Source organism: Nicotiana attenuata, unplaced genomic scaffold (assembly GCF_001879085.1).
Source record: "Nicotiana attenuata strain UT unplaced genomic scaffold, NIATTr2, whole genome shotgun sequence".
Lineage (NCBI taxonomy): Eukaryota > Viridiplantae > Streptophyta > Magnoliopsida > Solanales > Solanaceae > Nicotiana > Nicotiana attenuata.
Window position 1 is genome coordinate 144,809 of NW_017671598.1, and position 72,089 is coordinate 216,897.

The 72,089-nt window shown below is 38.5% G+C and overlaps 1 protein-coding gene and 1 long non-coding RNA gene across 6 annotated transcripts; both read right to left on the reverse strand.

Moving 5' to 3' along the window:
• Window positions 1-6,209: 6,209 nt before the first annotated feature.
• On the reverse strand, window positions 6,210-11,024 carry LOC109209207. The gene is made up of 2 exons (XR_002065321.1): window positions 10,595-11,024; window positions 6,210-6,609 (listed from the first exon to the last, which is right to left on the reverse strand). It is a non-coding gene; the product is annotated as an uncharacterized LOC109209207 (long non-coding RNA).
• A 13,426-nt stretch (window positions 11,025-24,450) lies between these two features.
• Window positions 24,451-38,979, reverse strand: LOC109209206 (alpha-N-acetylglucosaminidase-like). 5 transcript variants are annotated; one of them, XM_019372429.1, is made up of 19 exons: window positions 38,540-38,976; window positions 38,337-38,413; window positions 36,550-36,761; window positions 36,333-36,454; window positions 35,581-35,666; window positions 34,219-34,313; window positions 31,607-31,688; window positions 30,468-30,574; window positions 30,297-30,327; window positions 29,090-29,207; window positions 28,819-28,866; window positions 28,478-28,586; window positions 27,689-27,792; window positions 27,141-27,239; window positions 26,601-26,711; window positions 25,507-25,751; window positions 25,181-25,418; window positions 25,028-25,106; window positions 24,451-24,838 (listed from the first exon to the last, which is right to left on the reverse strand). In XM_019372429.1, exons 1-19 carry the CDS (start codon window positions 38,762-38,764, stop codon window positions 24,582-24,584), a joined length of 2,445 nt encoding a protein of 814 aa, XP_019227974.1. In that variant the 5' UTR covers window positions 38,765-38,976; the 3' UTR covers window positions 24,451-24,581. The 5 variants fall into 5 exon arrangements, with proteins under 5 accessions (XP_019227974.1, XP_019227972.1, XP_019227971.1 ...); XM_019372427.1 differs by having other exon boundaries at window positions 27,677-27,791; window positions 28,477-28,586; XM_019372426.1 differs by having other exon boundaries at window positions 27,689-27,791; window positions 28,477-28,586; window positions 29,090-29,231.
• Window positions 38,980-72,089: the final 33,110 nt, after the last annotated feature.

A 72,089-nucleotide genomic window follows, 5' to 3' on the forward strand; every position in this document is an offset into this window, starting at 1 on the left:
TTGGATTTTGGTCACATGAAATGCACACCCGAGTTTAAGAAGGTAATATTATTAAATAACGCGCCTAAAGCAACTAACGCGTTGTTAACTTTGCGATGGCCATGAGAATTCGCTAAATGGCACGCCTCGAATTCTAAGTATTTTAAAAGAAATAATTATACGAGGGCCACGCATTTGTGATTTTATTTGGCGCGGCGCACCTCAACTTCATTTTAAAAGGGTTCATACTTAACTATATTTGGAGGGCCATAGCTATTTGTATTGCCTAATATAACGCACCTCCAATCTAATTTTGAAAGATAAAACAGATTAATTAACTAAAGAGAGTCGTACAACTTTATTTTAAAGAAAATTCCAAGCCCATTAATTACTTAGCAAGCCTTGAATTTAAGAATTACTTGGCTCAACATTTAATCCTAACAGCTTCAAGCCTGGGCCCTGATGAGCCCAATGACTTATGCAGTCCTATTATTCGTGTGGCTAAAAATAAGCCCAAAAAGAAAACCCCAATTTGAGGTCACAGTATAACTGAAAAGCAGGGACTCAGGATCGAGCCCCTGCACTGACATAATCCAGCTCACAAATGAATTCAATATAAGCATGGCTCTTATAGTCAGTCACAAGGAACTGCGACAAAGGACAAATTTCGAAAAAAGAAGCCAAGTTCTGAGAAATTCAATTTTAGCAAACAAATAACAAGTACCCTTACTTTCAAACCTTCAATTTAAACTGAATAAAGCATTAGCAAAGCATATTCTGCTGGAACAACTTACACACGATTTTTACCAGATGACACCCCATCGATTTCAAACCGAGGTGAAACACGGATTTAACATATAGGCTACATTAACACAAAAAGAAAAACTCTGCACAAGCAATAAACAACCCTGATTTAACTATAACATGATAATGAGGCATACGTATTCAACTTACACCACTCTAAACATATAGATGAATAGCATGAAAATTACATATCTATTACAAGAATACTAAAGTAACAGGAAAATCAGAAGATAATTTAAACTCCCAAAAGCCTGTATTCCACCAGTGTTTCAGCTTACATGCTCAACCAAAACATTCACTCATTCAGAGGTTGAGAAATACCTGAAAATGGAAAAGAATAAGGGAAGAAGGTCAGCAGCAAAACATCAGGGCCCAGCGGCAGAACTAAACCCAGGAAACAACTTTAAACCAACAAAAACTGATGCTCAACAATAAACTTCAACACTAGATTCCATTCATCTCAGCCCAGATAGTTTAGAAAGCTATTTCAGNAGCCAGGTTACCACGAAAAACCAACCACCGTTTCTATAAAACCTGGACTGAAAGTGACAGCAGCAAACGGTTAGTTTGAGACAAATAACAGATAGGTAATGGCACGTTGGGGTGTGATGCACCTATACAGTTAAATGGGTTTCTACATGTTTTGCAACAGTTGCATGCTTCTTCCCGACTTTACTTATTTTCTCCATTATTCTTCCTTCCACTTTCACTCTTCCCTTTTCATCTCTCTTTTTGTTTTTCTTTTCTTTCTTCTCTTGCCCTTTTTCTCTCATTTCTAATTGCCTCTTTTTTTATCACTCTTTTTTTTTCTTTCTTTTGGTTATGGTCGAATCCTATGGAGATTGCCTACGTATCATTGACCCCGCATGAATCAGACCGAGCGTAGTTCTGGAAAAATAAGTGCGAAAAGTAAGGAAACAATTTTTTTTGGGAACTTTCAATTTTTTCATTAATAAAACCTCTATTACAAAAGATGTTGAAATACTCATTTTCTTGGAAAGAAAAACTACAAACAGACTCAAAATAAAGCAAAATATACACTCGACGCTTGTCAGATCAGGAATACATTAAAGCTTCAACTACTGGGGCCCGCGGGGCATCATTCGGCCTCGCCGCGGGCCTATGTACGAGACCCCCTTGTAGTCGCTCCAAATAACTCATAACTTGGCGGACGAAAGTCATCACTGCAGCAAAAAAGGTGGTATGAGTCATGTCCTCGCACGCTTGGCACTTCATGGTGATATAGTCAGCGATGGCCCTAATCCTTTCTCTAATTTGGCCCTTTTCCTGAAGTAACTGCCCTATCTGCTGGTTCCGGGCTTCCAACACTTGGGAGTCATAAAAGTGCTGATTTTGCAATTGCTGTATTTCTTTCTCCATTTGAGCCATCAGCTTATAACAATGCTCCCTATCAGCCTTGAAATCTTTAGCCCGTTGGGCTGCCTCATCCTCAAGAGTAGTCACCTTTCTTCTCAGGCTAGTGATGGTCCCTTCATAGTTTCTCTTCATTTGCTGCACAAATCGCGCCCGTTCTTCTGCTTTCTTTGTCCATTGTGCCCGGATTTTCGCTAGACTATCTTCAGACTTTTCCAGGTCTTCTTGGCACTCGAGGACTTTCTTTTTTAGACCACTTATAAGTCTTTCATCAGCCCGACTTCTTTCCAGGTTATTGGCAGCTGTTTTTATCTTTCTGATCTGAGCTTTAAGGGCCTCATTTTCCTGGGTCAGTTTCTTCTTTTCTCCCTTGTCTGCGGCGGCTTGAACACCATTTTCAAATTAAAGCTCCATGACTTGCCTCTCCAATTGGCTTATTTTGGCTCTGTACTCATTCTCCTTACTTAACCAATCCCATTGTACCTGGACCCCATCGGTAAACTGCTGGACATGTGGTCTCTTTGCGGGTCTTTCAGGAATCTGGAATCTTTTGCCGAACCAAACTATGTACTTAGGGTCCACTTCCCCTCTAGCTCGGTCTCGTACTATGGTCTTAGGTTCAAGAAACCTACACTCATTCCATACTTGGCGAATTTTCCCTTCCGGAAATGCGGCTTTTGGGCCCAGTTCAATGGTATGTTTGCTCAAGTCTTCATTATTGTGGACGGTTTGAAATCTTCCTAATTGTCGCAAAACCCTGTAGGGAGCATAGGGCTGGATGCTCCAGATGCCCATCAAGAGGATATAAGACACTTCAGCTGACATGTGAACTGCTTCGGTGGCAGGAAGCCATCCAAATGCCCACTCAATCTTATCGGCAGTCAAGAATCTCAGATGTGCAAGCCAAGCTTCAGTAGCCATAGGGAATTCAATACCTACTACCCTGCTTTCAAATTCTTCAATGCAGCTCAACCCGGTCAAACCATAATTCATGTACCCAACCCGGTGACAGAGGTGTTCTTGCATCCATAACTGTAGTAACAAATTGCAACCCTGGAAGAACTTTCCCCCTTCCCGACAGATAGTCAAGGCTCTATAGATTTCAGATACGATCAGAGGAACCACAGTGTTGTTGGCTTTCTTGATCGCAACATCGATCATTCCCACAAGACCTATCTCTATATTCCCATCTTTTCGTGGACAGACCACAACTCCCAAGAAAGCTACCATGAAAGCTAAACCCCGCCTTGCTTCCCATTCGTCTTTGTTTCCGGCATGGGTTAGCCCAGTGTTTGGCTCTTCAAAACCTCGGGGGTTACCATATCGATGGTACAAGAAATGAAGTGTGCAATACCCTTCCGATAGATTTCCGTTCTGAACATCCCGACTAATACTCAGTAGATCCAGGAACCTATGGGGAGATACCGGTCTTGGTGCCAACGGATATCGACTTCTAAGATTTCCATTAAGGCCCGCATAACCCGCAACTTCCTCCAATGTAGGTGTGAGCTCAAAGTCAGAGAAATTGAACACATTGCGAGTCGGGTCCCAGAAAGGTATTAAAGCTTCAATTATGTCCAACCTTGGCTTGACGTTCAATAATCCGACGAGGCCTCCCAGAACTTTTACCACTGTTTCTCTACTGCCCGTTTCTAGATCATTCCACCACATATGGAGCTTCAAGGGGATCTCCTTAAGGACTGTGAAGGGTTCAATTTCATTCATGCTCATCCTACACATTTATTAAGGTGATTTAAAGACTTATTTTAACCTAAAAGAAGAAAAAGCAACATCATTCTTTTTTCAAAATTTTCATTTCAAAAACAAAACCTCGGCTCTGCGGATACGGCCTTTTAGCACTTCGGGAAAGAAGATTTTAAGACTGTGCCCGCTAACCGTTACAAATGACCCAAGGTGGCTGTTCTTGCAAAAACAGCCTTCCGGCGCCCTTTTGGGGACATTCGGCTTATTTTAGACAAGAATGACATCACCTGACAAAAACTAAAAAAATTTTGTTGTTTTTTTGGGGCTATTTTTGTAAATAGGGGAGTTGGACCCGATGAGGGTTGCCTACGTATCCCACATCCGATGGGAATCAAACTGGCGTAGTTCGGGCAGATTTGACAAAACCAATATTTTTTTAAAACAAAAACCTTTCTTTTCTTTTATTTTCTCAAAAATCCGGCAGAGTTTCAGTACTATTTGGGTATTGGTTTTTTCAAAACAGGTGATTACCCTCACTTAACCCTAACATTGCTATTCTCTTTTTCAACTCTCTCCCATTATTTACAAGTCAGTCAACATGCAAAGCCGAGCAAATAAATGCACAAGTAGCAAGTAAGATGCATCACGGTGGTCTTTTCATTTCAGGTCACCTGTCCTAGACGGACCCAACCCCTGTGTTGAGTCCCCTAAGTGAAATGCACGTGATGCAAACAAACGTTCCTACTAGGGATCCGGCATGAGGCTTTGTTATACTAGGTTGAAAACCTGGGTTTATTGTTCTAGACCCGGCTTACCCGAGCGGATAACTCGAGCCGGGGGGGGGGGGCAGCGTACCGGGGATATAGAAGCTCCGCCGGCTTAGCAACTTGTCCGAACCTCGTTCTAAATGAGATAAGACTCTAAACAGAAGAGAAGTCACATGAAGTGCACCCTTCTCCATGATGTAGAAGACTCAGAGAGAGGAAGGGTTTCGTAGCAGCTTATATATACAATTCAACAAATATTAAAGCAGTAAAGCATTTAGCATGAAACATGTAGGAAAATCAGATAATAGATAAAGCCAATCATAACAGCTACTCTAAGCTCGAATTCTTGAACCCTGAACCGAAATTCTGGGTTCGCATCCCCAGCAGAGTCGCCAAAGCTGTCACACCTCCTTTTTTACACACCCACCCCAAAGGATAGTGTATAAGGGAGTTTTTCCACTTTAAGTGACATTATTCGAAATGGGATTATTTAAGGATCAGAGTCGCCACTTGGGATAGGCTTGTTTCTGGTGTCCCAAGTCACCGGTTTATCTTGAATCCCAAATCGAGGAAAATTTCGACTTTCCATGTGAAGTCTGCGAACCAGAAATTCTGACTAAGAAATTCTGTTAACCCGGGGGAAGGTGTTAGGCACCCCCGGATTCCGTGGTTCTAGCACGATCGCTTAAACTATCATAATTGGCCTATTATCTGATTTTAATACATGTTCCAACCTATAGTGCAATTTTAAATTAATTACCGCTTTTAATTAATTTTAAGGAAGATTGAACGTTGTCTAAAATATGTCTTTGGATCGCGTCACATGAAATGCACCCGTAATCCGGAACACATCTTATTCAACGTTTTAGGATTTGGATTTGGGTCACATGAAGTGCACACCTGAGTATAAGAAGGTAATATTATTAAATAATGTGCCTAAAGCAACTAACGCATTGTTAACTTTGCGAGGGCCATGAGAATTCGCTAAATGGCACGCCTCGAATTCTAAGTATTTTAAAAGAAATAATTATACGTGGGCCACGCACTTGTGATTTTATTTGGCGCAGCGCACCTCAACTTCATTTTAAAAGGGTTCATACTTAACTATATTTGGAGGGCTATAGCTATTTGTATTGCCTAATATAACGCACCTTCAATCTAATTTTGAAAGAGAAAACCAATTAATTAACTAAAGAGAGTTGTACAACTTTATTTTAAAGAAAATTCCAAGCCCATTAATTACTTAGCAAGCCTTGAATTTAAGAATTACTCGGCTCAACATTTAATCCTAACAGCTTCAAGCCTGGGCCCTGATGAGCCCAATGGCTTATGCAGTCCTATTATTCGTGTGGCTAAAAATAAGCCCAAAAAGGAAACCCCAATTTGAGGTCACAGTATAACTGAAAAGCAGGGACTCAGGATCGAGCCCCTGCACTGACATAATCCAGCTCACAAATGAATTCAATATAAGCATGGCTCTTATAGTCAGTCACAAGGAACTGCGACAAAGGACAAATTTCGAAAAAAAAAAAGCCAAGTTCTGAGAAATTCAATTTTAGCAAACAAATAACAAGTACCCTTACTTTCAAACCTTCAATTTAAACTGAATAAAGCATTAGCAAAGTATATTCTGCTGGAACAACTTACACACGATTTTTACCAGATGACACCCCATCGATTTCAAACCGAGGTGAAACACAGATTTAACATATAGGCTACATTAACACAAAAAGAAAAACTCTGCACAAGCAATAAACAACCCTGATTTAACTATAACATGATAATGAAGCATACATATTCAACTACCTACACCACTCTAAACATATAGATGAATAGCATGAAAATTACATATTTATTACAAGAATACTAAAGTAACAGGAAAATCAGAAGATAATTTAAACTCCCAAAAGCCTGTATTCCACTAGTGTTTCAGCTTACATGCTCAACCAAAACATTCACCCATTCAGAGGTTGAGAAATACCTGGAAATGAAAAAGAATAAGGGAAGAAGGTCAGCAGCAAAACAACAGGGCCCAGCGGTAGAACTAAACCCAGGAAACAGCTTTAAACCAACAAAAACTAATGCTCAACAATAAACTTCAACACCAGATTCCATTCATCTCAGCCCGGATAGTTTAGAAAGCTATTTCAGGAATTAGAGTTGAAGAGATCACAAGAAGAAACCAATGAAACAGTAATTTCCACAGACTTCAAACCTAAACTCCTTCTAAAACACACAAACTAGCACTAGACTTAATCCATTTCAATTCTCAGAAGGTATTTCAGAGGTTAGAGGCTGTAGGAATCAAAAGAGAGAAGGAACAACAACTCAATGAAGCAGTATTTTCATAGAGTTTTCAGTCGTTTGGATTTTCAGGACTTTTAGCTCTTAGAAATCTCTTAGGTCTATTGGGTCTGTATTTCAGCTCTTAAAATCTCTACGTTCTCAAATCTGTAGGCTCTAAAATCTAGGCTCTCAAAAATTGACTTCTAAAGCAAGGAAGGCATGCCTTTATAGGCAAGCCATTAGGGCAGCCCTGCACATTTTATTTTGCACTCTTGCCCCTCATTTGTTGACTTGTTTATCAAGTTAGCAACTGAAAATTAATTAAAGGCCCTTGCTAGAAGCTTCTAGGGATTTCCCAGGCAGTTACTGCAAGATTCCTTGACTTAAACTACCTATATTGCCCTTCAATACCCTGCTTTATTACCCCTGAACCCAATCCGGGTCAACTGAACAGGCCAACCCAAATGGGTCACAGACCCAAATGGAGTGCCTATTTGGGCCTACTATTTCTTGGGCCTAAACTAAAACTAAAACAGATTTTCCCAAACAGAGGAACTACAACTAATTCTAATAGAAACGAACGGGCCAAAAATAAAATAAGGAACTGACTAATTCAGATCTAAACTAATTACGAATTTGAAATAATTAACTATGCAATCATACTGATAATGGAATATTCATGTACACAGAAACCTAAAGTGACTTCAAATTAAAATCAAATCGAAAATGAATACTAACAAAACACAGAAGAAGAAAAACAAAACAAAAATATGAACCAGATGAAATGAATGAAAGAAAATACCTAGAACCTCGGATCTTGGCAGGTTGCTTCGAACACTTGACTAAAACAGTCCTTAATCGTGTGTTTTGGTGAGAAAACACACGACTAAGGCCTATTATAGTCAAAATCATCAGTAAAACCCCTTATCTTGGACTTTATGAATTTAGGGTTGAATTGAAATTAAGATTCGAGAACTTTGGCTAATATTTCAGGGAAAAGGGGTGCGGATTAGTGATGTGGAGGTGGAGGAGAACCTATGGTGTAAATTTGGCGGAGATTGGGTGGCGGCGCCGCCGGACACGGCGGAGGAATCCATGGCGGCGCTAGGGTTTTGAGGTTTTGAGGGATTTGGGTGGGATTTGAGGGAATATGATAGTGGATTCATGATGGGGAAGGGGAGAGGGTGCTTTGGTGTGAATTTGGGTGATTTTGGAGACTCGCCGCCGCCGTGGGCGATTTCCGACGGCGGCAGACGACGGCTCAGGGCGGGGACAGGCGGTCTCTAGGGTTTAATCAGAGAAGAGAGATGAGGGGGTGGGGGTGGGGGGGTCGTTAGGACAGTAATATATGAATGGATCTAGGCTTCGTTCGTCCGTTAGATTAAACAACCGTAGACGGCTAGGGATTAATTGGGGAAAGAAACGACGTACGTTTGGGGAATAACTGGGGGTGCTGGACCGGAATTTAGGCCGGGTATGGGGGAGAATTGAACGGGTTTTTGGGCCGGGTATGCGGCGAATTAACTTTTTGGGTTTTTTTGGCTTGGGCTGGGCATCACAAATCAAAGACTGGCCCAATTTTCCTTTAAAGGCTTACATTCTTTTTAATTTCTTGTTTTTCTCTTTTTCAAAAAATTAAAACAAAACTAAAATTAAAATTAAACTAACCTACCTAGCTATAATCAAAACTATTAATAAAATACCAATTTAGAGAAAACTAATAAAATTCCAAGCTAAAATTTAAATCAAGCAAAACAAATCAATTTTTTTTTGTGATTTTAGTATTTTTGTTAAAATCCTAACTACTAATTGATCTAAAATGTAAAGTTAAATCCTAAATGCAAATGGAATGCGTATTTTTTTGTATTTTTTATGAATTATGTTAAATTAAAAATGCACACAGAAAAATGCAAATAAACACGAAAATTATGCAATTAATTCCTAAAAATCAAATAATAAAAAGGAAAAATCCTAATTTTAAGAATTCTGTAGGAGTAAATCATGCGGGGAAAAAATCACGTGCTCATAGGCAGTGTAAGTGATCAAGGGGTAGTAACTCATATCACGGGAGGAAACTTTACGCAAAGTTCTATTACTATTAATGGGTGGCTCCGCGATTTCTTATGGGCACATGCATAAACTGGATAAAGCTATTATTCTAATCTAGACTCTAAAAGAATATGTATGTTGATTCATATCAATTAATTAGAAATTAATTCGAGGGAAGAGAGACCCATACAAATTGATCATGTGCCAGGAACCAGATTTGAACTGGTGACACGAGGATTTTCAGTCCTCTGCTCCATGAGCGATTGAGTCCATACTTATTTATCATTAGAAAGACCTATTAGTAATAATTTGAGTTTATTCATTCTGTCTTTCTTTATAAATTTTTATAATCTATGGATAAAATAAATACGATAAAAACCAATATGAATATTATAAAGACAATAAAAAAAATTATTATGGAATTGATTAAAACTTTAGCATGGGCTCATGAACGCACACCTTTGGCCAATTTGATTCGCTGGAGAGATAAACCAGTGGCCCTTTCCATTGTACAAGCAAGATTGGTTGGACTAGCTCACTTTTCTGTAGGTTATATATTCACTTATGCGGCTTTCTTGATTGCCTCTTGTGCATGAATTTGGATCCGACTAAGTAAGAAAAACAGTCTCGTGTAGGGGTGACAAATGGGCGGGCCGGGTTTGATATGGACATGTCGAAAACGGTAATATAAAAAACGGATAAATTATCCAACCCAAACCATATTTAATATGGATAGAAAACAGATCAACCGGCGGATAATATGGACATCAAACGAAAACTAAGGGCATGTTACAGAAAACTAAAGAAAAATAACTTTAGAAGATAATTTGAGATAGTTGAGAGACCATTTCAGTAATTGACTCACTAAGGGCATGCTACAGAAAACTAAGGGCGTACGTTCACTATAGCCAAAAGTCTAGCCTCATCAGTTTCAAGCGAGGACCACTTATTTATTTTTATTCTTGTTCTCTTTAAAAAATAACTGGACGGAAATGGAAAGTTCAATTCAAAGGGATCGCAGTTATGACGTGCCAAGCCATGTTTACTTGTTTAAGCTTCTAAAGGCATGCGCCAGGTACCAAAACTGTACACGGTTGCATAATCCTAATGTAATCCATAGGTGTATTATATTTAGGACGGATACTGTAACTTCAACTTAACATATTAGTTATATATAGTTCGAGCTATATATATGAAATGAAAAAAAAGATATTAAATATATATACATATAAAAGATTACGACTCATTCTGATTTCATTAATTTAGAAGTAGATGATGTGGAGAAGATCGAGCCCCTCTTTTTTCCTATTGTTTTTTTTTTCTTTTCGAAAAGAAGAATGAGTCTTCCTTCATATTTAGTCCAATCAGAACATTGGAAAAGAGAAAGATGAAGAGACTTGTTTGACAATAAATCATCTCAAATTTATTAAACCAACACATATGCGGTAATGAAAGGAATAAATATCCGTGTGAAATCTACGTAATTTTAATCATGTACAGATGATCGTGCATGTAACTGAACTGGACGATGAATTGAAATGATATAATATAAGTGTAATAATATCAAAATCAGTGCTTTTGGGTGGTTTTTTGAAACTTGTCTTTGATCCACTGAAAACCTGAGGAAGTACCTTCTTTCACCTTCTTCATGCTAGTTGAAGCCACTGCCTTTGTTTTTTCTCCCACCTTCTTTGCCACTCTGCCACCGCCGCCACCGGAATTGCTTTTTTTGGTGTCTTTGGAATATGGTTCTGTATTATTGTAGTCCCACTGATCAGCCCATGAATTCTCATATGCACTGTTCCTCTCCATATCTTTTTTGTTTCTTCTGTGATCAAAGATGAGAATTTTGAAAAAAAAAAAATGAGAAAGAGGAAGAGGTCCACGAAACTTTGGGAGAAAAGAGAGTTGATATAATCTTGGAGTTAACAACCTATGCGAAAGTGGGGATGTTCTATAAGCAGCTAAGGTCAAGCAAATCAATAAATTATCTATTGTAAGTGCCAAAATTCTCCCTGCCAACTTGAGAAAGTACACGCGAATAATTCAATTTTTGACCAAGTAGATAGGGAAAAGAAAGCTCCAAAACATAACACTATATTTATAAAATTTATAAAATGACAAACTAACTGAGAAAAAGATAGCTGATATATTGAGTAGTTCAGTTTTTGAATTAATTCCCTACATCAAACCAGTGTGTGAGTGCGTTCATAATTTGTTTTTTTCTGTATTTGTTCCGAGGGAAACTATTGCCGTTTTATACTTTTGGGTTTTTGAGTTTTAAATGAATATATGCTAGGACAGTGTGATAAATAGACACAGAATGGAGTTCTAATCTGTTTAGCCAAGCTTCTAAAATCAGCTTATTTGATAAGTGATTTTCTCAACAGCACTTTTCAAAGCACTTTAACTTTTTAAAATTGTTTCTACGTCTATTTTTCTCAAAAGTGCTTTTGGAGAAAAGTATTTTTTTTCTGCTTCTCAAAAACTACTTCTGCTTTCCCTCAAAAGCACTTGTTGTTTTTCCTTCTAAAAGTTTGGCCAAACACCTCAATTGTTTAAAAATATCACCTATGGCCCAAAACAAAACTTGCCAAACAAGCTATTAGTCAGCAACTGAGCTAGAATGTAGAATGGTGACGGTATGTTTTCTTTGACTGTAACAAACTAATTCACAAAGCCCACGCTTTTTTGGCCGAACGAATAAACGATCTGCAGGCACGCACCGCACGAATCTTTCGTGTTAAATTTCCTTTACTGTTTCTTTCTTATTTTTCCCGTCAATTTGACATTTCTGCCGAAGGACGTTATTCTTATTCTGTGTCGAGGAATTGTATTGCTCCTCTTTTCATTTTTTTCAATTTCCCTGATCACGCCCAACTATGCCTTATAAAAAGGACTCTGCGAACGTTGCAAATATAATCCGAGTATTACGCCCAGGGTCGAATCCACAGAGAGTTAACCTATCAATCACTATCTTTAGACCCACTAAACTCTTCAGAACCAGTTTTCCAGATGTTTGAATCATAGTTGAAGGTTGCTTTACTAACTACGATTGCAAGTAAATCAAACAGCTGTAAGTTAAAATGCTAAGGTTGTAAACAATGATGAGAAGAAGCTAAGGCAATGATTTCCCCTATTGAAAGAATCCCTTCTGTTTATGCTCATACAAATTTACCAATACATCTCTATTAATCATGAACGCTCATCTTACCGTAAATCTCTCCCGAGTAATTACAGTAATATACTAGTTGCACTCTCCCGAGATACACTAGCTTACTTTATTTAGCACAATTCACTTTAGATTACACCCAAGGCTTCGTTATCCCTAATCCCGCCTTTAAACCCGTAATTATAGATTCCTCTTATACTTTGGGAGTGGTGTTGTTCAACAATAACCTAAATATGCACTCTTTTCCAAGTTATGCACACTAAATAGGCACAGCTAATTGAGGATCCTGTCAATTAACTACAACAAGCACAAAGTGAACAAATAGAGATTGAAACTAGCAATTTGTATTCACATAAACAAGATGTTCATCCCCCAATAGGTTCCATCAAAGCCTTAGACAAAGGATTTAGCTACTCATGGCTATGAAAAAAACAAACTAAGATACAATTCATCATAACTAGCAATAAAAATCAAAGAAAATAAGAAAGATGTTTTGGGTGATCTCTCACAATTGTTTTCCTTGCCAAGATACTCTAAAATTCAATACATGCCTCTCTTGGGCGAAGTCTTGTATTTAAAATAGGGTTTAGGTCTAAAAATCCCGTGTTTTACACTTTAGTCCCTGAAGTTTTCTGCTTCCGCCGCGGTTCTGCCGCGGTCGCGGTCAAACCGCGGCCAAATGCCTTCTCTGAATCTCAATTTATCCGCAGCTATCTTCCACCGCGGTTCTACCGCGGTCGCGGTGGAACCGCGGTCCACCCAGTCCTCTGAATCTTCAGGCCTGTTTTGCGTGGTTTCCTTGGGAAATTTCACAGTTGGCCTCTTTTTCTTCATTTTTGACTCCAAAAATACTCCCTAGCCTTCCCTGATCATATATCACCTGCAAATCATGAAAAGCACTAATAAGAGCATTTTGTTATCACTTTTATCATCAAAACTATATAAGAAGGTGATTATTTAAGGCGTGATTATAGTTAAATTCACCTATTATCAACACCCCACACTTAAACCTTTGCTCGTCCTCGAGCAAGTTAAACCACACTTCTAGGCCTAACCGTTTAATACATTACCCCAATTTATGCCACACTCGCCATTACGAAAGACCAACCTAAGCAATGCAACAATCATACCTCAGATGCAGACTCTCATGCCATAACACGCTCGTGCTCACTCTAGTTACTCTAACAGAAGTGAAGAGTTACTTTTTCTTCCTGAGTCACATGCCCTCACATCACAAGTCTAAGAGAAGTTCCCCACACATAAAATTTCGATAATAAGGAACCAAGGATAGAAAGAATTCACTCACTCTCAGCAAAGAGCATTCATATGCTACACAGACACTCCATAAGCTTGCCCCTAGTGTGCTACTCTACTAATCGAGCTGTTCAGTCAAAGATCAAGAGGTCTTCATTTGGTTGTAATGTAGGCTAAGGGACGGGTAAGATATATTTGGATATAGTGACTAACCTCCCTAAGCACTTTTAATACATACCTCCTTTTATTTCAATTTCGATGCTCAGCCCAATCGTTCTTCCACATCTTTGTTTCACGTGTGACCCCCACTTTTCTTTAGGTGCACTGCTTCTCTTTTTTTTTCTTTTTCTTATTTTGTTTTCTTTGTCTCATTTTTTTTCCAATGCCTGCGCACCAATCAAAACAATTCATTCTTGATTCCCCCCCCCCTTTTTTTTTTTGCTAACTCCCTACTACCCCACACTTTGACTTTTGTATGTTCTTTAGTGATTCAAGCGCTTCTAGGAGGTATAGGTTCAAAAAATCAAGCTATTCAACACAGAGATTTAGGTCATTATAGGGTTATCAAAGAACAGGCTTCAGGCTCAAAGGGGTTAACTATGGCAATATATACTGGTGGATTCACAATTATATAGGGTTGCACAAAGAAATGCCTCAATCATCTCTAAAACCAAACAACTTCTATTTCGCTTTGCAAACACACAGGACAAGTTCTAGGTATCGCATGCAAGCATAGAATGCAAGTAATATCTCCCACTCACTTAGCATGCAACTCATTCCGAATTAGTTCATCAACACATTCATACGAGCATTCAAGCAAGACAAGATGTGCAACATTAAGTCATGGATTTACGAGTCCACAAGCGAGCCTAGACGTCACACTCTCAAGTTCCTTTTAGTTATTTGCAAGTGTGCATATCAGAGGTTGTATTCTAACCTTCACCCATTTTAGTCCTAAAACTACAAAAGGAAAATCTACCTAACCCGGTTCAAGAAAAGCCCTTGGAAAAGAACCGTGGTCAAAAGAAAAACCAAGGGGAAAGTATTACACTACCTAGAAGAAAAAAAATAAAAAAATAAAAAAAAAATTCTACATGGACTACTTCCCTCAAGATTACTGTCCAAGTGGTCCGTCGTCAGGAAGAGTCCTCTAACTTGTTTTCAGTTTACATTAGTTCCGACTTTGACCCTCAAGAGACCCGTCAACAAGTGTCCGTCGTTGGGCCAAGTCAGCTTCTCCTAATATAAGCACGCTCAAATATATACAACACATCAATCTATTGCTACAGCACAACAACATCTATATACATTACAACACACAGTCAGAGAAGGTCTCCCACCCCACACTTAAAATCATGGCATGTCCTCATGTCATATCAAGAAATTAAAGAGCAGAAGGGTGAGAAGACTTCCCTGAGACTCAATCAGAGTCGGAGACGGTGCTGGGGTCTACATGGCAAGCTCTCCCCAATGCACGTAACCAGGCCATAAACTGGCTCTCAGATCTAGACTGCCTCTGCGACATGGCATCCATCCGCGTGTGTAGGCCATCCACCGAGGTGCGGAGATCCGCGACCTCTTCCTCCAAGGAACGCAGCATAGGCTGGGAGGACTGTGAGCGGGATAGGCCTGCTCCAGAATGGGGGCGCCGAGAGGGCCCGGCACTATCAACAGACCTCCTGGACGGTGCAAGAGGAACCGGATCATCATCCTCATCATCTATCTCAATTGTGGTACTTGTACCCCGGCCCACTCTGATGCCCGAGGCTCTGAATGCTGCTCTAGGGGGCAAGTCTCCATCGGCAGGATTGGTGGGGGTATTTTTCAGCAGGCACAGTGTAGTCACCAAAGAAGGGAAGTAGAATCCCTTTGACAACAGCAGCCCCCGTAGGACCATTTCATCACTAATTACCCTTGCCGCATCAAAATCCTTCTTCGTCACGAAGCACCATGTCAACAATGCACGCTGGAAGTTCACGTCAGTTGTGTTGCTTGAGGGCAGGAACCGGCTGCAAATGACAGTTAACTAACACTTAGCCAAGTGTGTGAATGAGTTGGAGTTCAGGGTGATTTGGTCACGTATCCATGTTGGTCTTCCCTCTGCACAGAGTATATCAGTCATGACCTCCCATGTGACCCCTGGCCTGTCGTGGTAGTAGTCAATGTCACTAGTGAACTGAGGCAGCCGCAACACCTGGCGAATCATGGGAATTGTGGCGCTGACCACCTTGCCTCGCACAATCGCCCCCCTACTTAAGTTCAATGGGCAGTTGGCATAAAAGTCCCTAACAAGCATCTTGTTGACCGGGGCAAGGTCATCAAATAAGAATTCCATTTCCCTCCTCCGAATCTCTTCATATATTTCTGCCTTTTCTATGCGGAGGGTTGCCCGGTCAAGCGAGATCTCATGGATGAAGTTCTTCGTAGCCTTGGCATGAAAATCGTCCTCCGCTAGTTCTGATTGGAACCTGGATTCATCATAGGTGGGCCGTTGGGATGCGCCTGCCGATCTCCTTTGCCTTTTTGGAGCCATAGTACCTACAAAAATTCAGAAGAACCATAAAATATATCCTTCCTGTGCCAGTGGGGTGGGTACTCAGACTTCACCACCCAATGGCACCATACACTTGCCCCCATTTATTTCATTTATACAAAGTGCCCATTCCCCACCACTAAGGTGTTCAAGGACAACAACCTCCACAAAGGCTTCCACAATTTGCTTGCAATTTCCGGCATACATCACCCCACACTTATTTCCTCAAATGATTCACGTTAAATACAACACCACCATACACAAATTACAACACCGCCCTCCACCCAATACAACACCGGCACAACCTAGGTTAGGCATAAAAATGGCCCAAAAGTGTACAAAAAATCACAAATTTTCGGCCAAAAATGGCCCATCACCAAACTACACCGCAAAAATATTTTCTAGGCCTCCAAGTCATAAACACAAACCCCACAATTAAAGTATCATGGAGACCCAACCAAATTAGCACTAAACAACCCCACAAATATCAAATACAACAATAGAAAACATAAAAGAAAGCAAAAATTAAAACTTGAACACTAATCCTAACTAGGGTTTACTAAAACTAACACAAAACTAAATTACACTAATTAAGAAGAAGAAATAGAGGGGGGAGGAGAAACTTACTTGATGGAAAAGGGGGAAGGTGGAGGTTGGGAGAAGATGAGAATGGAGGTTGGGTGAGAGAGAATGAAGGTTTTTTTTTTGTTATTTGGTAGAGAGAGGAAGAGAGAAGAAATAAGGGGTCGGTTGGTTTAGAAGGAAGGGGGGTTGTCGGAGGTTTTTAGAATAGGGGGGGGGGAGGGGAATAACCAAAAAGAAATAAAAATTTTTTTTTATTTTTTTTCAAGTATCTGAACCTGGGCCCGTCTGGGTCTGCCGCGATCGCGGTAGAATCGCGGGGGATGAGGTTCAGAGATGTCAATGCACCGCGGTGCAAATGCGGTGGACTGACTACAGAGAGGTGCTCTGACCGCGGTCGCGGTGGAACTGCGGTCTGGGCACTTCTCTGCACCTGACGTTTTTTTTTTTTAACAAAAGGCTTACACTTACAACAATTTCATGGGTTGCCTCCCACGCAGCGCCTGATTTAACGTCGCGGCACGACTCAGATGTGCGAAATTAAGGCTCGCTCAACCTCTGTGGTTCATTCAAGTGCAGCTCAGACATTTCCTTAGGCTCGCTCATCCCCACATATAATTTCAATCGCTGACCATTGACTCTAAATGTACGAGAGTCATTCTCGGTGGCAATTTCCACAGCTCCTGACGGGAAAACTTCAACTACTCGAAATGGTCCAGACCATCGTGACTTAAGCTTACCCGGGAACAACCTCAATCTTGAGTTGTAGAGCAATACCATGTCCCCAGGTTTGAAATTTCGCTCAACAATGTTCTGATCGTGTAGCCTCTTCATTCTCTCCTTGTACAGTCTTGTGCTCTCAAAAGCAAGATACCGGAACTCCTCGAGCTCATGCAGTTCAGTGACTCTTGACGTGCCCGCAACTTCCATGTCTAAGTTTAGCTGTTTTAGTGCCCACCACGCTTTATGCTCAAGTTCTACAGGTAGGTGACAGGCCTTCCCAAACACCAACTTGTATGGTGACATACCAATTGGTGTCTTGAAATCTCTTCTGTAAGCCCAGAGTGCATCATCCAGCTTCCTCGCCCAATCAGTTCTTGTGGCGTTCACGGTTTTTGTCAGTACACTCTTGATCTCTCTACTGGATACCTCAACCTGTCCACTAGTCTGCGGGTGGTACGGAGTAGCCACCTTGTGGCGCACATCATACTTAGCCAACAACTTTTCAAAAGCCCTATTGCAGAAGTGAGTGCCTCCGTCGCTGATAATTGCACGTGGTGTCCCAAAGCGGGTGAATATGTTCTTCTTTAGAAATCCAACCACTACTTTTGCATCATTGGTGGGCATCGCTGCAGCTTCTACCCACTTGGACACATAGTCTACAGCAACAAGAATGTATTTATTGCCATAGGAACTGACGAAGGGCAGACGTCAAACACTTCCACCTCTTGAATTGGGTTCATGGGCATCTCGTGGCGCCAGGAAATGTTCCCTGTGCGTTGACATTCATTACAGCCCTTTACCCATAAGTGAGCATCTTTAAACACCGTTGGCCAGAAAAATCCAGCTTCTAGCACCTTTGCTGCTGTCCTGATTCCCCCAAAGTGTCCGCCATACGCCGATGCGTGACAAGCCTGCAAAACAGAAAATTGCTCTATCTCGGGGACGCATCTCCGGATCATATTATCAAGGCATATTTTGAACAGATAAGGTTCATCCCAGTAATACTGGCGGCTTTCCCGAAAAAATCTTTTCCTTTGGACCGATGAAAAGTCGTGAGGAACAATACTACTGGCCAGGTAATTAGCAAAGTTTGCATACCATGGCGCTTCCTGATGAGTGGTGGCGAGCAACTGCTCGTCTGGAAATGTTTCCAAAATTTCCTCAACCTCTACTATATTTTCAGCTCCCTCAAGTCGTGATAGATGATCAGCGACTTGATTCTCAGTGCCCTTCCTGTCACGTATTTCAAGATCGAATTCTTGCAGTAGCAACACCCAACGAATCAGGCGTGGCTTAGATTCTTTCTTTTCTATTAAGTACCTAAGAGCTGCATGGTCAGTGTATACGATTACCTTGGATCCTATCAGATAGGACCGGAACTTGTCAAAAGCGAACACCACAGCTAGCATCTCCTTTTCCGTCACTGTGTAGTTCAACTGGGCCCCACTTAGCGTTCTACTAGCATAGTAGATCGGGTGCATCAATTTGTCTTTCCGCTGGCCCAGCATTGCCCCCACTGCGTAGTCACTAGCATCACACATTAATTCGAATGGTTGCTCCCAGTTGGGGGCAACAATGATGGGTGTTGTGACCAACCTCTGTTTCAATTCCTCAAACGCGACCCTACAATCATCAGAAAATACAAACGGGTGATCTTTCTCTAACAACTTACAGAGAGGGTTGGCGATTTTGGAGAAGTCTTTTATGAACCTCCGGTAGAAACCGGCATGTCCAAGAAAACTTCTTATGGCTTTGACCGAAGTTGGTGGAGGCAGCTTTGCTATTACATCAACCTTTGCTCGATCTACCTCTATTCCCTTGCTTGACACCCGGTGCCCCAAGACTATTCTTTCTTGTACCATGAAATGGCACTTCTCCCAATTCAGAACCAAGTTGGTCTCGATGCACCGTTTCAGCACACGCGTCAGATTTATTAGGCACTCCTCAAATGAATTTCCCACCACTGAGAAGTCATCCATGAACACCTCCATTATGTCCTCTACCATGTCAGTGAATATGGCCATCATGCACCGTTGGAATGTGGCGGGTGCATTGCATAGGCCAAATGGCATCCTCCTGAAGGCATAAATGCCATATGGGCAAGTGAAGGAGGTCTTCTCTCTGTCCTCAGGTTCAATAGAGATCTGGTTGTACCCTGAGTACCCATCCAGAAAGCAAAAGTGTGACCTCCCTGCCAATCTATCCAGCATCTGATCAATGAACGGAAGTGGGAAGTGGTCTTTCCGGGTGGCTAGATTCAACTTTCGATAATCCATGCAAATTCTCCAGCCTGTGACAGTTCTTGTTGAGATTAGTTCATTGTTGTCATTCTTCACAACCGTCATGCCACCCTTTTTAGGAACGCATTGAACTGGGCTAACCCAGCTAGTGTCAGAGATTGGGAAAATGATTCCCGCATCCAACCACTTTATCACTTCCTTCTTCACCACTTCCTTCATATTCGGGTTCAGCCTCCTCTGATGTTCCCTGGAAGGTTTGTGCCCCTCTTCCAGCAGAATCTTATGCATGCAATAGGCGGGGCTGATCCCCTTGATGTCTGCCATGGTCCACCCAATGGCAGTTTTGCACTCCCTTAGTACCTGCAAGGGCTGTTGAACCTGCACATCTAACAAACCAGATGAGATAATAACAGGTAATGTGGAGTCGGGACCCAGAAATTCATACCTGAGGTGAGATGGCAATGGCTTTAGTTCCAGCTTAGGTGGTTCTTCGATGGATGGCTTTGCTGGAGGGGTCTCTCTCTTTTCTAAGTGTAAAGGCTCAAACTCTAGATTTCTATCCCAGAACCCTCTACCTTCCAATGCCAACACCCATTCCGCCAAATCCTCACCATTCACCTCATCTAAATTCGTCAAGCATGCAGCAAGGGGATCCTGAACCGTCAACGCCTCATCATCAGACTCTACAATTACATCCACTGCATCAATAAGAGAACAATTTGCGAACTCACTTGGTCGTCTCATAGATTTCTGCACATTGAATATAATTTCTTCATCATTGAGCCTCATCTTGAGCTCCCCAGTCTTGCAATCAATCAAAGCTCTCCCTGTGGCCAAGAATGGTCGTCCTAAGATTATAGGAATTTCTTCATCCACTTTGCAATCCAAGATTACAAAATCTGCAGGGAACACGAATTTCCCCACCTGAATAAGCACATCATCAAGGATCCCAAATGGACGCTTCACAGTCCAGTCGGCCAGCTGCAACAACATAGAGGTGGGTCTAGCTCTCCCAATGCCCAACCTCTTATAAATAACCAGGGGCATAAGATTAATGCTGGCCCCTAAATCACAGAGTGCCTTAGCAAAAGCGAATTTCCCAATAGTGCATGGAATTGTAAAGCTACCTGGATCAGATAGCTTTTCAGCAACAGGTCTAGACACCACTGTACTACAGGTCTGAGTGAGTGTCACTGTGGACAAATCTTGGAAGTCAAACTTCCGAGACATCAACTCCTTCATCATTTTAGCGTATCCAGGCATCTCCTTTAAAGCTTCAATCAATGGAATGTTTACCTGGATTTGTTTGAGCATCTCCAAGAACTTTTTATACTGCTCCTCCTTTTATGCTTGGCCAACCTTTGTGGAAATGGTGCAGGAGGTCTTTTCTTCCCAATCACTTGGGATTTCTCTTTCTCAGCTACTGTTTCAACTACTGGCTCAGCTACTGTCTCAGTCTCTTGCTGCATATTCTTTTCTTCAGGTGCGGGCTGGACTGTCACCTCTGTCAATCCCGTAGACTCATCCAGCTCAATGGGCACTGGAATGAGTGTCTCATCCTGTATGTTTTCTCGAGCTCTTTCTTGCTCAACATCTAGATCCCTGCCATTTCGGAGACTCACCGCCATCAGCTGCTTTCGGCCCTGATCTTTTGGATTGATTTGGGTATCTGCAGGTACTGTCCCTTGAGGACGATTGTTCAGTGACATTGAAATCTGGCCCACTTGTACCTCAATATTTTTGATAGCTGCATCATGTGCATCCACCCTTTCATTTATCTTAGCATTGGACCCAATAACCTGCTGCATCATTTCTTCAAGTCTTGCAAACCCGTCTTCCTGTCTTCCACCCTGCTGCTGCTGAGGTGGGTGGTACCCTTGCTGCTGATTGTTGTACCCCTGTGGTCTAGGATACGGTGCCATGTTGTTGGGGGGTCTCATGCCTCCCATGTTTCCGGCGTTATACTGTGGCCGAGGTGGCCTGTACTGCTGCTGAGTCTGCTGACCCCAGTTCTGATTACCTTGCCTCTGACCCCCATAGTTAGCCACATAGTTCATATTTTCAGGGTGCTGATGATGATGATCATGCTCTGCATTCCAAGGATTACCAATTGGCTGGCTAATGCAAGATGTGCACAAGCCCCCATTGGTAGTATCTACTATATGTACCTGCTGCTTCTGCCATGATTCCTCCACCTTTTTGGTGAGGATGCTCATTTGTGTCAAGAGAGTCGCCATATTTTCAGCCATTGTATTAGAAGAATCAAGAGGCACTGAGTGCACCACTGGAGTGATAGGTGCATTCCTAGTTGTCCATCCCGAATTCTGCGCCATCTTGTCAAGCAAATTCTGACCTTCTCTCCAAGTCTTGCTCAAGAATGCCCCACCAGCAGAGGCATCTACAATATTCTTCATGCTGTCAGACAGTCCCATGTAAAACCGTTGTCCCAACATCTGTTCTGGAACACCATGGTGGGGACACATAACCAACATTCCTTTAAACCTGCCCCATGTCTCGTGTAGTGTCTCCATTGGTTTCTGTTTGAAACTTACGATCTCATCAATTTGTTGAGCAGTTTTGTTGGGCGGATGGAACTTGTTGTGAAATTGCTTGACTAACTCATCCCAAGTTTCTATAGAGTTTATGGGGAGCGAGTTTAGCCAAACCTGAGCAGCTCCTGTCACCGAGAATGGAAACAATAATAGCCTGATTGCTTCCGGAGTCACGTTGGGTTGCCTTTGAGTTTTGCATATAGACAGGAAGTTCTTCAAGTGCTGCTGAGGATCTTCTGTTTGTGTCCCAGAAAAGAGTCCCTTGTTCTGCAACAAGTGTAGCATGTTATTTGTGATCTGGAACGATTCAGCTTGTATTGCGGNACAACTTGGGGATCAAACTACATGTGGCCTAGATTGTTCCTCTTAGTGCTCTTTAGGTAGAGACGCATAATTTATTTCCAATGCTTCCCTAGCTGGGGCATAAGAACTCAACTCTGAGAGGCTTCTACCTCTCCCCAGCCTGCAGTTGTCTTCTTTGTAATGACTTTTTGTCCACTTGGATGTATGGCACCTCTGCCTCTACCTTTCCATTGTTCACCCCATCTTTGCGACGACTCTCCTCGTCCTCTTGATCGCACCATTGTCTGTGCATGGACAAAGAGAGTTGTCAGTTGATATACAAGTTGCAAAGTATTTAAGTGTCATGTAAGCATTGGAGGACACCATATAAGCAGTAGGGATTCAAGCTAGTAACATGCAGTAGACAGATAGTCAAGTGTGTCCGCACAATTTTCGAATGCGGTCCGCAAACGAGGAAAGTGCGGTTCGCACAAATCCAAGTGTGGTCGCAGTCCTGCACAAACTGTGCCAAGCCCCTTAGAGAGAAGTCTCTAATAGCAAGTGTGGACCTATATCTGTAGTCATAGAAATCCGATAGCGATCCATACAGTACTTTTGCAGCCCGCACTTAAGTAAAAGTACTCACGTCCTCAGAAGTCTTAGATAGGAAGTGCAGAACCTCCCTTTCCAACTACAAAATTAACTACGATTCACACAAATAAAGTGCGGCTGCACAATCAGGAAGCACTCAAGTTACCTAAATCAGAAGATAACAGATCGCATAATTTCAAGTGCGATTCGCACATTCAAGAACAGTGACGGAAGGCAGGTCATTTTACCTAGGTTATATAATTAAGTGTTCAATCCTACTAGGTAGCGTGGTAAGGGTATAATAATATTTGGGAGTGGTGTTGTTCAACAATAACCTAAATATGCACTCTTTTCCAAGTTATGCACATTAAATAGGCACAGCTAATTGAGGATCCTGTCAATTAACTACAACAAGCACAAAGTGAACAAATAGAGATTGAAACTAGCAATTTGTATTCACATAAACAAGATGTTCATCCCCCAATAGGTTCCATCAAAGCATTAGACAAAGGATTTAGCTACTCATGGCTATGAAAAAAACAAACTAAGATACAATTCATCATAACTAGCAATAAAAATCAAAGAAAAGAAGAAAGATGTTTTGGGTGATCTCTCACAATTGTTTTCCTTGCCAAGATACTCTAAAATTCAATACATGCCTCTCTTGGGCGAAGTCTTGTATTTAAAATAGGGTTTAGGTCTAAAAATCCCGTGTTTTACACTTTAGTCCCTGAAGTTTTCTGCTTCCGCCGCGGTTCTGCCGCGGTCGCGGTCAAACCGCGGCCAAATGTCTTCTCTGAATCTGAAGTTATCCGCAGCTATTTTCCACCGCGGTCGCAGTGGAACCGCGATCAACCCAGTCCTCTGAATCTTCAGGCCTGTTTTGCGTGGTTCCCTTGGGGAATTTCACAGTTGGCCTCTTTTTCTTCATTTTTGACTCCAAAAATACTCCCTAGCCTTCCCTGATCATATATCACCTGCAAATCATGAAAAATACTAATAAGAGCATTTTGTTATCACTTTTATCATCAAAACTATACAAGAAGGTGATTATTTAAGGCGTGATTATAGTTAAATTCACCTATTATCATTCCCCTACTTATTTTAGTCTCTAGTCAATTCTACCTACAAAGCCAGTTATCTTATTTGAATTGTCGATAAAAATAATACTACTACTAATTAGGTTGATCACCAAATAAAAGGTTGAAAAACAGCGGTGGTATAGACTGTTAGCAAACCACAGCTTTCAATACTTTCAAACAAGAGAAATAGAAGTGATAACTTTTGTATTTTAAGAACTGTTAGTATATGGGGTTGAGGTTGTGAGGCGATTTTAAGTGATAAAGTTTCCACCTTGCACACTTGACCCACAGGCCATTCTCTCCTTTCACCTTCCGCAAAATGAATTTCATTTTAAGAAATAACATATTCAGTTGAGTTGATTGTACATGTGAATCAAAGTTGCATTTGGTTGCCGATATAATACCATGGTGTTTTTCCTGCTGCGAATCTCTAACTTCTTTGATTTTCCTTCTCTTTTTTGTATTTGGAATGCATATATGAAATTAAAGAGAGGCTTTCATTTCATTCGTCAAAACTACAATTATGATGAAATGTTTTTCTTGCAGAAACCAAAATGGGATATATTGGGTTACTGGCACATCTATGTGACAATTTCCATTTAGAAACCTAGTGATCGTGTGAACCCAGATCTTGCAAGTATTTCTCAAAAAGCCATTGTGATACGTTAAGTGCATCTCCTGTACTTTTGACAGGGAAAACATCTCTGCTATTTTGCCAGTTATTTGTAAGGTTGATCCACTCCCTCCTCCAACCTCTCAAGTTGAAGCCGTTGCCTTCTTCTAAACTTTCTATTAGAAACTTAAAATAAATTGCTGCACGAGGACCATAATAATCTCGTAATAGCCCACTCCAATACTTGTTACCTACAGAAAAGGAAGAGGAACCAGGAGTCAACAAAAACCTTGTGTCACGAGGTTCTTTCCCCCAAAAACTAAATGTCAGTAGGTCAAAGCTTAGGAAATGTAGAGCGTGTGTGGCTCCAGAAAACAAACTTCCCCAAAGACAAATAACAAGGTTATATAATATACCGCAGGCTTAAATATTTTGCATACCATAGTCGCGAAGCAAACTAGCTACTTCCTCAGAGTTATCGAACCACATAGTAATCTGAGTTCTTGCGTTCCACTCAAACTGCAAATTGACCATTCAAGTTAGTAAGTGTCCAGGTTTAAGCATGAAAAGTGTTAAGTTAAAGGCACCTATACCTGTCTTTCCTGATCTTCATCTTGAGCAAGTTTTTTTGCACTCTCAATCCAAGGTCCTAGAAGGAATCCATCATGGCATCTTAGAAGCATATCCATATCTTTTACAAGGCCTAGAATTTTTTGGCTAAGGTGTGAAACAGCATGCAGATCATCCAATTTATAAGCTTCTATAACATCTAAGAATAGTTCATTTGCATACTTTGCCAAAGCTTGTCTTGTCAGGTCTATGAGGTCATATCTGAAAAGATTGAGGGACAACCAATACAATCATTTAAAGTGAAAAAATGAAATAGAGAAGGAAACTTAGAGGAACTAGCTTATCCGACCTGTAAGTACTGCTGTCAGATAGTTGATTTCCACTCTCCAGGAAAAGTTTTAGTGCATGTATAACATCTGAGTTTGAATACCAAAGATGAGGTTTATCATAAGAATCATTTACTTCTTCCAGAATAGCTCTACCTAAATATCGTTTTCCATATTGTTCATGGATATCGTTTAGTGCTATTTGCATTGTTGAAATGGACTTTGGCTCAACATCTGGAAATGAGACAATAACATCTCTATTTTTGTCCTGCACCAGAATAACAAGGGAAATGGTGAACACAAACAGCTATTATTCGTGAATATAATATCATATGAGGCTCGGAATGTATGATGCTGAATAGATGACTTTATGGTATTCTGGATATCGATGCATGTTTTTGTCTTGGGAGCAGAAGCTTGTCAGTGCATGCACATTTGGTATGTAGGAAGTAGGAACCATATCAAAGTTCGGAAATTAATAAAATATAGAACCAAAAGTTCCAATAAATGCCCAAATGTACAAAGGACAAGAGAATGAAAATAACAATAAACATTTGATTTTACTTTTCTAGACTGGTAATTTCGACTTTCTGATACCACTACTTTTGTTAGAATTCCGATGCTGATATGAGGCACTATACTAGGAGTTACGGGAAAAAGGACAAGTAATAACCATGTTGTCTTGGAAATAGTGGTCAAACATATACGGTGGAATATCACACGATTTATCTCCATCCAAAACAACCAGTTTGCAGCACCATAGAATTTGAGTACAGTTCCTAAGAGATTATGTTGTTTTGTTTTGAGATGATGCTACTTTTTGCATTTTGTTTTCCTTTTCTCCATTTATCAACTTACACCATCAATCCCTTAATATTTTAGTCCCAAGGTTATGTGAGAGTACTTCAAGAGGAACATATGTGAAATACTCACCAAACTAAATCAGTTAAAAAGGTGATACTATCATATGTCAAGTGCAAACAGTGCTTCCATTAGTTTGTTCATATGACACTTGAAGATCCTTAAAACACCTCTTAGTGGAAGGACAAGGCAAATATATGAATTTCTTACATAAGCACCTCACGAAGAACAAGGCAGCAATAAACAGGTAACTTACATAAGCACCATCAGTGCAATTATAGATGGTATGATACAAAATATTCCAGGCATCTTGCATGGGTTGAACAAATCTCCCATAGCGTCTTCTGGAGTATAGATTTATCCAAGCCTACAAGAAAGTGTTTTACTGACTTATTAGGTGTTGCACATGCAACCAGAATTCACTAGTTCAACTGATAACATGTAGAAGTACTTTGACAAAAAACAAGCTAGTTTGAACTGCTTTATCCTTCAGCTGCAGAATTTGTAAACATAGCAAAATTTTGTAAACTTGAAGAATGTTGACCACGCAATAGTTAAAATTGAATAAGAGGAGAAAGGCTGTCACAGTTTATGAAGCAAAGAATTTTAGTCTTTTGACTGAAAACACTTTCTTTTAGCTAAGACAGTTCTTTACCATATATAATTGCTTAAACTGATAAGTGAAAAATGCTACATTAGAATGTATGGAAAGAAGGGTTTAATTTACTAAAAAGGAAAAGATACAGAAGAAATCAAATGATAGACTACAGGGTTATCCATAAAACTGTCACATTACCTTGATATCAACTGGGTTATGCTGAAAAGCCATTTCAGCCATTAAATCGTACACAACAGGGTTCTGTTCAATGCCTTCCATTGACATCCCAACACCAACCTTTTGGCAAGTAAAAAAAATTAAGAGTTAGATACATGAAGAAATTTAGTAAAAAAGTTTAAAAATAAAGAAGAAAGGACTGAGTTACATGACAAATCAAACTATAGGAACAAGATCCTAAAAGATTAGTATTTCATGGATCGAAATCTAAGACCGCCAATGGGACAAATAATCTCCTATAATTATACCTAGACCACCTAAGACTATCGTGTAATCTCTAACTTTATGAACAAGGAAGCAACACACAAAGTTTTATTTCGAAATCCCGTCAAACATTCTCAGAAGAAACTGATGGAATTGGACAGAAGCATTGGAAGTAACTCAGCCACGTTGCTCAAAGATCCTAACAAGATTAGGGTATCGAGGATCAAAAAATGGGGCAACCAATTATGTAAGCGTACACAATGATAAACAGAATGAAAACCTAAGACGATTACAATCAAACTTGCCATGGTTGAGTTGTCACTTATACAAGCTTCAACAGGTCCTGATCCCACTGCATCAAGAACTCCATACATTTCAACGTTACCAGCAAAATTGTGTAGCATACACCTGAGAATATTGTAAAGAAATGTCATGAATACAAACAGATTAATTTTGGAAAGACAAATTTCAGGTAGCTAGAGCTAATATATTAGCTCACATTAAATTAGAGAAACCTGAGCTAATGCTGGTGAGAAGGCTCCAACCACAGAAACTCAGAAAGTTACAGTATTTCATCTCCATAATGAATAAGAAGGCTATGAACTGCCTTCAAGACTTGTTAGAATCACAGCTAACTATACCAGACACCTATCTTATGAGATTCTTGCACACCATTTGAAATTTTAGGGACCTCATGGTCTAACTTGGATGTGTGTCTAATGCTCTTAGAACAAAAGGTTAGCCATGCTTATTATTGTTTATTGACAGCAGCCCGGTATGATCTACGACATTCATGAGGCATATAAAAATATGTCTAAGTAACTACTTTCTGAGCATCAGTCCAGAACGTCTATGTTAAGCAAACGGATTAAGAAAAATTCTATCATATCCAAACCAACACCCTTCCAAGTCATTCCATGAAGATATTTATGATGTGTCCAGCCAAAAAAACCAATTTAAGACTAATTTCAACCGAGATGGGCCAGATGAACCGAGCAAATAGCATGCTAACTATTGTGGAATGACTATCTAGAACCTGATGACATTGAAGACTGCATCAGATACATAAAAGAAAAATAGTAATGTTACTTTCCATATGTATGGGGTGCCGTAGAACTGCTTTGAAGTAGCCCATATAGGTTTAACTTCAGCATAAAGATCAAGAACGATCAACTTGCCAAGAGGAACAGAATGCAGAAGTGCCTGAATAGAGTGCACTTGAATAATTAGTATCTCAGGAGACATAAAGGCAAACTTTTGGAGGCATTGAACATTTTATAATGTATGCAAAAACTTCATGTTACCATGCCTCAAAGAGCTAAGTTCAATATGTAATATACTTTAGTTAAAGAGCATGAAGATTTTTTTCTTGAAGAAGTAATCAGCATGAACCTTAGATATTGAAAAAGAGGGAAATAAAGATTAAGGAGGCAACCTTCATCTGTGGAGGTCTCCAGAAAGGATCATATGTGAAAAGCCATCCCTAGAAAAATAAAAGAAAATGATATAAGAGAGATGATGTGTGCGCCATGCCAGAGGAGTAGACTGACAATTCAACGATTCAGGCAAATTGAAGACAGAATGCTAATGAATACCCGTACGAAGAACTAAACAGGATTAACTGAACAGGAGTTTCAGATACCAGTAGACAAAAATTAGAGATTCCCAAAATTGGACAATCTGCTGCAAGAGTTAAGCCATTTCACCTGCATTAGCCAAACTGCATCAGAATCAGCACTTTGCATTCCTTCAAAAATTGTGGCCCCCAATGAAGAGATATACTCTGGATCATCAACAGGTGGTGTGTTCTCATCAAAGGTATCACTACAATAGATTGACATTTTCCAACTGGGATGAGACAAAGTTGGACAAGGTTACAAAGATAGGCTATTACCACATGGTGATCATCACACAATAGCTTTACTGCAAGCATGTCAGTTCTTTATCATGGACAAAAGATGCTTTTTCTTTTTTGATAAGGTAAGGGTTTGAAATCATGTCTGACTGAAATAAGACTGTTGGAAATTGGAGATGGAGAAATAGAGCCACTTATGCTGACATGTCAAGAGTTTAACAGGTTCTAAATATTTGAAGGAATGAATGATCATGGAAAATGACCAATCTATGTCAACTAGTTTTCAATATAAGATTAAACAATAGAAGTAAAACTTTGGCTTAAGAGAGTAGCAAAGGCAAGTCACAGTTTCCTAACATATATTATGATAACCTAATTGAGTCGAGTACAAAATACAAAACATCAAGAAATGAAGTTAGTGCTATAACACCAACCTGAACTCCCAAAACAAACATGGAAGACTTTCTCGCTGCTCATTTTCAGCTACCTCGCTCTCTCTGTCTCAGTTCAATCTACTTTTGTATTCTACTTCTAATTTCCTTCCATTTATTCCTCTCATTTGGGATCAGACAAAATGGGAGGTCAAAAACTGGATCGTTTTATTCAGTTTATCAGTAAATATATTTTTTGAGCAATGCAGTAGAAAACTGCTGCTGAAGAGCATGGAACATAGAAAATCTAATATCGTACAAAATCAAAAGTTAATTTCATCTATCGGTGCCCAAAATTAGTTGATACACTTACAGCTTTCTGAATACTGTATAAGCAAGCCATTGATCTGTGTACTATAGTAAGACATTAGCAAGCTAGAGTGCAAAACTACCCCCAGTACAGTTTCTGAGTAACATAAACTTTCTGGATGTATCATTGACTTCTAACATGTGAAAGAATCTGAGCATCCAACGAAGAACCTTAAGGCAATGTGTGGAGTGGCCCAAGATTTATATAAACCCCTTGGAATCCCTAACACAGCCCCATGTGGGACGATAAGATAACTCAGCATCACTGATAGTATATCAATCTTTCTACTTGACAAGAATGGAATTGAAACAGCTTACCAGTTATATATATGGCTGCTCCTTCCATATTCTGAATAGCAAGGTTTGGCCCCAACAACAAAAGAGTAAAACAGAAAGAAAGGTTTTTTTGAGCTACAAAATCTTACTATTACAGAATCAAAATGAGACGGCGATTGGTCCGATTGTGACAAAAAATTTCTATTACCATACCTTTTAGCTGTTGTTCAATAAATGCTTTTCCGATTTCAACAAACAAAGGATCAGTTGCATCAAGAAGATATGTGCAGCACCATCTGGGATCACTATTCACAGTAAACCTGAAACCAATAATTATTTGTAAACAAATAGCAGAAAACCATAGCATTATGCTTATGATAATTATGCACTTCATTCTCACCAACAGTCCAAGGACAATGTTAGGTTATCAGTTCCAGTGCAAGAATTTGAGAAGACTCCTTCATAGCTCATCTCATGGTTATTGTGTTGTTTAATTGATTACAAAGCATAACTGGGTGAGATTTTGTATGATTGCATCACTTATTAAAAAGAGATAAAATAATCAGAAGAAACCATTTTACAATAGATATGTTTGTGCTTGGCGAATTAATTATTAGAGAGAAACTTTAGAAGTAATTGGACATTATACTTAGAATAGTGTCTAATATTTTCAGCAATTATTTCTAAATCATTAGTCATGTCATCACCAAGAAGGATCAGTCCAAAGACTTTTTATTTCTTAAAACTTTTTTCTTACAAAATTAAGAAAAGATACAAATGTATAACTAGCTTACTACATATTAAAAAAAAAGGATACAATTGTACAACTAAATATTTATATTGTCATTAAATATTAAGTGAATTTTGTAATCGACAACTTTAACTATTAATAATGTTATCCCCCATGGATACTAGTAATTACTATGAAGGAAACCGTGGTCAAAGATTGTGAACAGACATTTACCAAAAATACAGTGACAAGCAGATTAAAGAGAAAACCAACGTGTCTATCTATTTTAAAAACTCCTCAGCTCTCTTTCTAAAATGCGCCAAGTCCATTTTTAAATATATCTTTAGCATAGACTTTTTGTCTTGCAATTCTTAATTACATTTGTGATTTGACCCTGAAAAAGTAAGATGTAAGATTAAGGAGAAATAACATATCAAAATATGATTATGAGGGAAATCCTTCCTGCTAGCTGATTTTCTCAAGTTATCTCCACAAGAAATCTAATGGAAAGATTGGAAGATTCCAAAGAAAATAAGGGAAAGAAAATAGTAGATAGAGGCATTAGCTTTTTTAAAATCACCAATCTACTACTTTGTGTTAAAGCAGATGTGCAAGTATATACCAGTTCCCCAGATGACTTATCTTTGCTGATGGAAATACATGCTTCAGTGCTGCCGGAACATTTCCAGAAAAGGCTGGAAGAACTGAAAGATGCACGGAATCAGCTTAATTTGGTTTACCAAGGCAACAAAACACAGAAGTCAAGCCCACATTATATATTTAATAAAAATCCTCAACATTTTCGAGATTTTTAAACTTGTTCTAAACATTAACAAGAGTTTTGGAAAGTAAACAAGAAACATGTTACAACAACAACATACCCAGTACTGTGGGGTCTGGGGAGGATAGTGTGTACGCAGACCTTACTCCTACCTTGTGAGGATATAGAAGTTATTTCCAATAAACCCTCAGCTCAAGAAAGCATAAGCACCACATTAATGAAAATATAGATAAGAAGGGACAGTGCCAAAAAGTCATATAAAAGCAAAATAAAAACAACAAGACAGTAATGTGATCAACAAGGAAAGAAAATAACGGTTAGTCATAAAAATCTACTACCAACAGAAAGCAAGACTGTGTGCTAATACTACTGTTATGAACCCTCTAGACTACCCTAATCCTCGACCTCCATACCTTCCTATCAAGGGTCATGTCCTCAGTCAGCTGAAGCTGCGCCATGTCTTGCCTAATCACCTTTCCCCACCTCTTCTTTGGTCTACCTCTACCTCTCCGTAGGCCTTCCAATGTCAACCTCTCACACCTCCTCACCGGGGCGTCTGTGCTCCTCCTCCTCACATGACCAAACCACCTAAGGCGCGCTTCCCGCATCTCGTCCTCAATAGGGGCCACACTCACCTTGTCGCGAATAACCACATTTCTGATCCTATCTAACCTGGTGTGACCGCACATCCATCTTAACATCCTCATATCTGCTACCTTCATCTTCTGGACATGAGCGATCTTGACCGGCCAACACTCAACCCCATACAACATCGTTGGTCTGACCACCACTCTGTAGAACTTACCCTTAAGTTTCGGTGGCACCTTCTAGTCACACAAAACCCCGAAAGCGAGTCTCTATTTCATCCATCCCGCCCCAATACAATGTGTGACAACTTCATCAATCTCCCTATCCCCCTGAATAATAGACCCAAAGTACTTAAAACTCCCTCTCCTAGGGATGACCTGCGAGTCCAGCCTCACCTCCCCTTCCCCTCCTTGAGTCTCGCCACTGAACTTACACTCCAAGTATTCTGTCTTGGTCCCGCTTAACTTGAAACCTTTAGATTCCAGGGTCTGCCTCCATACCTCTAATTGGCGTTCACACCGTCTCGCATCTCGTCAATCAACACAAGATCATCTGCAAATAGCATGCCCCACGGCACCTCCCCTTGGAAGTGGCGCGTCAGTACGTCCATCACCAAAGCAAACAAAAAAAGGGCTGAGTGCCGACCCCTGATGCAACCCCATCATCACCGGAAAATGGTCCGAGTCCCCACCCACTGTCCTCACTCGGGTCTTTTCTCCATCATACATGTCCTTAATCAACCAAACGTAGGCAACAGGTACACCTCTAGCCTCCAAATATCTCCACAAAACCTCCGTTGGGACTTTATCATATGTCTTTTCTAAGTCGATGAACACCATATGCAAGTCCTTCTTTCTCTCCCTATACTGCTCCATCAATCTCCTAATAAGGTTGGATGGCTTCTGTAGTCGAACACCCTGACATAAACCCAAACTGGCTCTCGGAAATAGACACACTACTCCTCACCCTTAGCTCTACCACTCTCTCCCAGACTTTCATAGTATGGCTAAGCAGCTTGATACCCCGATAGTTATTGCAATTTTGGATAGCACCTTTGTTCTTGTATACAGGAACCATCGTGCTCCACCTCCACTCTTCGGGCATCTTCTTCATTCTAAAAATGACATAAAATAACCTAGTGAGCCACTCCAAGCTTGCCTCGCCCGCACTCCTCCAAAACTCCGCCGGAATTTCATCCGGCCCGGTCGCTTTCCCCCTGCATATCTTACGCATAGCCCCCTCAACTTCATCAACTCTAATCCGCTTACGACTCCCAGAGAGTTCCAAATCACCCAGTACAATGCTCTTGTCCCCTCCTCGTTTAAGAGACTATGGAAGTAGGTCTGCCATCTCTGACGGATAAGCCCCTCATCCAACAAAACTCTACCTTCTTCGTCCTTGATGCACTTCACTTGGTCCAAGTCCAGCGCCTTCCTTTCTCGCGCCTTGGCTAACCTAAACAACCTGTTATCCCCACCTCTGTCCTCGAGTCCCTCATATAAACGACTAAAAGCTACAGTCTTGGCCGCCGTAACTGCTAGCTTTGCCTCTTTCTTAGCCAACTTATAATGCTCCCTATTCGCCCTTTTCTCCTCCTCGTCTACACTTTCCACATGAAGCAAAACATTATTTCGTGATAGCATAACTTTTATTCGAGGAAAGCAGCCTTTTAGTTTACTTTCATCCTCATTTTTTTATATTTCGGGAAAAACTATGTCGGCACTTCATCAAAATTATATGGAATTTAGATGCATGATTCAACTTCTGACTCCTTTCTACCTAATTTTTGTTTTGAAACAAACCTTTCTCAGTTAGGAAAAGCAGGAAACTTAAGAAAGCTTTAAAACACACTTATATAGCTATACCTGGCGTCATCCCAAGTTCAAACATTCTGGCAAGAATTTTCTTCTGCAGAATGAGTTGCTGATCTAGCCAGCTTTGTGGCAGTGGCCCGCCCCATCTATGATTGATGCATTATGTTAGGAAATTAAAGACAATAGAAATATAATAGGAATAAGAACATGCAAGCCAAATTGCTTATGAGAAAAGTAACTATTGAGCCATGAAACAAAGTTAAATGCCATAAGATTACATTTTACATTGAATAGCAATGCTAAATAAGTTCATGATACAACAAAAAGTAGCTCCTGAATGAACTCATCATTGGAAAATAACACCATCAATTTCATGTGACTTATCATAGGTAGTACACATCTTCAAATTTCTATGAGAGAACTTTATCGCAAAAAACTTGGAACTGTTTGATCGCAATGCATGATGCAAAAAGAACTCAATTCTTCAAATGAAGCACCCTTTCCCCAATTTTCAATTAAAAATACTATAATGACACTCGATTAGATAGGTGAAAAAAATGAAATACCCAAAACAGAGTTTAACAAATTTATGCTAACCAGTTAGCTGCACATTGAGGTACCAAGTGATAATTTTTCTTTCTTTTAGTTTTCAATGAACAAGATAATGGAGATAGAATCAATAACATACTAATAAAAAAGGGCAATCCAGTGCACTAAGCTCCCGCTATGCGCGGGGTCCGCGGAAGGGCCGGACCACAAGGGTCTATTATACGCAGTCTTACCCTGCATTTCTGCAAGAGGTTATTTCCACGGCTCGAATCTGTGACCTCCTGGTCACGTGGCAGCAACTTTACCGGTTATGCCAAGACTCCCCTTCAATCGATAACATACTAATCCGGAGCAAAAAATCATTAATATAGCTAGGTTTTTAGTCATTACTTCAGCAAATGAGGCTACGTAATGAGTATGTTTCAAACTAACTAAAGTAAGAAAAACACTGGAAAAATTTCCTCTTTTTAATCTTGCCTTTGTTTTAATCGGTTTCCTGTAAAAGTTTCATACTTCTTTAACTTTTCTTTTAGTTTTTTTTCTTCGTATAGGTTCTTGATTCTTCTCCTTTTTAGTTCGTAATTCCCTAGAGAGTCTCACTGTAGTCTTAAGAAAATAGAGACTAATTTAATTCATTAAGACAAATACATGTTCAACGTTCAGATTGCCCTTTTTATCTGGAAATTTTGATCACACTCGAAGCATAAATTAGGAATGCATTTTAAGGAGCAAAGCAAGAGAAAATTGTCTTGTTTTGAAGATGGAATGAAGGAAATGTGGAATAGTAAAACTATAACTCCAAAACACTGATAACTCTTAGGACTTCAATAAAGAGTACAGAGAGGTCAATGACTAGAAGCTCACCTGTGTAGGTTTCCCATACGTGACCATGCAAGAAATGCTGGACCTCCGAAGAAATCATCCAGATTTGAAGTACTAATATTGAAGTTCTGCGCAAGTAAAAACCAGTTGTCAAAAATATAAGTGCACAAATTCAACCCATAAAGGACACAGTAAAGCAATGTTCTATCCATCCAAAGAGGCTTAATATTATACTCAGGTTCAGGTTTCAGCATGTTCTACAATAAGCATATATCCACTATAGCAAACTGAAGACTTTACTGGAAAAGTTGACGTTTTAGAAGTATCTTCAGAGTCAAACGGAGCAGTAGATTACGCACAAGTGGATTTTAGTTGTCCAGACGCAGAGACATCATAAAAATGCAGACGACAATTAATTTTCATATCATCAACAGTAGCATCTCGTCTGATATAAAGACTGAAAATCCTATTTGCCCTTCATGAATGAACTAGCTAAAAAAAAGTTCTATTACATTAAAGTAATCTCCAGGTCGATTCAAAAAGTAAAAAAATAACTTCATTAAGTCAACTTAGGCAGCGTCTGAATTTTTCTGTATCAAACTGTTTGACTTGAACGTTTCACCAGACACCTGCACCATTATATTTCTAGCAAACTTGTTGTCTATGGATTTTCTCAGTATGAGTTAACCCAGTGAAATGGAAAACTGCCAATCTTATTCAACATAAATCAGTAAGAAGAACTAGGAATCTTCAACTGAGACAATCAATATGACACTAGGGTCAAAGGAAAGTACCTTGAAGACCTTTTGCCATATAGCTTCTTGCCCAGTGAATGCCAATGGCAAATTGATTCCCTGGAGAGCCATCCAGTCAATCTCTTGTTCCCACCTTTCCCAATCCCACCAGGCAAATGTATCTAGAAACAGATATCGACAAAGTTTAAGTATACCTCCTGATCCATGAGAGGACTCAAAAAGTGTCTAAAAGGTTTTAAAAAAAATGTTGGTTTACAGCTTGATGTGACAGCATTCTGGTAATAGCTCCAAGGAACAGGTCTCTTTACTACTATTCCTGTATCTTGAACAGCAGGGAGAGAGCCAGGGTAAGGTACAGAAGCTAATTGTGCTCCACCTGTTTTGCTCCATGATATATGTGCTCCACACCAATATTTCAAGTACCAATGAAGACCTGACAATATCTCTACTGCTGTGGTTCCACTTATTCTGAAAAACATCGAGATATACTTACTAATAGAGTTCCATAATTTCCTTCGCGAGCAATACATTATGTACAAAAGACATGAAGACTTGTTAAGTTATAAAAAATGGAGAAAAAGCATTTCTTTTAATAGTTTTATTATGGTATTATAGAAGTTCTGCTACATAACAGAAATGCAATATTGAAAAGCAATACTATATGTTTAGCACAAAGTCAAACTGAGCTCATTGAGCTCTCTACACAAAAGCAATACTATGTCTCTAAACAGGCTTGTGTAGTATCCCACACTATTTGTCAGGACCCAATACAGATTTTTGACTACTTACCCTGACCAGCAATATTCAAACATTATCATACTAATTATACTGCATATTTGTAGTGCTCAAACCCATTTGATTACTAGAACTACTCCATCAATCTCCACACTCTAATAATAACTCACTGAAGCTTTATAAAAACAGAAAGGACAATTAAGGGGTAAATTTCATCCATGGTCATTCAAGTTAAGCGTTGTAACACAAAAGTCACTTTTCTTTCTTTTGTAACACAAAAGTCATTTTACTATAGCCTAATTAACAGAAATATAAAAGTGACTATAAATACAACTTTTACCTCTCCTTCTTGAAGGTAGGGGTAAGGTCTGCGTACACACTACCCTCCCCAGACCCCACTTGTGGGATTACACTGGGTTTGTTGTTGTTGTTATTGTTGTACTATAAAATACAATTTTGGCCGGAAAATTGAAGTGGCTTTCTAATCCTCTAATTAATTTATTAAATTTTACACAAATTCATCTTCTACTAAGAATTCACAACTTGGTCATTGCAGTTAGCAAAATGTGATCACGACAAAAACTACTGCTCATATTGAACCGACAAACTAAATGCAAAAACTAATGCTCATATCTGAATCAACTTTCAAAATCACCAATTGACGTAGAAAAGGTTAACAAACTAAACACTACTGCTCATACTTGAATTCACTGACAAAATGCGCCCATTGATCAACATCAGCCCAAATATACTGCTTAATAAGCAACATAAACAGTAAAGAGTACATCACACAATTGCGAATCATAGACCTCACCAATTGTGCCATTTAAATTGTAGATTTAAGATAAAAACCCAAAAACACCCCTCAAGATACTCTATTCTTAGAAACTATAGACTTCTTTTTAAACACAGTAGTGACACATTCAATCATGATTCTTCTCTTCACACTCATGCCTCTCTTAGAAACACCAACAATATCACGTTAGTTTTCCGGCCAAAATTTTGCATTTTTCATTTCAATTTAAATTTGTTAATCCATTATACTAAATTAATTAGTTGATTAGGATAGCCACATTAGTTTTCTGGCCAAAAGTTGCATTGTTTGGTCACTTGTATATTTTTGTTAATATGGCTATACTAAAATGACTTTGTGTGTTACAAAAGAAAGAAACGTGACTTCTATGTTACAAAGCTTAACTTGAATGACCATTGAAGAAATTTACCCGAGAAAGAAGCACCAAAAATTTACTACTTAAAGGATATTGTCACTGTAAACATTTGGCAACATAAATAAAAATTTTAACTTACAAAATTTCAGGAGAACCTTCTCGAGCCGAACCAGGGTGATTGCTTATGTTGAAACAAAATTCTCCATCACAATGTTCCTACATGAAAAACGTGACAACCTCTCTTTAATTTGCTGCTACCATATATTAAAACGAAGGACTGATGAAACAAATTTTCCCTTCGTAACGAATTACATCTAAGAAATGAAGTGTTTATAAATGCACCTTGGGAATGACGTGGAACTCAAAACTCGAAAAATGGGAAGGGATTAAGCGATTAAGAACGCCGTAGGCGGCAGTTAATTGGAGCGAAGAAGGTGCCCTTTCCCGTTCCTGAATTTCGAGAAGCCGCGAAACGTAATTGACTCCGAGCGTCGAAGAATTAGCTCCGGAAAAGCAGAAAGCGCAGAAGATGAAAATTAAAGAAGAGATCATGGAAATGGAATCCATTGCTGAAATTGAAAGTCGTAGTTGAACTGAAGAGGTTTATAATAGTGGAAATGTGAGACATGTTTTAGTAGTGAGAAGAGAGAGTATCAATGGAATGGAATGGAAGTTGAAGAAGTGAAGACAAACTTTTGCAGGCTAAGGTGAATAGAAAAAGGGCCGAGTGTATCACTCTCAACACGTTTGTTTTGAATTCGAATTTACTACTCTTTCTTAAGAATACATTTTTTTTTTTTTTTGGAGTTTAATCGTGGGATTACAATTACGACCTGCTCTTTTGTATCGATTGTTGCCCCACTTCCATGAATGCAAGGGAATCATTTATCTCATCTTATCAATAGGAGAACATTTTTAACGTTATCATCATAATATTAACAGTCAATAGAATGCTTTAATACTGTGCTATTTTCAGGAAATATTCTTTTGTAGCCGTCCGATCAAATTAAAAAACAAGGGAAATTAACCCTTGTTTGCATTTTCTATTTTTTGTTGAAGAATTAACTTAAATAGTTATCCATTCAAACACTTAATATATATATATATATATATATATATATATATATATATATATATATAATTTATGTACAATATGTGTATGGTTATATATAATTAATGTATAATCTATGTATTCCGGCTAAGAAAAGTAAAGTAGTGAATCTGGTCGACTCTTTGTGTAAAGATTCCTTATTTATTTCAGTCTATGTCCAAGGATTCTGGGGCAAGTGCACATATAGTCATTCTCAGGGATACTATTAGGGATTAGCCAGTACTTATTTTTATCATGACATTAATTTTAAACTAAAAATCTTAACTTCAGGACAACTCAGGACATTTTTGTCCTAAAAATTTGAACTAAAAAACCGAAATCTAGGATGCACTTGCTAATTTTTAAATAGCAGCCCTTTAAAATGACTATTTGGTGCTATTTTTGTTAGGTTTTTAAGCATTAATATAGCTTAAAAGAGGGTGAATGGGAAATGGAGGGAAATGAAATATTTGAGATTCCCTCCTTGACAAAGGCACATTGTCCCATATTGGAAGAGGAAGAGGTTTTTGATGGGTATATAAGCAAGTGATCTTCTTCTAGCTCTTAAAGATTTGAGAAGAAGGTAAGCCTCGCGCCGTCGTCGCTCGGCTCGGCTTCGACGTTAATAGTAAATATCAACAAAAATATTATTAAATATCTGATTTAATAACACAATATTAATATTAAAATTAAATCCAACGAAATATTAAACGTTTTTCCGTTTTTCATTTTTCGGTTTTGTAACTGAAAATTAACCTCCCTCTTGAAATTCCCGGTTTTACTGTTGCGCAAATAGCCATTTATGTTATGGCATGGCCGTTTTGCATAAACAGCCATTCTGAAGAGTTGCATCTCTTTAGTTTTCAGCCCAACATTGGCTATAAATACCAGTCCATTCTCTTAGATTTTCCATACGATTTTCTGAGTTCTCCTCCTTTCTTCTACATACTTTTAACTTCAAAGAAAGCAACAGTAAGTGTGATTTGCTACAGTACTCTGTGTTCGCTGAAACACTGGGTTTGAAATACTTGGGCACTAGGAGGGGATTAAATTCCTTAAGGAAACACTGTAAATTCAGTGGGCTTGGATTAACTTTTGTTTCGTTTACATTTTCTGTTTATATGTTATTTTATCTTTTTCAGAATTAGTTCACAAATACAGATTACTAACAATTTTTACAAGAATTCTGGTCATCAGTCCCACGCACTTACTAATTTTAACTAACAGCCCTTTAGAGTGATTATTTGGTGTCATTTCTACAAGGGTTCTGGTCATCAGGCCTGAAATGTGGTATGCGTGAAGTGGGCCTTTTAAATTGGATCAGATGTCACACAACAAATACTGAAGGAAGGATCCATTTTTTAAAGGGAAATTACCAGCTATGTCCATTTATAAGTAGCTCATTATAAAAATTGGTCAATTGATAAAATATTACTAATATTAGCCAAATTAGCCAATTAGCTATTTGTAGCAAAAAAAATATCAAATTTTTGTTTTGTTTTGAGTGGGTATTATTAGAATAGATTGGGCACAACTTAAGGAGCTTGAATCTCATTTTTGGGATGATTTGGTGAAGTTTTGAGGTGGTTTGAATTGAAAATTCGAAGTAAAAGCTGAACATGAAAAAAAATGATATGTGTATCACATATGTATCATATATTGTATCAATTGTGTATCACGTGTATATCCATATATACCTGTGTGTGAGATACATGCGTGATACATGTTTGATACATGTGTCGTAGAAGACTTTTTTGAACTCGATTTAATTAAGAATTTTGATACAAAATTAGTCCAAATCACCTCCAATCTTCCTCAAATTTTGTATTATTGACTTATCTATATATCTTCAATGAATTTCAACTATACCCATTGAAAAAGTTCCTGTTTTGTTTAGATTTTTGAAATATTGTATAGATTTTTATATTTCATCACCTTATTTGCTACCCAGTCCATGATATTTTCTTTTCGTCTTGTATCTAATGTTGTTAATCACGCTTAAAAATATGGAAGGTGATTTTTGCATGTGATTCTTTGATAGAAAGAACCCTATTATTTGGGTTTTCAATTTTTGTTGGCTAGTTTTGGTAAGTCTATGACTAATGGCTAGAGGTTGGTAAGTTTAGATTTATATGGGACATTTGTATAAGTTTCCCTTTTTTAAACTGCAATTCACAATCTTTTTTCCTAAAAAAACTGCAATTCACGATGTAGTTCTCTTTAGATTTCTTATTTGGTGCTTCTTTTCTTTTTCGTATTTTTACTTTTTTCAACCACGGTTTTGGATTTGTGATTAATGCTGTGACATTGTAGCCCACTTAGTTCAAATTCATTTCTTCTTCTTCTAGGCATTTTACTCCTCTTGATAATTGGGAAGCAGGCCATTCTTTGTAGTTTGTACTCTCTCCGCCTCAAATTATCTGTCATGATTATCTTGTACATGTCCCTTAAAAAAAATTAATTAGGATGAGATTTTGACTATTTTACCTTTATTCATATCTTAATATGTAATCTTTCTTCATTGGTATTGAACAAAGTTATCCATAATTGAGGTGTTTGTAGCCTTCAAGGATAATTATTACTAAGGGTAAAAAAGAAAAACAATAAATAATTTTATCTTGAACTTCTAAAATGACAAATAATTTGAGACAATTACTTTTAGTAACCACGACTAATAATATTAAAAAGACAAAATATAAGTTTTTCATGCTTATTGATAAGTTATGTCGTCGATTTTGTTAACACTTCGATCCTAATGTCTTAGCAACAAAGTTGAAATATAATATGCATTTGAAACAGCCCGCAATCCTGAAAACACAATGAAAACAAGTAGAAATTTTGTAGAGCCCGGGAGAAATGAGGTTTCATGATCTAGCACCTTTCCTTTTTCTTTTCCAGATCAATATAGTTTATTACTGCAAGTTGTTCTAGTGCTAGATCTCTTTATTCTTGATTTGGCTGTTAAGTGCTTCTCGGGACCCCAATTACCTGAATATGTGGGGAAGCAATTGCCATAATAATATACTTTTGTTTTGTAGGTTCAATCTATCTACAGTTCAGTGCTTAACAAAGCAATACAACCCCACTCTCTCATATCTTAACTTGAAATTAGGGTTCAAATTTCAATAAAGAAAAGAAACTGGGTTTGGTATAGGAAAATAATACTCCGTAAAAAATAGTTGAGGTGCATGTAAGCTAACCCTAACAACATTATAGAAACAATTATCGTAACTTGAAATGATTTAAGCTTTATATTTTAGTTTTCCCATTTGAAAATAAAAGAAAAGAAATGGAACGAAGGGAAAGTTGTACCCTACCACGTAGTTGTAAAGCTTCCTATTACAGTCTCCATTTACTGAAAATAGGCAAAGAGAGGAACATGACTCAGCTATCAAAAAAAGGAAGCGAAGATTGGTCATTACCATCTACATATTAAGTGATACTATATGATATTTCTGATTAGGCATTCCTTGGGAAAGACCTATTTGTATTATTGTATAATTCACTAACTGATCCATTTAAATCATATACATATTCTTGATCAAAATAATGCTTATAATTTGTATGACGAGATTTTTTTGGAATTCCCATTTATTGACTCAATTTAACTTCTTATTCCTTCGTATTGGAGTTTTTCCCCCTTTTTTTCTTTCGGGGATTAACATGCTTGGATATGGTTTATCACTACTAGAATTCCGAAAAAAAGCGACCAGCAAAAGCGACCAAAAAGCAACCAACCACGCCTGGTCGATATTAAGCTGGTCCCTTTATCTTAGGGACCAAAGTTGGTCGCTAAATAGCGACCAACGTTGGTCTCCCAGGTAAAAGGACCAAATTTTCCGGGCAAAGCATATAGCGACCAACTTTGGTCGCTCAAATATTTTAATATTATATATTTGGCGACCAAAGTTGGTCTCCAGATGTAAATAACGTTTTATTTTTATTTATTTTTAATCATATTAAGCGACCAACTTTGGTCGCTATATTAATAAATGTTATAATTTTTTATTTAATGGGCGACCAATATTGGTCGCCAATGGCAAGAATTAATTTTTTTTTAACTATAAGCGACCAACCTTGGTCGCAAAATTACCAGAAAATTATTTTTTTTTAAGTGAATAGCGACCAACTGGACACCAAAGTTGGTCGCTTTTTTGGTATATTTTTGGCAGAAACTGTCTGTTTTGGCTGCTACACCACCTGCCAGCTTATACCACATATCCTAAACAGGCATTTTATGCCAGCAACAACAACAACAACAACACTAAAACGCAACAAAATATAAAGATCAATAGACCTAAAACATTAAACTAACAAAACTAAGTTAACGTTTATTACAAGCTCATTCGAAAACTAGTTCTATTGTCTAGTTCAAAGTATATAAAGTACTCAAGGAGTGTTCTTTTAGCATCCTCGTTCGAAAGTGGATTGCCTCGGCCGACTCGTTAGGTGGCTGACTTCGTATGAATTCCCCCACATCAGCTGTGAAGCGAACCTATAAGAAAAATTATATTGAATTAATATTTCAAAATTTATATAAAAGTAAATCAAAATACTTAATGATAAGTAAAAAACTTACATGTATAGTCGAGGCTCGACCCTCGACCCACCTTTCTGAATTAGTCTCTTTCTTCTTCTTTACAATACGAGTTTCATTGAATAGCTCATCTTGCTTCATTGGCATCATAAAGCTGTCCGGTGGCTTTGGTGATTATCCTCATGGTACTATTACTCGGGATGAACTTGGATACAGAGAATAACTTGGATACAGTAGCTGATAGGGTGTGTCTTTTGATCAATTGTTGTTCTCGTTAGCGACAATGATGTTGAGACTGCAATGACATGTGTTTCAACTAGAGATGGTATAGGCAGGAATTTTAACATTTCCTAAGTAGATAAAAGAAAGATTATAGAGGAATTCTCTACTTCATTTTCCAAGGAGAAAAGAAGTTTAATTGAGAGTGACAAGGGTGATGGTGATGGAATGTTTTCCGTTGGTCATGGCAGTTCCCATAAAACGGGGATCATAAGACTCTATGATGACAAAGATTATAGGAAGTTTTGTTCTCAACTTTCTTCCAAGTCTGATCCGTACAAGCTTAATGGGATATTGGTGATATATTCTTCTGAATCCGAAGAATATATCACCAATATCCCACTAAGCTTGTACGGATCAGACTTGGAAGAAAGTTAAGAACAAAACTTCTTATAATCTCTGTCATCATAGAGTCTTATGATCCCCGTTTTATGGGAACTGCCATGACCAACGGAAAACATTCCATCACCATCAACCTTGTCACTCCTAATTAAACTCCTTTTCCTCTTGGAAATTGAAGTATAGAATTCCTCTATTACCTCTTCTTTCATCTACTTAGGAAATGTTAAACTCCTACCTACACCACAACTATTTGAAACACATGTTCTTGCCTTCTCATCATCGTTGTCGCTAATGAGAAGAACAATTAAAGGCACACTCTGTCAGGTACTGTGTCTTAGTTATTCTTGGTAGAAGTTCCATTGCATGTCCAATATTACCATCAACCCCTTCTACAAAATCCTCCCGCAATCTAAAATTCCAATACATAAACCAAAATTTTAATTCATATCTAAAGGTTCAACTCATATCCAAAAAAAAATCAATTTATAATCTAAAATTCCAATTCATAAACAAAAATTCCAATTCATATCCTAAAGGTTCAAGTCATATCCTAAAGGTTCTAGTCATATCCTAAAATTTCAAGTCATATCCTAAAAGTTCATATCCTAAAGGTTCAACTCATATCCACAAAAGTTCAAGTCATATCCAGAAATTTTAATTTATAATCTAAAATTCCAATACACAAACCAAAATTTCAATTCATATCCTAAAGGTTCAACTCATATCCACAAAAGTTCAAGTCATATCCTGAAATTTTAATTTATAAACTAAAATTCCAATACATAAACAAAAATCTCAATTCATAAACTATAATTCATATCCTAAAAGTCCAATTCATATCCTAAAGGTTCAACTCATATCCACAAAAGTTCAAGTCATATCCTAAAATTTAAATTTATAAACTAAAATTCCAATACATAAACCAAAATTTCAATTCATAAACCAAAAGTCCAATTCATATCCTAAAGGTTCAACTCATATCCACAAAAGTTCAAGTCATATCCTGAAATTTTAATTTATAATCTAAAATTCCAATACATAAAAAAATTTCAATTCATATCCTAAAGGTTCAACTCATATCCACAAAAGTTCAAGTCATATCCTAAAATTTCAATTTATAAACTAAAATTCCAATACATAAACCAAAATCTCAATTTCAATTTTGTGATAAAGTAGAAAAGTTCTATTTAGGAAAATCTACATGAGTCAAACAATGAAATAAAATAAATATCAAGATAATCAGATCTAGATTCTAATCCTCACAAGAACTANTAAATTATATTTATTTATATTTTATAATTTTTTTAAATAATATTATAATTATTAAAATTTAATAAGTGGGTCCCCCAATAGCGACCAACGTTGGTCGCTAATCTCAGTATTTCTTTGACCAAGCAAGTCTGACCAGTCCGGTCAACATTTTGACGAAATTATTAACCAAAGAGCGACCAACTTTGGTCGCTAATGTATTTAAAATAATTATTTTATTATTTTCTCCAATTTAGAGACCAACGTTGGTCGCTTTTCTTGACAGACCAACTTTGGTCGCTAAAATTTGATCGTTTTTTTCCGGAATTCTAGTAGTGTATGATGGTAAAACCTGTTTTTTCTTGTACTATAAAAATATGCCAGCAAAGAGGTATTTCCTTGACAAACATTGATTCAAAATATTGCTTTTGAAAGTTAATTATGAATATCCTCTTCTTTTCAAGGAAAGAAATGTATAGTTAGTCCATATAACGATGATAAATAGGTTTTACGCCTTCTTTCTCTAGCAATTAGAGATAATCCTCCGATATGATTATGACATTGCCAATATAGTCATACAACACCTAAGAAGTTGGATAACAAGATTGTGACAACAAATAAATTTGCTTTTGACCATTAAGGGCGGAGCTAGCATAGGAGTTACGGGTTCCATTAATATATTGCACCAGTAACTTTAGTCCAAATTCTATATTTGTCTTAAAAAATCTATTGGATATATATAAATTATTAATTTAGAACTTAGTAACGCAAATGGACTAGAATACCGAGCCTATAAGGTTCAAACTCTTGCTCCGCCTCTACGAAGAATAGTAAAATCTACTTGTACTAACAGAACTTTGATGATAGCAAGTAAAACACACCCAACAAGGACGAAAGGGCCCTTGATATTTTCATATACAGTGAGACATAACCTGATAATTGAACCAGTAAAATATGTTCTCTTCCAGATTTCTAATCTATAGTCATATACATATGACATATCCATCCACCCAGGAGTCATTATAATGAGACTGAGGAATAATAGGCTTAAAATTTTGTCAAAGAAACCTAACCTAAGCTAAGGACCTAAAAGTAGAGATAAATTGGGAGGCAGGTTCAGTTTTTTGTCAACCTCTCCCTTCATAGCTCGCTAACTTGTCAAAGATTTGTTTGGCCAGCGCGTTTCAATAACTTTCTCTCTTTTTCGTTTAGATCAACCTTGATTCTTCTTCATGCAAATAATTTTTAATAGTTCAAATTCAATAAACAAATCAAACTTAAACTTTGATGCCTTTATTTATTAAGTTAATTTTTATATTATTACCTTACGTTTTCAACGTTCATAAATACTTTACAGGTCAAATACTAGCTTTTGACTGATTTTGGTTTATAAGCACTTTAGGAGTTGATCAGATACACAGATAGGGGCGGGTCCATCTTGCGACTTACCGGTTCACGTGAACCCCAATAGTTTTTGTCCAAACAGTGTAAATGTGTTCGAAAAATTCACTAAATATCAGTAAATGTTTGAATGTGAACCCAATTACTATTGAAAATTTACTCGATGCCGTTGCAGAAACCCATAAATATTAAATCCTGAATCCGCCCTTGTACACTGATAAGTCAAAAAATACTTATTGCTTCAAGTTGTTCTAGTGCTAGATTTATTTACTCTTGATTCGGTTGTTAATTGGTTCAGTGCTTCTCCATAACCCATTTCCCTGATGAAATGTACAATTAACCATAATAAGTATAAAGTATGTACCATTTTGTAGGTTCAGGTCTATATATATATATATACATACAATTAGTTTTGGTTCTTAGCAAAGCAATACAATCTCACTCTCTAAAATTAAACACTCAAATCGGGCAAAAAACTTTGTATTTTTATGTTTATGATCGTGTTGCTTCGTTTTGTAACCTCAGCTAGAAAAGGCAAATCATGGCCTAATTAGGAAGATTAACTTGGGCTGCATATGTACATGAGTAGTACAATTTCCTTCAGAAAAAATAAAATAAAATTGCCCGTATTCGATATTTTTAATCAATAGTTGTTATAAAAAGAATTTTATTTATGGTGAATGTCTATATTTAGAGGGATTCTAGGGTTTATTACTTGGTGGCTAAGTCACCCTCTCCCTATAAATAGAGGGTTCTATTCCATTGTAATTCATCCCAAATCAATAAGAATTCTCTCTCTCTACTTTTCTTTGCAATATTGTTCTTCTACTTTAATTGTTTTATAACACGTTATCAGCACGAGACTCTAACTAATTGAGTAGAAGATTTGAGATTGAGCATAATGATTGTCAATTATTCCATGAACTTCCTTCATGATTAAATTCTGAATTTAAGGTAAGTACTTTACCGTATTTTTTTCTTTTATTCTATACTTTGATTTTAAATACAAGCAAAGACAACAAAGTTTGATTATAACTCTAATGGAGTTTGTAAGAAATTATAACCACCTGAGTTGGTAAAATTTATATGCCTCGCCATGATCAAATTCATGTATGATTGCGGGCAAAGAATTGAAAACTCGTCCCATTGAATTTGCTCCATTCTCATTCCTTTAAGAGAATGTGATAGCAGTATGTGATAAGTCTGAAAGAAGACAAAATTATTACCGTGAAGGTATCAATGGATGTGGACGTGGCAATAGACGAAATTATAATCGTCATTATCGTGGTAATGAGAATAATAAGGATTCTCAAAATAAGCCTTCACTCTGTGAATTTGATGTTTGTCATCGATTTGACATAAGATTTCGTAAAACACATACAGATGCTTATGGTCCATTCATGATGCGAATGTGATAACATCTTATTTATGAATACATATTCATTCTTGGAAGAATATGAGCGTGCTAGTGGTAGTGAATATACCACACTCACCTCTAGAGGGAGGTTTGAGATACCACACTCACCTCTAGAGGGAGGTTTGAGATGGTACAAGAAAACAATGTCATTATTATGGCATGAATGGTCATTGGTCACGTACCTATTGTACGCCAAAATATTTTGGTAATGTGATTATTAAAGAATAACAGTAATGCAAGAAACAGATCTTGCATATAATTTTGACCATAACCATAATGGTATAACTTTCTCTTTAAAAGAGATATTCACCATATGGGTGTTGATGAATATGTGGTACTACAAAATTAATTGAGAACTCTGCAAGAGCCAATTATACTATTTTGGAGAAACACAATTAATTACCAATAAGGTATTGTGTTGTAGTAAGTCTCAAAGAAACTTATTCAGTTTCCAAAGAATACGCGAAAGCGGTTAATTATATTGAGACTATAAATAAAGGAAAGATTTAATATCTTCTATTACCACAACTTGTAGCGGGATAATATGTATGTGAAAAGCTACCCGCTTTATTCTCCAATTTGTACTACATAAACAAAAGAATACCACAATGAAGTGGATATTATTGATATAAAAACCCATATCATAATAAACTTGGAGTTTATTCATAATTGCACACATCATGGTGTAAACCTGAAGTTTATCAATATTGATAATTTATCCTTGGCATAATTGGTTTAGCCATGTTAATTCAAGTATGATATGCAAAAATAAAAGAGAATTCACATGGGTAAATATTAAAGAACTAGAAAGTTCTTTACGAATTCTCTTATGTTGCATGTTCTCATTAATTAATATACCAACTAAAACTGGGATTGAATCCCATGAATGCTGGAAATATCAAAGGTGAATATGGGCCCATTCACCTGCCATGTATACCACATAAGATGCATCTATGAGATGGTTACATGTGCAATTATTATTGATCCGCAACTTGGTGTTTGCAAGGTAACTTGCTCAATAATTTAATATAGAGCATAATTTCCAGATTTTTTATTCAAGATAGTTCTTCTTGATAAGTTGGTTTACATCACAGTTGGTTTAGCAAAATGATTTATTGAGTGCCTCCACTTAATAGCTAAACTATTGCTTATGAGAACAAAGTTATCTATATCAGTTTGATATAGGTTATATACGAAAGTATATTATTTTCTCCCCTCACAAGTGGTTCAGGGTCAGGAACCAAACAATTCCATCTTATTATTATTGATGTGCGGCGTATATTTTGATTAACACCATAACGCACAAAGATGATGAAGCAAGTTAGTTTTTCTAACATGATGGGGAGAGATGATAACATTTGAGAAAAAGTTACCTAGAATGAATTATCATTTGTACATCTAGATCCTCGAATAAGATAAAATGAACTTGAAGTTCATAAAGATAATTCAGTTGCAATATATTGCAAAGCATGCCAAACACATTTGCTGACCCAAAGAAAGTAACTATATTCTCATTGCAAATGCTCATATTAAGTCCTAGAAGGACAAAGTCTATGGTACGCTTAAAGCATATAGAAAAATCGGTTTCAAATAAACTTCTTGATAAAGAAGGTGAGCAAATGATCAAATGATCATAATAAAGGAGGCAAGTGATCTAGAAGATCACATGACATAACACTTCATAAAATCTCATGAAAGATTCAGGTACCTGAACATATGACTGAAGAGATCTCTATGTTATGTCTTTATGAAAAATAAGGAGGTTGGAACCGATATAAAATGTTTGTCGACGACATTGATAATAGCGCTAAATATATATATGAGGATCTTATGTCTATAGAAACAATTCAAGTAGAATTGGTTTCATATGAAAGACATGTTGTTTTGGACCTGCAGTTCAAACACTTGAAAGTATAAAGTCAATAGTGTGTGCAATCACTTTTATTTATCTTATATGTCTAGCNTAACATACCTGGAGTAGGAAAAAATCTGCATGATATTCTTGAAAAAGGTTGCATTGTACTCCTTTAGAATTGCAAAATCTCACGTTGCTAATTGTGCTAAGACACCTCATTGGATTTTTTTGTTGAGGAAATCACGTTATCAATGTAGTAATCTGATTGAAGTGTTTTTGAGAATGAAACTTATTGAAAGCCTATAAGAATGGCTAACATCCCTCCCCCACTTCTGATTGTTGTCTTTGATATGGAAAATATTTGGAATGAAATGAATGTGTAACTAACACATTAGTTGCCACCTAATAAAAATTGATCAAGAGTAATTTGGTTAAAGAGTGGCTTGCTTCCACGTTGGTCTTTTCCATCTTTATCCGAATAGTTATTTAATTAATTGGGTAGTCTCATTACCCAATAATTAATCAATTACCCATATAATTAAGAATTATCTCAAATTACTTAAAATACTACTCATTTTTAATACCCTTTTATATATCATGCTATCATAGTTATATGGTACCTTGTATGGTACTAGTCCATAAATATCGGGTATTAACGCTCAGCCCGTATTTTATCCCAACATGCCAAACTTGGACGAAAATTCATTTTTTTTGACTTGCTTCCCCTCTTACCTTCACGAATTTACTCATCACTTGCTTGAAATAGCATAATCATTATAATCTCCAAATAATCTTTTCCTTGGACTGATGTCAATTACCTTAGGTCAAATTCAATGTACAATACTACAGGGTGCAACATCGTGGTAATTTGATACTGCGAAGCGTAACATCATCGTAATGTAATACTGCAAGGCGTAACATCATCGTAATGTAATACTGCAGGACGTAACATCATTCCCCCCCTTTGGAACATTCGTCCTCGAATGTTGACTGATGCTCTTATCATTTTCATAACTTATAGCTCTTGTGAATACCTTAATACTCTTCTTGCCATTTAGGCAATTGTTCTGTGAATAACTCCAAAGGCCAGGGCATTCCCCCCTTTAGGCCTCTTTCCCACGCCATGACTTGTGATCGAATTCCTTCCAATCTCCTAACTGTTGCTACCTCCTACCATGCAGCCTCTACGATACTGACCTTGTCAGTGTGCCTATGCGACTCTTCTCTCCTTTTTCCTCAAACTTTTAGCCAATCTCTAGGCCTTACTTTGCAAACATATACAAGGCTTAATAGGATACCTCTCTGGGCATCTATAGGTGTATTGAAATTCTTCGCTCGGTACTTTGTAGAACTTGCGAATATGGCTATATCTTATTTCATAGACCTGGTTATCCATTCGTATGACTTTACTGTATCTACGTAGGTCATACTATACCATAATTTTTACTTCGATTTATGTTACTGAGGTCTGCTACCAAATTCCATCTTACTCTTGTTGCTTATCCCATATGTATAAATGTAAGTCCTTTTATGTTTCCTCATTACTGTTCATCTTAAGAATGATGACCTAATCTCAGCTCATACTTTGTGACTTTTGTCCATCCATTATTATTCGCCTCAATATTGATCTACAATATACCACTGATAACTTGAAACTTCTTACGTAATACCTTGCCACTAGGGCTTACATTGCATCGAGAAATATTTGAAGTGATTTCCATAATCGTATTTCATAGTATCTCAATGTGATTTACCTTATGGGTGTATTCTAATATTGTGCTGTCCGCGAAATCTTTTCTCCTTCTCCTTTTCTTTCTTCAAATCATTATTCAATCAAAGGCCCAAACATCATCTTTTATCTGTCGCCATTACAGCCTCATTTTATTACCAGGTCAGCATTCTATTTCTTCTAAATGCTACTAGTCATAGGCTCCTTTGAGCTCATTCAGGCTATACTGAGCTTTATATAATTTAGAGAACCCATCAACCTTTATGTAGGCTTAAGCTATCTTCCGATCTGCGGCTCATGATGTTAGTTATTAATTTTAGCCTTTCATGGCTCTATGGAATATCCAGGATACAATCCTTTAGCAATTCAATCATTTGTTTACGACCCGGGCTCAATTCTTCCTTTTAACTTATACCGAAACCTTTTACGGTTGTATGATTGTCAACATATATGTTGTATGGATAATACTCTGAATCCTTAAGTGCGTTCATAACGTAACCAACTCTGGATCATTGATCGAATAATTCCTTTCTTTCCATCTTAGTTTCTTTAAACGTAAGCTATTACTTTTCCTGGTCTTTCTGCCCCCTTGTTGCGTCCATAATTAGCTTATATTAATGCCCACACATATTGAAATTCCATACAACTCATATGATCTTGAATATCACTTCTGATTTTACTCCCTGTTCATTAGACACAGTAGGTGCCACTTTCTTAGGGAGTGCATACAATGTTGTTTTGAGACTGTTGTTATAAAACTATTTCCTCTTTAGGTCACTGAGTTTAGGTTGCAGCCTTCTTCCTTATTTTTCTTAGCTAGTCTTTCATTGTAGTACTTAGGGAGGACCCTTTGACTCTTGTAAAGCTGTGAGCTTATTACATTGTATACTCGACGAACCTTCTGATGTCCTTCCTTTCCTATACTTATCGGTAGTTACTTACCTCCACGCCCTTGTGCTTGTGGAATTGCTTCTGAACTGATATTTTGACTGTCTTCGCAGTGGCATTCTCTTTTATTTTCGTAACACTCATACAGTACTTTTTTTTAACTTCCCCAACTCCTATATGAATATATCTCAAGTATTATAATGTCATAACTGCAAGGCTGGATTCCCCATATTGGGGTTCACTCTATTTATTTTGCACGATCTACTGATTTTTCTGTATCCTCTTATCTAGCCATAACTAGGCTCTTCTTGAATCAACTACTAACCACTCGTTGGCCCACTCTCATCTCGATATTCCGCGTTACATTTCTTGGGTTATTTCCTTTGTCTTAACGTGCCTCTTGCACCGGCTCCTTATATATCAAGTGTTCATTCGCATTTATTTATTAATAACATCTGGGTGAGAACCCTTACTGCATATCCATGCCGTCGTGTTTGCACAATGTTCTGGAATCGTAGCATATCTATAGGATTTGAATAAGTGCAATCTCATCCCTTTTCTCAATTTTATCGTATTCTCCCTTTACCATTCCATAGTTACTAGAATCACTTAATTCTGACTTATTGCCACATCACTCCATATTCCTCCCTTCAGGGGAGTACTAAGAGTTGGAGCTATGACGACCTACCTATAGATGTTTTACCTCTTCATCTTTGGCGTCCTTTCACATCATCAATGACCCTTACTCACCTTGCGGTAATCCTCTTGTACCAAGGATAACAAAATTCCTTACTCACGAGGGTGACACTTAGTATAACTGGCACATACAGTCCCTTAAGCTGAACTTTGCTCACATTGCTTGCTTTAGGGAAGCATCTTCTGAATGACCATTCTCTGAATTTCTCATGAATCTTCTTCTGTTGTCCATTCTATTATCGCCGGAACAAAATCTGAAATTCTCATGATGCTGACTATTATCATCACTCAGCCCCTAATCATGTTTAGTTTATCTTGTTCACCAATCCATACTAGTTCTATTACTCTGGGGTCTAACTTTTCCTTTTGGTAATCGCGTTAGAGTTGCGAACCTATTTCTCGAAATGAGGACATGACTGTATGGCCTATACTCTTTTGTTGTCCTAAGGCTTGTCACCTCTCGTCTCTTCCTTCACTTGACTATAGATTCTATAATACTGTCATCTTTTGATCTACCGTTGTCATCCATGTATCATATCTTACTCATAATGCTTCATTAACTCTTTTCTTATTTCCCGCTAACATTTATGCCTATCACTTTATTCTAAAAACTCGAACAAGACATTCTTTTGCTTTTAGCTCCCTTTTGCTCCATCCAGTGGCTCTTCGGGTTGCTTAACGTTCTTGCTCTACTAGGGACGCGAGCCACACTAAGGTAACATTTATCCCTTCAAGGCTTCCAGTGTCTATTTTTATAGTACTCATATCTAGCTGTACTATTTTAGAGTGCGCCATCTGGGTGTCTCATAAGGAGATCTATTAGCACACTTGCAATATCCTTCGGAAATGTCAACTAACGCAAACAATCAATTTACCATTTTGGGTTACTCTAACCCCAGCCGGATCTTGATATCCCGTCCTTTTCTTAATCTACACCTGTTAGCCCCTAATAGGGTATAACTGAGATGGGTGTAGCCAATTATACATACCTCTGTTACTGTCGAGGGTAACTTACAATGCTTATATTTTTCTGCCGGAACTGTAATACTGATAATCTTCATTAAATGGGTGCCTCGTACCCTTCTTCACCTTGCTTCTTTTACTTGCTGAAACTTGTGTCTCCCTCCTTATTCCTTTTTATCGTAAGAGTGGATAGACATTCTTGCCTTAGGGATCCTTATCAAGAAGCTTACGCATCTTAGTATATACATGATTTCCTGAATACCTCATATTTATCCATCATAAGCATGATGCAAAAATTGAGTTCCTCTAACTCAACTCTTCCACAGCTATATCTCTTACCAACCGTCTTTCTAGATGTAGGTATAGTCGTACTATAAGTAAGATAGAGTGTAGGAAATTGAGTTCTTACAACTGAGCTCTACCACACGATCTAGAGTAGGAAGAAATAGTGACAATCCTAAATGCCCTATAGCTTGCTGCTTATAAGTCTGGTGCATGACACACCCATAAACAAGACTCTACTAGACACGGCTTATAGACTCCGTAGGACAGAACTGCTCTAATACCACTTTTGTCACGACCCAAACCGATGGGCCGCGACAGGCACCCGGTACCTTACTTAACCGAGTACCAACATAACGTATCTTTTCGCATCATACTATCATAGATAACTAAGCCGGAGAGGCTGCCTTGAAATAGGTAGAATATAACATGTAATACCAACTTATACATAAGACATATGGGCCTCTAAGACCAAAATAACCACTCGTATACTGAACATAGACCGACAAGACCATACAATATTTTACGTACATGACATCTGTCTACAAGCCTCTAAGGATACATAATTGTCATAAAGGTCGGGACAGAGCCCCGCCATACCAAACAATACACATCTAAATCATGCTGATGAAACAAGCAACTCCGAAGCAAATGGAGTGCACCAACATCTTCCGCTGAGCTGATCACCTACTTGGAGGACTCTCAACCTGTCTATCGAGACCTGCGGGCATGAACACAGCGTCCCCAGGCAAAAGGGACGTCAATACGAATAATGTACCGAGTATGTTAGGCACATAAATAAGTATGTAAAAGACATGGAAGAAATATAGAGTAAATGAGTCAACCTGTAAGTCTGGATAACTCTGTAAATCATTAGATACTTTTATTGTCATGCATATACGTATGAATGTCATGTCGTGCATAGGTACATGCGTTCATAACATCACCAAGCCTCTGAGGGCATCCCGTCATATCATTTCGGCCACTGTGGGAAAAATCATCAACGTATACCAGCTGATCAGGTGGTGGTGCGTATATAACCTTTCCCATATCCCATATACATATATACATATATATACGCGTATATAACGCCATCTGGTCATGAGTCAATGTGCATATGTAAATGCATGTGAAAATATGTTAATAAAATCTCTCGGTACGTCATAAGACCATTATGCCTCTAATTAATATCATGAAATAAACTTTACCAACTTACGTATTTTTGAGACCCATGAACAGATAATGGAATAATATGACACATGGGGAATCAAGAATATCAGCATCTCTAGTATTTCTATGAATAGAGTCATATATGGAAGTTATGCGTTTTCTCGTTTCGTTCATGTCGTATAGTCATGCCAAAAAGAAAGAAAGTATAGCCTTAACATACCTGGAGTAGGAAAAATCTGCATGATATTCTTGGAAAAGGTTGCGTTGTACTCCTTTAGAATCGCAAAAGCTCACGTTGCTAATTATACTAAGAAGCCTCGTTGGATTTTTTTGTTGAGGAAATCACGTTATCAATGTAGTAATTTGATTGAAGTGTTTTTGAGAATGAAATTTATTGAAAGCCTATAAGAATGGCTAACGTGCCTCCCCCACTTCTGATTGTAGTCTTTGATATGGAAAATATTTGGAATGAAATGAATGTGTAACTAACATATTAGTTGCCACCTAATAAAAATTGATCAAGAGTAATTTAGTTAAAGAGTGGCTTGCTGCCACGTTGGTCTTTTCCATCTTCATCCAAATAGTTCTTTAATTAATTGGGTAATATCCACTACTCAATAATACCAATTACCCGCATAATCAAGAATTATCTCAAATTACTTAAAATACTACTTATTTTTAATACCTTTTTATATATCATACTATCATGGTCATATGATACCTTGTATGATACTAGTCCATAAATATCGGGTATTAACGATCGGCCCGTATTTTATCCCAACATGCCAAACTTGGACGAAAATTCATTTTCTTTGACGTGCTTCCCCTCTTACCTTCACGAATTTACTCATCACTTGCTTGAAATAGCATAATCATTATAATCTCCAAATAATCTTTTCCTTGGACTGATGTCAATTACCTTACGATAAATTCAACGTACAATACTACAAGGTATAACATCGTCGTAATTTGATACTGTGAAGCGTAACATCATCATAATGTAATACTGCAATGCGTACATCATCGTAATATAATACTATAGGACGTAACATCATCTTAATATTGCGGGGAGTAACACTTTTTCACGAGCGCACAAAGCATGTCCAGTTGGATTGCCATTTAGTGCGCCAACAGTTTCTCCCAGGTCTGATTTCACTTTCCTAATCGGCCTTACAATTTGCAGATATCTTCACAAAATCTCTAGCTAGACCTTTTCACAGATCCATTCTTTGGAAGTTGGGTATCAGTTCCTTCCCCTCCAACTTGGGGGGGGGGGGGGAGGATGTGGAGAATCATGATGATATTGATTCTCAAAACGAATTATATAAAAGAAATCAAGCTATGGAGTCTATGGAGTCACATAGAAGAGGATTGAAGATGAAGAAGAAATAAGGTTCGTGTGAGGCTTCGTGTGTATGGGAGAAAGAGTTAAGGGAAGCCTAAATCTAAAATATGGCCCGACCAAACTTGGTCTCCTCAGACAAACAAAGGAACACGTGGACGGATCTTGACCTTCAAACAGTATATTGATGGATTAAATCATAACCCTCCAGATACTTCCTTGGCCAGCAATCAGAAAAGAATAATTCTATAAGGTGTCTACACGTGATCAATTCGTGGTATGTGGGAAAAAATATAATTTGTTAGTATAGCTAGATTTTATTGAATAAGAATAGGAATACAATTTTCTTTTTCCTTTATTTGTTTTACATTATAAACTTATATAAAGAGGATGTACGGTACATGGTGAATACAATGAGAAGAAAGTTATTGGAAAATTTTGTCTTGAAATCTAATAAATTACGTACCAATTACCATCTTCTTTCAAATTACCAGCTTACGACTTATCATGGATAATTACTTGCTTTTTGTATTAAACCATTCATACTTGGAAGATTATATATAACACTCGCACATTCATCATCGATCACAACTATTTTTGTGCCATCAATCTTCATCTTGAGGCAGATGCACGTTTTGTTCCAGTTGGAATAAGTAAACACATACCTTCCTTTTTCTTCTAGTATAGTATTTTGAAGTCATGGGTTTTTTGTTTTTTATTTTTTGCCATTTTTTTTAATTTGAATTTTTTTTTTTGGGTTGAAACAAATGGATATGTTCATATTATGGGATTCACAAAGTAATTGACATTATAATAATGACGTCGGATCCCATCAATCAATATTCCTTATCTTAAGTTTCGTGCTACGAAGACGCAAATATCCAGGTGTTCCTTATTCAAGCAAATTCTTTTTAATTTTAGATATTTGGAGTGCAGACTATTCAATAGCCGAAAGTATTGGACCTATGCTTTCTTGACATTGGTAGCGTTAGGATTAAAGTTGAGGAATTTTCAGAATTCACTATAATTTGGTGGCTATTATATATATATATATATATATATGTATATATATATATACTATAGTTAATATTTTGTTGCTGTCGGACTGTATTCCGTTGCGGAATTCGCCTAATAAATAGGGAGTCCAACTGTTTAATAACGGAAAGAGGATCAATTAGCGTGTATGCCTCCTAATTCAACTTAACAAAGTCAATTCTACAAAATTTCGTTGTTACTGTGTTGTATTTCATGTATTCGCGCGACTGTATTTATAAATACAGTGAGGTAATCCGCCTAAAAAAAGGATTATAGCTGTTTAATTGTGTATTCCATGTGTTCGCGCAAATATATTTATAAATACTATGAGGTAATCTGCCTAAAAAATAGTGATTACGAGTGTTTATAACGGAAAGCACAATATTGAATTGTATTGAATTTCACTATATTAAATTTAGTGATATTCAAACAACAAAAAATTAAGAAATATGGTGTATACTGTTCTATTCAATTTGATTGTATACATTATATTCAATTCATCGATATTCATTATTCACTATTATACATTGTATCCAATTCATCGTATTCAAATTGACTGTATTCAAACAACAACAAAATCACAAAAATAGTGATATTCGCATGTATTCAAAACATACAGACCTTTGGAATACATAAATATATGTAAAAATATAATGTATTTATACAAAATACAATGCATATGAGTGTATTTGTACTGAATACAATATATTTGTATCATTGTATGTGACTCAATAGCAAAGAAGAGAAGAAAGTTCGCTAGAGATGGTATTTTCCAGCCAAGCAAAATAATGTATACCTTGTATTAAAACTAATAATGGAGACGAACAAATCCCCGGCCCTCAAATCTTCTCCGGCGACTCTGATTCAGATTTTCAAAAGCTCAATTCATAGTCATGGCCAGATCTGTTTGCCTACTCCCTCTTCACTTCAGATCTATTCTTTTTGCTTCAGAAAGTCCACCATCGCCACCAAAAATGGCTACTACGACGGCTGGCTTGATGGAAAAGGGAGAGAGATTTGAAGGAGGAGAGAGAGGATTGAGAATCTTGTTGAGAGAGAGAGGGGGGGGGGGGAAGAGAGAGAAAGAACATAACTGGCGTATTTCACGCCTCAATGGTAGGGTATAAAATAAATATCTATTTTGCTATAAATAAAAAAAATAGCTATAAGTAATAATATTTTAAAATTATTTTGTGGTTTATTATAAATAGGGTGGAATAGTTTGCTATAGGAGGTAATTTCCACTAAAATTTGATCTGTTTGCCCTTTAACTTATTACTTTTCAGGTCCATCATAAGTGACCTTTTGATCTTTTTATTTTGGTTCAAAATAAAGTTTTTACATTATCAAGAATGGCTAACTTTAATTTTTTTAAATTTTTCCTTATTTACATATCCCAATGTGTCAAGTGAATAATATACAATACAAATTTTAATTAAAGGTTATTTAGTCATAATGTTTTTTCCTCTAGCGGTTAGTGTTTCATTAAGGGATGTGCCAAAGGTCAAAAAGTTACTTATTGTGAGCGGAAGGTAAACAAAAAAAAGAAAAAAAAAAAGAGAAACAATTGAGAACAAATTGAGTAGGCATTTATTTATAGAATACAACAAGAACTACGAGCAAAGACTCCTTTGACTTCAACAAGTTACCACAGTCGAGCTTCATTGTAAAAATAGCACGGGCTTGCCAGTTTTCGGAGTGATCATTCAAAAATAGCCGGCATTTGTAAAGTCATTGAAAAATAACGACTATTTTGCAGCAATACGGAAAGTTCCAGCGTAATATACTGGAGATCGGTGCACCTGTGTATAAACTTCCAGCATATTATTGTATTGGTGGTAAAAAAGAGCTACACGTGGAATATTAGACTGCTGACATAACATAACGCGTGAAACAATAATATAGCAATATGTGGTAGTCTTATTTGATAGAAAAAGAAAAGGCACGGGAAGAAATACCCACGAGACAGTACTGGGCCTAACAGCTGGCAAGGAATGAATAAATAGCAAAAAGAAGGAAAGATACATGGGCCAGAAGAAAATAAAGAAAGGGAATCTGAATAGATATAAGGCATTTATAGCAATATATGCGTCAGTTATAAAAATCTAAAATAATGGGCAATCAATATCATTAATGCGTATAATTAGCCCAAATTATGGAGAAAAACCGTTACTATTGTATATACCTATATAAGGGTACAAAATACTATTTGTAAGGACACATCTGAGGCAATATTGAAATATACACTTTACTTTTCCGCTTTCTCAAAAATCTCTGCTTTGACTTTGCAATCAATCATTTGCTTAGTGATTCTTATTATTTTCCTTTGATACCGTTGAGAAATTGAAGCTAAACTTGGTTATCAGTAACCCGTTTTCTTCTAAATTAGGCTTTGATCGAAAAATAAATTGGTTCAGTTACCGGGAATCTGATAATCTTTTCACTTTCCAATCCACTTTTTTGTCAAACAATCATGTCAACTGCCAACGACAACAACCAACAGAACCAACAGGAGGGTGGAACTCCAATCCCTTCACCTCAAAATTCTCCTCGATAGTCTCGGGAGGGGACACCTCAAAGATCAACATCACACACGAATGATCAACAAGGGGACAAGCAAATTGCCGAGGACGCATTAAAACAACTAATTTCGGAACACGTCAACAATGCTCTTCAAGCCTTTGTCAGTGGATTGCCAACTGCTCCACCAAATCCACCTCCAAACAACACTACAACTATAGAAAATCTACGCTTGAGACTTGCTAATTCGGGAAGCGGAGGAACTCCCAGCGAATCTCGCGATGGAAGGTCAGGTACACCAAATAATTCTGATTTACAACGTTCAGTACTAACTTTGCAGAAGATGCTCAAGGAGCAGAACGATCGCATAGAAAAAATACCTGGTGTGCCGCCCGTGATTAAAGGAGTGTATATTGACAAATATTCACAACAGCCCTGGAAGCCAAGTGCAACTCCCTTGCCGATTCTAAAGAAGTTTAAAATGCCCGATATTCTGAAGTATAATGGAACTACTGACCCGCGAGATCATGTAATTGTGTTTACAATTGGCGTGAAATGCAATAATTTAACCAAGCAAGAAATTGAGTCGGTGCTGGTTAATAAGTTTGGCGAAACACTCACAAAAAGAGCTCTAACATGGTATTCTCTTTTACCAGAAAATTCTATTGATTCTTTTGCTGAGCTTGCGGATTCATTTATAAAAGCACATTAGGGAGCTCAAAAAGTTGAGAAGAGGATGAAAGACATCTTCAAAATAAAACAAGGAGATACTGAGCTACTCAGAGAATTTGTGGATAGATTTCAACGTGAAAGAATGATGTTACCACGCGTACCTGATAATTGGGTGGCCATAGCGTTTGCAAGTAACTTAAATGAAAAAAGATCAGAAGCCACAAGGAGACTCAAGGAAAGCTTACGAGAATTCCCTGCTACAACTTGGAATGATGTGTACAACATGTATAGTACGAAGCTACGGATAGAAGAAGACACTGTCACTCAGTCAAGGGGTGATGAAAGAACAAGTTCGAGGCGATCAGAAACCAAAAAAGGTCCGGTAAGAATAGGTATGAACCTTACATGGGACCAGCAGGACGGGATTCACGCTCTAAACAAGAAAATCCAAGGTATGGTTCTAGATCAAGAGACAGAGACGCGGGTTCATCATCCAAGTTCGGGAAATAGCGAGATATGCGGGACAACAATGTTAATACAAAGGCAAAGATTGGTGATTATAGTTTCAATATTAGCACTTTTGAGTTGGTAGCTGTTTTAAGAAGTATGGAGATAAGGTGCGGTGACCAAAAGAAATGAGATCGAACCCTAGCAGAAGAAATCCAGATTTCTGTGCGAGTTTCATAACGACCACAGTCATAAAACAGCAGATTGCAGATTGCTACAAGGTGAAATAGAGCATTTGTTAAAACAAGGTTATTTAACCGATTTGTTTAGTGAAAAGGGTAAGAAAACGTATATGAAGAATAGACAAGAGCCACCAAAACCTCCATCACCAAAAAGGACGGTTAATGTGATAAGCGGAGGAGAGGAGGTCAACAACGTGACATATACGGCTGCAAAAAAGACATCAAAAGTCACAGTTACCCACGAAAAGCGAGTTCGCCAAGTTTTGGAAGAAGACAGTATAACATTTGATGATGCAGATGGCGTGATGATCCCTCACAACGATGCACTGGCAATATCTTTACTTGTACATGCTACTGATGTGAAACGAGTTTTGATTGATCCAGGTAGCTCCGTAAATATCATTCTTCTGAGGGTGGTAAACAAGATGCAAGCTGGTGACAAAATGGGTCCGAAAATACGTACGTTATCTGGATTCAACAATTCAAGCGTTGTTACAAAAGGAGAAATAATGCTTACCATATTTGCAGAAGGAGTTGTCAAAGATACGAAATTCCAAGTGATAGATACAGGCATGCGTATAATATGATTCTTGGCAGGCCTTGGATTCATGATATAGATGTTGTTCCATCTACTTTACATCAAGTTATTAAGTTCCCTTCAGTATGAGGGATTAGACAAATCCGTGGAGATCAGCAGGCTTCTAGAAGTATCAATTCAGTGGCAGATTCGAGCATAGCAAACAGTGGAGCAGATAAAAAATAGCAATTACAAAATTCAGTTAAGGACACAACAACACAAACCTCAACTGAAGGTGGACAAACGGACGAAGATTCAAGGCCTGATGTCATTCAAGAGCCAGAAGAGAATGAAAACATCAAAACAACAATAGAAGAACTCAAGGCTATCACGCTTTTCGAGCAGTGGCCAGAAAGAAAAGTTTATATTGGAATGAAGGTAAGCCCAGAATTGAAAGGTAAGCTTGTCAAATTTTTACAAGCTAACGCAGATTGCTTTGTTTGGTCGCATTCAGATCTGACAGGTATACCACCGGAGGTGATGACTCACAAGGAGATCCATCATATCCACCTGTCAAACAGAAGAAAATGAAGCAAGGATCCTTCAAAATCTGGATATAATCAGATAAAGATGGATCCTTTAGATGAGGAAAAAACTTCCTTTATCACAAACAGAGGGACTTACTGTTATAAAGTCATGCCTTTTGGATTAAATTATGCTGGAGCGACGTACCAAAGATTGGTAACAAAATATTCCAAGAACACCTGGGAAAAACTATGAAGTCTACATCGATGACATGCTGGTCAAGTCAGCACAAGCGGAAAATCATATCCAATATTTGTCAGATACTTTTTAGATTCTCCGTAAGTTCAATATGAAGTTAAATCCCGAAAAATGTGCCTTTGGCGTGGCTTCAGGTAAGTTTTTAGGTTCCTTGTTTCTAACCGAGGTATTGAAGTAAACCCTGCACAGATCAAAGCCATTGAAGAAATACCAGACATACTCACAAGCAAAAAGGAGGTGCAGAGGCTGGCAGGTAGGATAGCAGCTTCGGAGAAAAGTTTTAAGTTCTTTTCAGTGTTGAAAAAGTAAAAACAATTCGAGTGGATTGATGAATGTCAACAAGCACTCAAAAATCTAAAAGCATACTTGTCAAACCCATTGTTACGGGCTAAACCAAAGGATGGAGAAAGACTACTCATCTATCTCGTTGTATGGCGGTAAGTGCAGTATTAGTACGTGAAGACAAAGGTAAACAATCTCCAATCTATTATGTTAGCAAATCTTTATTGGATGCTGAAACTCGATATCCTCACTTAGAAAAACTTGCTTTAGCACTAATTATGGCATCTAGAAAGTTGAGGCCTTATTTTCAATGTCACCCTATCTCTGTAGTGACCACCTACCCCTTAAGTAATATATTGCATAAGCAAGAACTGTCAGGTAGGTCAGCCAAATGGGCTATAGAACTCAGTGAATATGATATCGTGTACCAACCTAGAACTGCGATAAAATCACAGGTTTTAGCGGATTTTGTGGCAGACTTCAGTCCAAGAATAGTTCCTGAAGCAGAATAGGAACTGCATGTATTCGCCGGATCTAATCCGGGTACTTGGACCCTATTTACTGCTGGCTCCTTGAATGTTAAAGGAGCAGGTTTAGGCATTGTTCTAAACCCACCTTCAGGAGAAACCATAATGCAAGCAATAAAGTGTCATCCCATTACTAACAATGAAGTAGGATACGAAGCTGTAATTGCAGGTCTGGAATTAGCAAGAGAGCTCGGAATAGAGCATATTATAATCAAAAGTGACTCGCTGCTTGTAGTTAATCAAATGCAGGGGACTTACATAGCTAGAGAGGCGCGGATGCAGCAATATTTGGAAAAGGCACGAGAATTAATCAGACAATTTCAACCGTGGAAAATCGTGCAGGGAGGAAAATGCGAAAGCAGACGCGTTGGCTAATCTTGCATTTGTTGCAGAAGTAACGAACGAAGAAAATGCTACCGCAATACATTTGTTTCATTCGGCACTTGATCAAGATAAACATGAGGTAAATTTCAATAATTTAACTTGGGATTCATTAATTTCCTGTAGTACGGGATTTTACATGAAGACAAGAAAAAGGCTCAATCACTTCGACGAAAAGCTGCCTGTTATTGTTTGGTTCGTGGCAACCTGTGATGACCTTAGGGTCATCTCTTGTTTTAGAAGTCAAAACTGTATTTTGAGGCCTTAAAAAACCTCTTTTGGTCTCACCTCGATTTGCGTGCGCAGTCCGGGCGCATTTTCAGAAAGCCTTTATGTGAAATTTAAGAAAAATAATGAATTTTTAGCCTTTTAAATTGATTAAATTTAACTTTGGTCAACATTCTTGGTAAACGGACCCGGATTCATGATCGGACGGTCCCGTAGTAAAATATGAAACTTGGGCATATGCTCGGAATTAAATTTTGAGGTCCCTAGCCCGAGAAAAGAATTCGTAAAGAAAATTGTTTGCTGGAAAATATAAAGGCTTTTTGAAATGAAATGATGCGTGTTCTTGATGGTATCGGGCCCGTATGTTGGTTCTTGAGCCCGGTACAAGTTTAAAATAATTAAGTCAAATCTGTGAAATTTGGTAATAATCGGAGTTGATTTGGTATAAATCGAACCTTTAGTTGAGAAAATGGAAATGTCAATCTTCTTGGGTAATTTCACGAATTTGAGATTAAATTCGTAGTTGTTGATGTTATTTTGATGATTTGCTCGCACGAGCAAGTCCGTATGATGTTTTTATACTTGCGCGCATGTTTGGTTTGGAGCCCCGAGGGCTCGGATGAGTTTTGGATAGGCTACGGGGTGAATTGGACTTAGGAAGTTTCAGATTTTTCATTTGATATGTGTTGCAGGCTCTGATCTCGCAATTGCGAGGTCAGATGTCGCAATTGCGAGCCTATCAGGCCTGGGAATTGCGAGGACTTCATTGCAATCGCGAGGAAGTCTTGCCAGCATTTGATCGCATTTGCGATCTTCCCCTTCGCAAATGCGAAGTCATCAGGGGAGGTCAGTCATCGCAATTGCGACTAATTGTTCGCAATTGCGAAGAGAGCAGGGCATGCCTACCTTAGCATTTGCGAAGCCTAGGCCGCATCTGCGAACCTCTCATCTCAAATGCGATAACTGCGCCCGTGTAAATTCCAACTTAGACGGGATTTTCTTCATTTTTCAAACTCCCTCAAACCCTAAGCTCTCTTGGGCGATTTTCCAAAGAAAGGTTCTTCCCCAAATCATAGGTAAACAACTTCTAACTTATTTTCTTCAATCTATAACATCTTTTTACATGATTTCACTTCAAAATCTAGGGTGTTTTCATGGGAAATTGGGTGTTTTGGGGTAGAAGTAAGGATTTTTTAATTTTGGGGATTTGGACCTCAATTTGAGGTCGGATTTCAAAACTAATTGCATATTTGAGTTTGTGAGTGAATTGGTTATCGGGTTTTGGTCGAACTTCGAGTTTTGACCAAGCAGGCCCGGGGTCAGGTTTTGACTTTTTGGGAAAAACATTGGGAAATTCATGTTCATGCATTAAAATTGGTTAATTAGCATTTATGATGTATTTGAATTAATTATGGCTAGATACAAGTGAATTGGTGGTGGAATCGAGAGGTAAAGCGATGGTTGAGTGTTGAATTGTCCGCTGGCTTGAGGTAAGTGTTTGGTCTAACCTTGACTTGAGGGAATAGGAGTCCCCGACTTATGTGCTAAATGAAATATCATGTGTGTGGCGTATAGGTGTGGTGACGAGTACCTATGCGCCACCAAATTCCATTTTAGATTGCTTTCCCTTCCCCGTTTCCTATTATACTATTTCTTGTCCTATTTGCTACATGCTTAAACTGTTTCCATGCCTTAATTACTACTTGATCATAAATGCTTACGTGCCTTAATTGCTACTTGATCACAAATGTTCCATGTCCAATTGCTCATGTTAATTGTTGTTTTCTTCATTGAATTACTTAGTTGTTGCATGTTAGTTGTTGATGTTTCCGTTGAGGTATTATTGGTTTCGTAGCTTCATTTTATTATCCCGTTGGTTTATAATGATTGATTGGTGCCTTATGGTGTACGTTGGTTGGTCTCGCTGATTTGGTTTCATGAGTGAAGTTTCATAATCGGGGCGAAATTCCATTGTGTAGTTGAAGTATAAGCATTGTGGAAATTGAGTTAACTTGTGACACCTTGTGTTTATTCTTTGTGATTGGTGTTGATATATACATATGTTGGGATCGGGTTGCACGCCGTAACAGGAGGAATAAGGGAGATTTGTGATTGTCTGGTGGGATCGGGTTGCACGCCGCAACAAGGAGTAATAAGGGAGGACAGGTAGGACCGGGTTGCGCGCCGCAACAAGGAGGAATAAGGGAGAGTATTGATACTGTTATTGTTGAAAATATTGATATTGTTATTGTTTATATGGTGGGATCAGGATGCGTGCTGCATTAGTTATTGTTTGGGCATTTATTTCTATCGAAGTTATTATTGAGGTATTGAAATTCCCTAAGGATTGGTTATAGCTGAATATTAGCAGATTGGCTGAGTCATGTGTTCTTTTAATGCAAATTTCGATTATTTTTCATTCCGTACTTCTTTTTCTGTTATTATAAACTGCTGCAAATTATACATTGTCATGCTCCGCAGTAGCCTCGTCACTACTACGTCGAGGTTAGGCTCGGCACTTACTAGTACATGGGGTCGGTTGTACTGATGCTACACTCTGCACTTCATGTGTAGATCCCAGTGTTGGACCGTAGATCGAGGTTGCTGCCTTCAGTCCAGTGGAGACCCGAGGTAGTCCTGCAGATGTCCGTAGGCCTTGGCGTCCCCTTCTATCTTGCTTTTATTCTGTTTTATCTACTTTCGAGACAAATTTGTATTTTCTTGTTCAGACCACTATTTGTAGTATTCGTAGACAGTCCGTGAAATCGTGACACCAGTTCTGGGTGGAGTGTTATTATTGATTTCGTATTAGTGTTAAATTAAACTATTAAATTCTACTCTTCCGCATTTTGGTTTTCCATTGTTTTTTCTTACATTATTAAGTAAATTGTTAAAGATAAAGGAAAAGGTAAAATAATCAGTAACGTTGGCTTGCCTAGCGGGTTCAATGTTAGGCGCCATCGCGGTCCCAACGGTGGAGCATTCGGGTCGTGACAAGTTGGTATCAGAGCTCTAGGTTGCTTAGGTCTCTCAATTCACGGACAAACTTGGTAGAGTTTGAGGGATCGGTACGGAGACTTCTGTGCTTATCCTAGAGGCTACAAAGTTAGGAACAGTTTCACTTCTATTCATCTCTGTCCTGCGGTTTGATCTCTCAATGCTAATTGAACTCTCTACTCTGTCCTTTCGCAGATGGTGAGAACGCGTACCCTTTCATCAGCTGATCAGCAGCCCGAGCGCCCGATGGCAGCTCCTACGAGGGGCAGAGAACAAGGCAGAGGCCGTGCTAGAGGCCGAGACAGGGGAAGGGCACAACCCAGAGCAGTAGCACCAGTGGCGGAGCCTCAGGTTGAGTTTGATGATGAGGTTCCGGCGCAGACCGTTCTAGCGGGACCAGCTCAGGTCCCAGAGGGGTTCATAGCTACCCCGATACTCCAGGATGCTTTGGTCTGTCTAGTGGGCCTTATAGAGAGTGTCACTCAGGTAGGCATACTTCCAGTAGCACCAGCCGTCCCTCGTGCTGGGGGAGGAGTACAGACTCCCACTACTCACACACCAGAGCCGATGGCTCCCTAGTTTCAGACTCCAGCAGCTCAGCCAGTTGCGGTAGTCTCGCCGGTTGTTGTGGCTCAGACCGGCGATGGAGCAGCTATGTCTACAGATGCTTTATGGAGGTTGGACATGTTCACCAAGATTTTCACTACTACCTATAGCGGTACATCTTTAGATGATCCCCGGGATTATTTGGACAGTTGCCATGAGGTTCTCCGGAACATGGGATAGTGAAGACCAATGGGGTCGACTTTGCTGCTTTTTGCTTATCAGATTCCGCTAAAAAATAGTGGAGGGATTTCTGTTTGGCTAGACTAGCTGGATCGCCTGCTTTGGCTTGAGATTAGTTTTCTCAGCTATTTCTGGAGAAGTTTCTCCCTATCACTTAGAGAGTGGACTATCGAAGGCAGTTCGAGCGTCTTTAGCAGGGTTCTATGACCGTCACTCAGTACGAGACCAGATTTATTGACTTGGCCCGTCATGCTCTTCTTATACTTCCCACCGAGAGAGAGAGGCTGAGGAGATTCATTGAGGGAATCGCTCAGCCTATAAGATTACAGATGGCTAAGGAGACAGGGAGTGAGATTTCTTTCTAGGATGTGGCCAATGTGGCCAGACGTGTCGAGATGGTTCTAGATCAGGGTAGCGGTCAAGGGTCTGATAAGAGGCCACGTCATTCTGGCAGGTTCAGTGGTGCCTCCTCTGGAGGCAGGGATTCTTTTGGTAGAGGTCACCATCCTAGGCCGTTTCATTCAGCGCATCAGGCATCCCACGGAGCTTCAGAAAGTCGTGGTCCGTATATACCTCCTTCAGGACAGCTAGCTCATAATGCACCGTCAGCTCCTAACAGAGCACCTCCTCTTCAGAGCTATTATTTGGTCAGCTAGCCCGTCAGGGTCAGTCTTAGTTTCCTCAGCCACAGTATTCAGGTGGATGTTTTGAGTACGGTGAGTATGGTCATATCCGGAGGGCTTGTCCGAGATTAGTGGGTGCTCAGTCGCAGCAGCAGAGTTCTCGTGCCATGATTTAGGCACCGCCGGCCCAGCCAGCTAGAGGTAGCGGTCAGGGAGCCAGAGGTAGGGGTCAGCCCGCTAGAGGTGGAGGTCATGCCATTAGAGGAGGAGGCCAGACCGCTAGAGGTGGAGGTCATGCCATTAGAGGTGGAGGCCAGGCCGCTAGAGTTGGAGGCCGGCCAGCAGGGGACCGTCCCAGAGATATAGTTCAGGGTAGTAGGGCCCAGCCATGATGTTATGCTATTCCAGCTAGGCCCGAGGCCGTGGCCTCCGATGCAGTTATCACAGGTACAGTTTCAGTTTGCAGTAGAGATGCTTCAGTTCTGTTTGATCCAGGGTCTACGTACTCCTATGTGTCATCTTATTTTGCTCCATACTTGGTTGTGCCTCGTGGTGCCTTGAGTGTCCCCGTGTATGTGTCCACGCCAGTAGGGGATTCTATTGTTCTAGATCGTGTCTATCACTCGTGTGTGGTTGTTATTGGGGGTCTTGAGACTAGTGTAGATCTCCTACTTCTCGATATGGTTGATTTCGATGTCATTTTGGGGATGGATTGGCTGTCACCTTACCATGTTATATTGGATTGTCATGCCAAGACCGTGACCTTAGCCTTTCCGGGGTTGCCTCGATTGGAGTGGAGAGGGACTCCTGGTCATTCTATTAGCAGGGTTATTTCGTATGTGAAGGCTCGGCGTATGGTTGAAAAGGGGTGTTTGGCCTATGTTCGTGATTCTAGTGCTGAGGTTCCTTCTATGGATTCCGTGCCAGTTGTTCGGGTGTTTCTAGAGGTATTTCCTGCAGACCTGCCGGGGATGCCACCTGACAGGGATATTGACTTTTCATTGATTTGGCTCCGGGCACTCAGCCCATTTCTATTCCTTTGTATCGCATGGACCCGCCAGAGTTGAAAGAATTGAAGGAGCAGTTGCAAGACTTGCTTGATAAGGGCTTTACCAGACCTAGAGTCTCGCCCTGGGGTGTGTCGGTGTTGTTTGTTAAAAAGAATGATGGGTCGATGAGGATGTGTATTGATTATCGGTAGTTGAACAAGGTCACCATCAAGAACAAGTATCTGTTGCCGAGGATTGATGATTTATTTGATCGGCTTCAGGGTGCCAAGGTATTTTCAAAGATTAATTTGAGATCTGGCTACCATCAGTTGAGGATTAGGGCATCCAATGTCCCTAAGACAGCTTTCCGCACTCGGTACGGGCATTACGAGTTCTTAGTGATATCATTTGGGTTGACAAATGGCCCAGCAACATTCATGGATTTGATGAACCGAGTGTTCAGGCCTTATTTGGATTCCTTCGTGGTTGTCTTCATTGATGATATTTTGATCTACTCCCGCAGCCGGGAGGAGGACGAGAAGCATCTTCGAGTCGTTCTTCAGACTGTGAGAGAAAGTCAGTTGTATGCTAAGTTTTCGGAGTACGAGTTTTGGTTGAGTTCAGTTGCATTCTTGGGCCACGTCGTATCAGCAGAGGGTATTCAGGTGGATCCGAAGAAGATAGAGGCAGTCAAGATCTGGCCTCGACCCATATCAGCTACAGAGATCTGGAGTTTCTTGGGTTTGGCGGGTTATTACCGTCGGTTTGTGGAGGGGTTTTCATCTATAGCAGCCTCGATAACTAGGTTGACTCAGAAGGGTGCCCAGTTCAGGTGGTCGGACGAGTGTGAGGCGAGCTTTTAGAAGCTCAAGACAGCTTTGACCACGGCGCCAGTGTTGGTGTTGCCCACAGGTTCTGGGCCATTTACAGTGTATTGTGACGTATCTCTCGTATTGGATTTGGTGCGGTGTTGATGCAGAATGACAAGGTTATTGCATATGCTTCGCGAAAGTTGAAGATCCACGAGAAGAATTATCCAGTTTATGATTTGGATCTAGCAGCCATCGTACACGCGCTGAAGATCTGGAGGCATTATTTATATGGCGTGTCATGTGAGGTGTTCACGGATCATAAGAGTTTGTAGTATTTGTTCAAGCAGAAGGAGCTCAATTTGGGGTAGAGAAGGTGGTTGGAGCTACTAAAAGACTATGATATTACCATCTTGTATCATCTGGGGAAGGCCAATGTTGTGGCCGATGCTTTGAGTAGGAAGTCAGCCAGTATGTGTAGTCCTGCGTATATTCTGGTCGGTGAGAGACCGCTAGCTTTGGATGTTCAGGCTTTAACCAATCAGTTCGTGAGGTTGGATGTTTCTGAGCCCAGCCGTGTGCTAGCTTGCACAGTTGCTCGTTCTTCATTATTTGAGCGTATCCGAGATCGGCAGTATGTTGATCCTCATTTTCTTGTCCTTAGTGACACGGTGCGGCACGAGGGTGCCAAGCAGGTTACAGTTGGAGATGATGGAGTTTTGAGAATGCAGGGCCGTATTTCTGTGCCCAATATGGATGGACTTTGTGAGTTGATTCTAGAGAAAGCCCATAGTTCCCGGTATTCTATTCATCCG

Excerpts from the sequence above, each read along its gene's own strand:
- LOC109209206 (XM_019372425.1), bottom strand. The coding sequence starts at position 38,764 with ATGGATTCCATTTCCATGATCTCTTCTTTAATTTTCATCTTCTGCGCT. Across the intron at positions 29,232-30,296 it reads AGCAGCCATATATATAACTG|TTGGAAAATGTCAATCTATT; the intron begins GTAAGCTGTTTC and ends GTCTCATCCCAG. Across the intron at positions 28,587-28,818 it reads GGAGACCTCCACAGATGAAG|GCACTTCTGCATTCTGTTCC; the intron begins GTTGCCTCCTTA and ends CACTCTATTCAG.